The 72089-nt window shown below is 39.0% G+C and overlaps 3 protein-coding genes and 1 long non-coding RNA gene across 4 annotated transcripts; 2 read left to right on the plus strand and 2 right to left on the minus strand.

Annotated features, from left to right (window-relative positions):
• Positions 1 to 16500: 16500 nt before the first annotated feature.
• Positions 16501 to 20445, plus strand: LOC110902238 (putative disease resistance protein At3g14460). Its single transcript, XM_022148946.2, has one exon. The coding sequence runs from the start codon at positions 16540 to 16542 to the stop codon at positions 20443 to 20445; it is 3906 nt and encodes a 1301-aa protein (XP_022004638.1). The 5' UTR covers positions 16501 to 16539.
• A 362-nt stretch (positions 20446 to 20807) lies between these two features.
• On the plus strand, positions 20808 to 22821 carry LOC110900173. The gene is made up of 5 exons (XR_002570816.2): positions 20808 to 20989; positions 21076 to 21204; positions 21695 to 21961; positions 22181 to 22317; positions 22474 to 22821. It is a non-coding gene; the product is annotated as an uncharacterized LOC110900173 (long non-coding RNA).
• Positions 22822 to 25702: 2881 nt separating this feature from the next.
• LOC110902237 (polygalacturonate 4-alpha-galacturonosyltransferase-like) lies at positions 25703 to 31100 on the minus strand. Its single transcript, XM_022148945.1, has 5 exons — positions 31071 to 31100; positions 30656 to 30990; positions 28936 to 29293; positions 27262 to 27840; positions 25703 to 26194 (listed from the first exon to the last, which is right to left on the minus strand). The coding sequence occupies exons 1-5, from the start codon at positions 31098 to 31100 to the stop codon at positions 25919 to 25921; spliced, it is 1578 nt and encodes a 525-aa protein (XP_022004637.1). The 3' UTR covers positions 25703 to 25918.
• A 973-nt stretch (positions 31101 to 32073) lies between these two features.
• On the minus strand, positions 32074 to 43502 carry LOC110900171 (polygalacturonate 4-alpha-galacturonosyltransferase). The gene is made up of 3 exons (XM_022147082.2): positions 43108 to 43502; positions 41261 to 41839; positions 32074 to 32582 (listed from the first exon to the last, which is right to left on the minus strand). The coding sequence occupies exons 1-3, from the start codon at positions 43441 to 43443 to the stop codon at positions 32307 to 32309; spliced, it is 1191 nt and encodes a 396-aa protein (XP_022002774.1). The 5' UTR covers positions 43444 to 43502; the 3' UTR covers positions 32074 to 32306.
• Between the last annotated feature and the right edge of the window lie 28587 nt (positions 43503 to 72089).

Below are 72089 nucleotides of genomic sequence, written 5' to 3' on the forward strand. Positions count from 1 at the left end.
TTGTTGTTTGTTTACTACTATTACAAATGCGTGTTTCCACTTCGCGGTATCCAAAAAACAGATTGGCAAAATCTTCATTTACGATACCTATACAAAGTGGTAGCCACACGCAACTATTCTAATAGGCCAGCAAAAGGCAAAAAGACTTGCATGTTTTATCCGGCCGGATACACAAGTTTTTGTTACACACTTAACACAATTCCTGAGCCCAAGAAGGCAAACAATGGAATTGACGCGGACTCATACGACAAAGGTATAGAGTACACTCGACCCCATTCACAAATGGGTAGAGTTCCGGTAATATAAGCTTTAACAAAGCTTAAGCAATTCTAAAAACCCTCACACGGTAAATAACAGAATTGATGCATACCCATACAACAAAAGCATGGAGTATACTTGACCCCGTTCATAAATGGGTAAAGATTACGCATACACACGTTCAGACATGCAAGAATTAAAAACACTTGTACAAACTGAACAAAGAAACTTTATATTCAAAAAATTCAAGTATCTACATGATGCTTACTGAATTTACATAAAGTTCCTATTCTATACAAGAGGAATACAAAAAAGGAGGCACACTAGCCAACCTAAACCCTATTTTGTACCGCTGGTCCCCGCGTCTCCTCCGACACCACCAGCGGGTTCTTCCTCTTCCACATCCGGATAAAGCATCCGCAAGCGGTCGACATAGTCCGCAACCTCCAAACACTCGTCCAACTCCCCTACACAGGCAAGGGGCGTGTCATAAAAGGAGGCTACGGCCGCTTTCAGACGACCCTCGGTATCCACATCACGGAACCCGGATGCCTGATCAGTATAACCGCCTGCGGACAATACATTGATGTGCCCAATGCAGCGGTTATAACCAGCCTTGAAGCCAGCATCGCGCGCACGCTCCTTAACCAGGTCCAAACCAGATGAGGTCTCAGGAGCATTCATGATAGCCTCGACAATCTGCAATAAAAAGGTCATAAGTCTTGAATGCTAACCCAAGCAAATATAAAGGCAATGGACACTTACACGCGCAATGCCGTGAGTCCGCAGCCACTCACGGTCAGCTTCCAGCTGGTTAAAAGAGGACACCAAGACATCCTTGGCCTCAGCGGCAGCGTCGGCTCGCTTCTCCGCATCAGACACGCGGGCAGTAAGGTCCGTAACCGCAACCGCCCGGGCCTGAACCTCAGCCTGTTACAAGAACAGCAAACAGTTCACTCGGTGAATATTTTCAAAACAATAAAGACGAAAGCAACAACGTTAAAGAAACGTACCTGCAGGCTTTCAACAACTTTGCCTAAACGAATGCGCTCCGCATTCGCCTCTTCAAGAGCCTTGGAAGCACGGCTCTCCTTCTCTGCGGCCTCTTCATGGGCCTTTGAGGCACGAGCCCCGGCTTCCTTGGCCTCTTCAAGCGCCTTCAGGGCGTCGGCCTTCGCCTGCAGTGCCTTCACAGAAATGGCCTCAGCCGCAGCCTTCTCTTGGCTCAAGGTAGCATTCGCTGCCTTGGCATTTGTCAGCTCCTGCCGAGTATGAAACGGAAGATTGTTCTGCTTAGCCCAAGATTCGTTCCACTTCTTGCGCTCGTTGGATGAAATTTCTTCCCAACGCTTACGCTCATCAGCAAGGAGTTTAGCAAGGGTACGCACCTGTTTCAGTTGGACAGTGGCAGCCCACTCAGAGGTCTGCTTCTGCTTCTCAAAAGCAGCTTTATCCTTCTCAAGCTGCTCCGCACCCGCACGAGCAGCCTCGACCAACTTCTCGGCTTCCGCCCGCATACGAGCAGCCTCCTCCTCGCGGCGGCCCAGCACCTTATAATCTTCCAAAATGGCATTAGCCACAATGGAAGTCCCTACCAACATGGTCGAGAGCTGGTTTATACGCAGCTCCCGCGGTGCGGCACGAGCCCGCTCAACTTCAAAGGGGGTCCCAAGACCGCCCAGGATCTCCCTGCAGGCCGCAGGGTCGTTAGCAATATCATCCCCCTGCAATACAGTCCAGGGGGGTCGATGGTACAGCGTACTGCGATCCTGGGAGTAGGTGCGATAGTAATACTCCAATTCAGACTCCCCAGGCTGAATTGGAGGCCCGTCATACCCCGCACCATCGGCCGACGAACTGGTACCCTTATCAACCGCAGACTTCTGCGGCCCAGCATCATGCTGCCGCGCTTCATCGCCAGTTTTTTGCGGTTCAGCATCAGAATGTTGCTTCCCGGTAGCAGTGAACCGCAAACTCAAATCGTCTCCCTCATTGGGAGAGATCAGGTTGTTGGACGAGTCGACAGTATCAAATATCTGGGCCGCAGCATTCTCTGCGGTACCCTCCTTCTGCACGGTTGACTCAGGTACCACCTTGACGGGAGGTGTCGACGGCACCTCCGTTCCACCCGCACCCATGGCACGCGGAGGGGACTCCGGAGCATCGAAGATAGAAAAATCTTCATCTTGACGCTCTGCAAAAAAGTGAAATAAGCTATCAGAACTAGTTACATAACAGTTAACACTAGATAGCCTACACTTACCAACGACAACCGCAGGTTTTTTCTGCGCCGGAGCAGACCTTTTGGTTACTAGTCTCCGACGTTTGGTTTCAACACCACCAGCAGCTTTCTGCTCTGGCCTCCTCTTCTCACCAATCACAGGGGGACCCGCAGCTGTCCCTCCCGCAGCCGCCTCTTCTCCCTGCTTCTTCGCAGCACCAGAACGTGACTCCGCGGCTGTACTCAAACCCTCAAGGGTATCAGATACTATCACATAATCCTTGTGTCGACGAAAAGAGGAATGAGAGATACCTGCTGCCTGCGGCACCAGATGAGGCACAGTAGTGACCTCCTTTATCTTCTTTTGGCGAAAGCGCACGCCCTTCACAGTTTGCCTCTTAGGCACACCTTTCGCTTCAGGGTCCCCCAAGGCCCCAAGATCACCTGCATGGAATCAATACGTCAATAACACAACATGATCAACACAAGTAGCAAAGCTTCGATAGTATACCTTTGCCTACTGGCAACTCAACTGCCAGTGCAGCCGCAGTAGGCACCCGGAAGTTACTACGGATGATAGTGTTGTGATCCTGTTCACCATCCGCACAAACTACGGTCTCAACCGTACCCTCGAAATCCGGAGCAAACATCCTCCATGCGGGAGCATCTTCTGATAGTAGACACAAAGGTCAGTAACACACGTAAGGATAAAGAACGTAAAGAAACAAAAAGTACGTACCACCGCTCTTTTCCCGCACCACGGGTTTCGAGTTCTTGCCCCTCCTCAACATCATACGCAACAGCCATAGTTGCGTGTTGGTCAACTTCACAGACTCAATAGTCTGCAGTTGCGGGAACCATTGCACTGATTTCAAACTGGGCATCGCAATGGTCTCTGTTATGATCGTCTCGGTCACATTCCGAAACGTCATATCCACAGCAAGGGCAGCAGACTTGATATAGAAGAACTTCTTCTTCCACATCGTCATCCCCTTAGGGGGAGTCATCAGCTTTGGGGTACCGTCTCGTAGACGGAAAGAAAAGAACCCCATGGACACTGTCATCTGATAAAACCGTCGGAAGTCTCCAACGGTAGGCTCTATGCCAAGAGCACGGAAGGTAAACTCAAAATTACGAATCCGAATCATCCCAAGCGGACTCACTTGAGAAATGTGGACCTTGTACCACTCCAGGATATCCACAACAAACACCGTCAACGGTAATCGGAGGTTACAGTCTCCGAAGAAATCGGACCACATGGTCACATAACCGGCCGGAGCGTCGGCACCAGTATCACCCTCTGATGGGTACCGAGCCCCATATTCCGAGGGCATTTGGACCTCAAGCATAAGGCGATCAAAGCTTTTTCTGGTCCACTTCAGCGCCGGTAATCCACCACCGGCGGCCCCCTCTTCTTCTTCTTCGGCCACTAAAGGCTGTTCAGGGTTTTCACCCTCCACATTGTGTGGACTAGATGGTTCAGCCATCAAAAATATCAAAGAAACAGAAGATGGTGAACAGAAACACTAGAAACCTCACCGGAATTTCAGAAAAAATCGTCGGAGAAGACAGATGACAACTTTCTCTCAAACGGCAAATTTTTTGAATTTTCGACAAAGTGAGAGGAAACCACAAACGGTTATCCCCTTATATACCCATCGCAATTAATGCGGAGGGAGAAAGCAAATCATCACGTTCAAAAAGAGCGTATCTTGCAACAACACGTGTCGAGCGCCGTTTTAGCTGACGGTTATCACGCGCGCGTGGCCGCCCACGCGCCTGACAAAGAAGACGTTTACACTCCCTGCTACAGTGCATTTAATGCCTCGGGCAGTGCAAATGTCCTTTCATTTCAGCACATGCAGAAACGTCTCACCAACTTCTACCAACTCACACGTGCGATCAAGCCACGTAGGCAAGAAAAAGCGACAACATTATCCAAAAACCTAAGCGGCATGCGGTTTTTCTGGTTTACCGCACCATAACCCATACCGCATGTCGTTTTTTTATATACCCTAAAAAATAGGTAGAAATATATCTATCTATACTATAAAGGGATATATTACCTTTTCCGCATCACTCACGAGCACACGTGAAATATGCGGAAGTGACACACATGAACCCATTCAGATGTGTCAGATACTCAGAACCAGTGTTGTTCTTTGGACTGAACCGCATCTCAGGAACAGGCAAAGCGCATTGCCTTCATTTTCTTCAAGCTTCAAATCCCTCCTGTCCGGTTCACAACCACAGAGGGTGCATGAACAACTTCTTCAGAAAAAAGAAGGAACGGAATCTACGCGCCCGCACATCAGCAGCCCTGACTCCTGAACCTTCAAGAGTTACATCCGTGCAACAAGCACACTTTGAGCAAAAACGGGACTGCACCATCGCAGACACCCATGAAGAGCTACAGACATAACCATAGCTTCCGCAGAGTGGTTGCTACGGAAGAGCAAAGCTCACTCCACATCACCGAACGAGGCTACCTCGTTATAAACTCGGTATTGGAGCGTGAAGGAAAGTGGCTCCAGAAAGAACGCAGATACGTGCTCTAAACAAGCACCTATCAAGCAGCAAGTGTCCGAACAGCGGTAACAAGTCTGCCTATGACTTTGTTTACCTGCCAACGGACCGCGGTAACAAGTCTGCTTAGGACTTTGTTTACCTACCAATGGATCGCATGGAATAAACAACGATGGGCATCCCCTTGCCTATGACCATGTTTATTTACCCATAGTTTAGATCCACATTGTTCGACCAAACAGGGCCAACAATGACGCAACGAAGTAACCGCAAAGAACGTACGGTTACTTGAGAGCTATCAAGATGAACACAAACACCCCACAAAAAAGGGATGGTCATCTCGTCATAGGATGCTGAACATAGAACTTGAGCAAAGTTCTAACACAACATCCAAAACTGTAACAACTGCCACTAAATTCCATAATTAGGATGGTAATTAGCTATTAAGAAAACCCTAATTGAGAAACCCAAGTAACTCTGCACTAACCCTAAAATTTCCAGAATAATCAGAATCAGGATCAGGGCCCTAAAACTCAGGGGGGGCAAAACCCTAGTTACGATTATCATCATAACTCTCTGTCGAAATAGAATTTTAAAAATCTATCGACTCAGCAAGCCTACACACGCAAAAACCTAGTCTATGAAAGTAGGGTGGTCACTCGCGTAGCGCGACGCCTAAAGGGGTACCCCCTCGCGCTACGCGACGGTGTCAAATTTTCAGTATAAATAGCAGGGGTTGGGACTTGAAATCTGGCACTTGAACGACGTTAAAATTCATAATATACGTCGAGTTATAAGCAAAACAGTCCAACACACACACAATTATCGAAACGCTGCCGCAATCAGGGTAATAACTCGATCGCTATTACGATTCAACGTCCGATCGATTATAACTATCCAACGATAGTCCAGGTGCTGCTCAATTGAGCTTGTACTTTGATTATTCGTCGTGATTTCGACTTGAATATTAGAGTGCTGTTCGAATTCGGACTATGCTCTGTTATTCGTTGTGGATCCGATTGAATTATCGAGTATTGCACTGATTAATCGTTGTGAAGGTTTAATCTCGTGAATTGACGTAACTGCTGTATTAGTTACTAACCTGTGTGTGTGCATTGTGTTAAATTAGGTTTAAGCAAGGCTAATCAGTAGGCTTATATCTATTGCTCGTTAATCTGCAATGTGAGTCATTCTTCTTTTTAAACTGTTTTCTCACAGTTTGTGAGTAAGTATTACAATATCTCAAATTATTTTCAAGGTTATAATTACAGGGATTAAGTCTTTGTAGTCACCAAATTACAGCTGGTATGTGGGGTAATTGTGCACATTACTGTTATTATCACTCTATGTGAGTGAATATTACTCTATGTGAGTTATTTCTACTCTGTGTGAGTACACCGTCACTATTTGGGCAACGGGACCCAATAGTGGTATGACCACAGTCACAGAAATGAATCGAGTGACAAATACCCATTCTTGATAATTGGTTGATAGAAACAATGTAATCGCTCTTAATACTGTAAATTATAACTAACGGGTCGTTTTAGAAAACAGAATGATTCACTCAGTATTTCCCCGCTGACAAAACCTTTTTCAAACATGTTTCAGGTGATCTGTGTGATCCAGGAAAAGTGCAGTAAAGCACTATCAAGCTCAGAGAAGTGGCTCAGTGTAAATAAATGAATAAAACGTGTTTTGAAAAATAAAGATTTCTATGTGAAATCAACTTATTGTAAATTATGGGATTTATCCCTTAAACTTTGTGTAATATATTAAACGAGCATATTTCACGGATAAAAGATCCTGTTATAAAAAGACTTCCGCTGCTGCATTAATTAAATACCACGGGAACTGTCTCGCGGTCCCCCGACTCCGTCCAGGGTGGGTTGGGGAGCCGTGACAGCGAAGGTGGTATCAGAGCTAATAATTAAATTGAGCCACTGATCGAGCCACTGATTAAGCCTAAATTAAGCATTTTGGACCATAGTGCTTAATTTTACTAATTGTTATTCTGTGATTATTTGTTTTATTAACTGGCTATTCTTAGTTACAGTATGGGTAAGCAAAAGCTGTCTGCTATCTACCACAAACTAGATGTGGCATCTTCTTCTAGAAATCCAGTAAACCTAGAAGAAGGAATCTTTGTCCGCAAGGCAAACTATGAGAATCCACTTTCCCCAGAGAAAAGGGATTCGATACTTAAAAAGAGTCAGGAGACAAAGAAACCCCGAACCAAGAGAGTTAGGTTTAACCCAGAAGTCCAAGAGTTGGGTAATAGTACACCTTGGGAAGATAAAATAGACGGGAAATGGGCAAATCTCTATATGCTAGCTACTGTAGCAGAAAATGCTAATCTTTAAATATCCGATAAGTTGGGTCTAGTAAGAGAAATCACAATCCCGTAAATAAATAAAGTCCTAAGTGTGTTATTTCTGTTGTTCTTTGTATAAATTAGTATGCAATAAAACTTCAGTGTTTTGTTTGTTAAACTTTGTTCCAAAGTTTTAACATTACATTTTGCATATATGCTATGCAGCATGAATGAGATGTCGGAAACATTCCAGAATCTCAACTTATATCCAGTGCCTATTGAAGTCTCTCACGACTTTACTGGTTACATTGCTGACATAGAAGAACCTGTGGAATTCCAAGCTCCACCGCTGGAAAAAGCCAAACCTAAAAAGAAGAGAAGATATGTAGGGTGGAGGAAAGTGCGCCGTAGGAAAACTGCCACTAGGAAACTCCCTAAAATAGAAAATCCTGTGATCATGAACAAGGGAAAGGAAATAGAAACTGAAGAAGGTTCGAAATCACCTGAAAAAGAAATAGGAATAGATCTGAAACAAAAGGGAATAGAGATTGGCGAAAGCTCTAAACAGTCTGAAGAAATCACGTTCCAAGACGAAATAGACCGTCTACTGGAGAATTGTGATGTTTTAGAGCCTATCAACGATAATCTCTTTTCTTACCCGGCTACAGTTCAATTCCCACTAAACCTAGGACCAGCTATTCCAGAACCACTAGTTCATACCAGACCATTAGGCCAAATGGAGGAATGGTGGACCAATGACTGGCAATTCCAAAATATAGTTAACAGTCCTTATAGTTTCCTTCCACAATTTGACCCAGAACCACTCCCAAATCCTCCCATGAGTAATGAAAACCTAGCTGAACTCCGTCAGTTCGGTGAAGAACTGATAGGTACAGGCAATAGGATCAGGGAAATGGGGGAGCATCTAACTTGGAAGTACGATGAAAGGGAGCACCGTTACTAGAACCGTCAGTTAAACCACAGAAAGCCGTATTGTATGATAGTAACTTAAAATTCTGTAAAATGGGCAATAAAACTCTGTAAGATACAGTGTGTATGGATGCATATACAATATACTAACAAAGTAAAAGTCGAGAAATCGACAATTTTGGTTATATTCGTATGTTGTGATAATCTATGTGTATCTATGTGAATTTTGTCATCGATAGGTTAGACACTAATAATTTTACCAATTAGCAGATGGAAAACGCTAATAATGAACCAATTAATGAAGAAAATCAATCTGAGCAAGAACAGGAAGATCAATATATAACTCGACAAGATATCGAGCATTTTATCGCCCAAGGGATAGCTCATGCTATTCCAGAAATTGTAGCTGCTGTTCGAAAACCTGCCGAACCACAATTAATTCCTAGTAAACGTATTCCAGAAGATAACGGCAGTAACAGCATAAATGGAGGCGGCAATCATGACGATCATGATCCGCAGCAGGCCCCACTCCCTAAAAGAATGAAAGCTGCAACGCCTGGTTGCACTTACAAAGAATTTCTTGCTTGCAAACCCGCTGAATTTGCAGGTAACGAAGGGGCAACTGCAACACTGCGTTGGTTAGAGAAAACCGAAGCAGTAATTGCAATAAGCAAATGTGCCGATGAAGACCAGGTGATGTATGCATCAAATCTGTTCAAAGAAGGAGCACTCGAATGGTGGAACACGGTCCTCCAGGCAAAAGGAAGAAGGATAGCTTATGCAATGAGTTGGGAAGAATTTAAGAGTCTTGTAGAAAGAAAATTCTGTCCCGAATACGAGAAGGAACAAATGGCAAACAAGTTCCTAAGTCATCGTATGCTAGGAGTAGATTGTCGGGGATATACTTCGACATTCTTTGAATATGCAAGGGTAGTGCCATCACTGGCTTCGCCAGAACCGGTACTTATCTCTCGTTACATCTGGGGGTTAATTAGTGAAATCCGAAACATCGTTAAAGCTGCGAGACCTCGTACTATTGACGATGCTGTAGAATTAGCTAATACCCTAACAGATGAATTGGTACGCACAAGAGAGGAAGATCGCAAGAAGGAATTAGCTCACAAGATTACCCAAGGATTTCGTGTGGGTAATGCCAAGAAGAGAGGAACCGGACAATCCTCATCATCTCCTTTCTGCAAAATTTGCAAAAAGAAGCATTATGGACAATGCAACATAATTTGCAATTTTTGCAAAATGAAAGGACATCGGGAAGAAGACTGCAGGAAGAAAACAAAAGTTTGTTATAATTGCAGAGAAAGGGGACACTTTCAATCTGAATGTCCTAAGTTAGCTAAACCTGTAGTTAACCAAACCAAACCAGCTGAAGGAGCAACCAAGAGAAATGCACGCGCATTCCAGCTGACTACTCAAGAGGCCGAACTCATTCCAGATGTGATAGCCGGTACGTTCTTAGTTCACAACGTATTTGCAAAAGTATTATTTGACTCTGGTGCGAACCAAAGTTTTATAAATACTTTATTTTGCCAAGATCTTAAGTTACCTTTAACCACTCTTAGGCAAATCTTCACAGTAGAAACCGCAGAAGGAAATTCTGTGAACATAGATAAAATCTGGCAAGGAGGAAAAATAGAATTATTAGGCCATAAGTTTTCTGCAAATTTGTTACCAATGAATTTAGCAGGATTCGATGTAGTATTAGGAATGGATTGGTTAATAGCCAACCATGCACGAATCCTATGTGACAAAAATGCAGTAGAAATTCAAACCCCTACAGGAGAAGTAATTTTAATTACTGGAGATAGACCTCGAAAGCCACTAAAATTCATCTCAGTAATGAAGTTGGCTAGTTATTCGAGAAAACAGGAAATGGTGTATATGATTTCAGTAATCATTAACACTAAGGATAAGGAACTTCAGGACATCCCAGTAGTGTCAGAATACCCAGACGTTTTTCCAGAAGAATTACCTGGATTACCACCTGATAGAGAAGTAGAGTTTAGAATTCATTTAATTCCAGGTACTGCACCAATAGCTAAAGCACCATATAGATTAGCACCTACCGAAATGCTAGAATTGAAAAAGCAATTAGATGAATTATTAAGCAAAGGATTCATACAACCTAGTTCATCCCCTTGGGGTGCACCGGTACTGTTTGTGAAAAAGAAAGATGGATCGATGAGAATGTGTATCGATTATAGAGAATTGAATAAGGTTATGATTAAGAATCGATACCCATTACCTAGGATTGATGATCTTTTTGATCAATTGCAAGGAGCTAGGTATTTCTCTAAGATAGATTTAAGATCCGGATACCATCAGTTGAAAGTACAAGAAGAGGACATACCTAAAACTGCTTTCAGAACTAGGTATGGTCATTATGAGTTTACAGTCATGCCCTTTGGATTAACGAATGCCCCAGCAGCATTCATGGACATGATGAATCGAATCTGTAAACCATACTTGGATAAATTTGTAATCGTTTTTATCGACGATATACTTATTTACTCCAAAAGCCAAAAAGAACATTGTGAGCATTTACATGTTCTCTTAACTTTGTTAAGAAACGAAAGGCTTTATGCCAAATTCTCAAAATGTGAATTTTGGCTACAAGAAGTACAATTCTTAGGTCATGTGGTAAATCACGAAGGTATCCATGTAGATCCTGCTAAGATAGAAGCAATTACGAAGTGGAAAGTTCCACAAACAGCAATGGAGATAAGAAGTTTTCTAGGCTTAGCTGGATACTATAGACGATTTATCAAAGATTTTTCCAAAATAGCCGTACCTTTAACTAAGTTAACCTGTAAAGCTGCTAAGTTTGAATGGGGACCTAGACAAGAGGAAACCTTTAAGATTTTAAAGCATAGGTTGACGAATGCACCAATCTTAGCTTTACCCGAAGGAACAGAAGATTTTGAAGTATATTGTGATGCTTCAAAATTAGGATACGGATGTGTGTTAATGCAACGCAAGAAGGTAATTGCGTATGCTTCTAGACAATTGAAAAAGCACGAAGAAAATTATACGACTCATGATCTAGAATTAGGAGCCATAATTTTTGCCCTTAAAATATGGAGACACTATCTGTATGGAAGTAAGTTTACTGTCTATACCGATCATAAAAGTTTAAGATATATATTTGGGCAAAAAGAATTAAACATGAGGCAAAGAAGATGGATGGAGATGCTAAGCGATTACGACTGTGATATCCAATATCACGAAGGAAAGGCAAATGTAGTTGCAGATGCCTTAAGTCGTAAGTACCATGAGAAACAGAAACGAGTCCGTGCTCTGAGGTTAAATCTACAAGTAGATTTAATGGCACAAATTAAAGAAGTCCAGAAAACAGCAATCCAAGACGATGCTGAAGGAATGAAAGGTTACCTAAAAGACTTAGAACAAGGAAATGATGGAATTTGGAAATTCCATAAGAAACGAATTTGGGTACCTAAGCAAGGAGAGTTAAGAAATAAGATTTTAGAAGAAGCTCATAAATCTAGGTATACTATGCACCCAGGAAACAATAAGATGTACCAAGATTTAAGAAATAATTTCTGGTGGATAGGAATGAAAAAGGATATAGCCGAATACGTATCCAAGTGCTTAACTTGTTCACAAGTTAAAGCTGAACACCAGAAACCTTCAGGACTACTACAACAGTTAGAAATGCCTGTATGGAAATGGGAACTTATAACAATGGATTTTGTTACAAAGTTACCCAAAACCAAAAGAGGTAATGATGCGATTTGGGTAATTGTAGACCGCTTAACCAAATCAGCTCATTTCCTACCAATGAAAGAAACCTTTAGTATGGAAAGGTTAGCACAACTCTACGTGGACGAGGTAGTATCCCTACATGGAGTCCCGCTCTCCATTGTATCGGATAGAGATAGTCGATTTACTTCGCATTTCTGGAAAAGTTTTCAGAAAGCAATGGGAACTCGACTAAATCTAAGTACTGCTTATCATCCACAAACAGACGGACAGAGTGAAAGGACAATACAAACGCTAGAAGACATGCTCCGAGCATGTGTAATTGACTTTGGTGGTAATTGGGATAGCCATTTGCCATTAATTGAATTCTCCTATAACAATAGTTATCATTCAAGCATCGAAGCTGCACCATTTGAAGCACTCTACGGACGTAAGTGCAGAACTCCAGTATGTTGGGCAGAAATCGGAGAAAGTCAATTATCGGGTCCTGAAATTGTACAAGAAACTACTGATAAAATAACTCAGATCAAGGAAAGACTGAAAACCGCTCGAGATCGTCAGAAAAGCTATGCAGACAATCGTCGTAAGCCTTTAGAATTTCAAATAGGAGATAAAGTACTTTTAAAAGTTTCTCCTTGGAAAGGAGTAGTACGATTTGGTAAGAGAGGAAAGCTAAGTCCAAGATACGTTGGACCATTCCCTGTGATTCAACGAATAGGACCAGTTGCTTATCGTTTACAACTACCAGAAGAATTAGCTGGAGTACATGATGTATTTCATGTATCCAATCTTAAGAAATGTTTAGCAGACGAATCCCTGGTAGTGCCTCTTCAAGATGTAGAGGTGAACGAAAAGTTAAAGTTTATAGAGAAACCGTTACAGATCGAAGATAGAAAAGTCAAGTTCCTCAAGCACAAACGACTAGTGCTAGTAAAAGTCAAATGGAATTCAAGAAGAGGACCAGAATACACTTGGGAACTGGAATCGGAAATAAAGCGAAAGTACCCTCATCTATTTCAGTAAATCTCGAGGACGAGATTTTTCTTAAGGTGGGGAGGATGTAACAACTGCCACTAAAATCCATAATTAGGATGGTAATTAGCTATTAAGAAAACCCTAATTGAGAAACCCAAGTAACTCTGCACTAACCCTAAAATTTCCAGAATAATCAGAATCAGGATCAGGGCCCTAAAACTCAGGGGGGGCAAAACCCTAGTTACGATTATCATCATAACTCTCTGTCGAAATAGAATTTTAAAAATCTATCGACTCAGCAAGCCTACACACGCAAAAACCTAGTCTATGAAAGTAGGGTGGTCACTCGCGTAGCGCGACGCCTAAAGGGGTACCCCCTCGCGCTACGCGACGGTGTCAAATTTTCAGTATAAATAGCAGGGGTTGGGACTTGAAATCTGGCACTTGAACGACGTTAAAATTCATAATATACGTCGAGTTATAAGCAAAACAGTCCAACACACACACAATTATCGAAACGCTGCCGCAATCAGGGTAATAACTCGATCGCTATTACGATTCAACGTCCGATCGATTATAACTATCCAACGATAGTCCAGGTGCTGCTCAATTGAGCTTGTACTTTGATTATTCGTCGTGATTTCGACTTGAATATTAGAGTGCTGTTCGAATTCGGACTATGCTCTGTTATTCGTTGTGGATCCGATTGAATTATCGAGTATTGCACTGATTAATCGTTGTGAAGGTTTAATCTCGTGAATTGACGTAACTGCTGTATTAGTTACTAACTTGTGTGTGTGCATTGTGTTAAATTAGGTTTAAGCAAGGCTAATCAGTAGGCTTATATCTATTGCTCGTTAATCTGCAATGTGAGTCATTCTTCTTTTTAAACTGTTTTCTCACAGTTTGTGAGTAAGTATTACAATATCTCAAATTATTTTCAAGGTTATAATTACAGGGATTAAGTCTTTGTAGTCACCAAATTACAGCTGGTATGTGGGGTAATTGTGCACATTACTGTTATTATCACTCTATGTGAGTGAATATTACTCTATGTGAGTTATTTCTACTCTGTGTGAGTACACCGTCACTATTTGGGCAACGGGACCCAATAGTGGTATGACCACAGTCACAGAAATGAATCGAGTGACAAATACCCATTCTTGATAATTGGTTGATAGAAACAATGTAATCGCTCTTAATACTGTAAATTATAACTAACAGGTCGTTTTAGAAAACAGAATGATTCACTCAGTATTTCCCCGCTGACAAAACCTTTTTCAAACATGTTTCAGGTGATCTGTGTGATCCAGGAAAAGTGCAGTAAAGCACTATCAAGCTCAGAGAAGTGGCTCAGTGTAAATAAATGAATAAAACGTGTTTTGAAAAATAAAGATTTCTATGTGAAATCAACTTATTGTAAATTATGGGATTTATCCCTTAAACTTTGTGTAATATATTAAACGAGCATATTTCACGGATAAAAGATCCTGTTATAAAAAGACTTCCGCTGCTGCATTAATTAAATACCACGGGAACTGTCTCGCGGTCCCCCGACTCCGTCCAGGGTGGGTTGGGGAGCCGTGACAAAAACCTTCAAACCCGACCGCGAAGGTTGGTTTAAAAGCTTTTCTTTTCTTCTTCGTGCACCATTCTGGCAAATGGTTCGAAGAAGAAACCACCTCCAAGAGGTTCGAAACATGTGCAAACCTTCGAACCACCATCCCAGAGGTTGGTTCGAAGTTTGTGCAGCATTACTATGAAGGTCCCTAACAGGCCTTCAACACAACAACAGGTGGCAACCCACCTGATGACATGCAACGGCTGAGAATTTCGCATCAAGCGAAACCCCTTCACCGGTACGGAAGAGGCATAGCCGAATTTTTTACCAGATCACCAGTTTGATCTGGCCTAGAATTTTCTCCAGACTGCCACACTACCTTCCTACACCATAAGTCCAGTACTCCTCCCACGTGCAACTTGCACAAGGTAGCAACACTAGACTGGGGGGACTTGAAGGGGTATGGTCCCAAAACGACCATTACCCGCATCAAACAAACCCCTACCAGTAAGCAAACCGCACCCATGCGGTTACATCCTTCGAACCCATGCGGTTCGAAGATGAATAGCTTGACCCAAGTACGAAAGAAGATGAACATATCGATGCGGCTGGCACCGCATCATATGGCCATTTTCGTCACGACAAGGGAAGCGAGCAAATAGTCTCCACATACGATGATGCGGCCAACACCGCATCTCGCGTATTTCTTGATCACAAGTAGGAGACGCGGTAACTTCAGGCGTTACCGCATGCAGCGATGCGGCTCGCACCGCACCCTGCATATCCAACAAGTGGACTGACACGCCAGGCAAGTGGCTGACACCACGAGGCAAGTGGCGCCGGCGACAGTCCCCTGTCAGAGCTATCAAAGCAATGGGCTGACGTGGCGTAACCCCCACGGCCGGCGAGACTGACACACCTGCAACGGTGCAGCTCGTCGTCAGCCCATCCATCAATCTCCTTCACTCCTCGGCTATAAATACCGACCCCAAACCAGGTTTGAGGTATCTCTTCACAACTCTCTACTACTACTATTATCTTGCTTTGCTTCCCAAGCAAACTACTGATTCTCACGCCGGAGAGTGGTAACAAGGAGCACCCCCACCCCATCCTCCTTGTTACGAGTCACGGCTTGTTTCCTTGTGCAGGAGATCATCCACCGGTGACCCAGCCAGCGATCTCCGAGAGGAAGGGATTAACCCTTCTTGACGAGACCAGTGTGTTAACCCTGCCCGGTTAACCATTGTTTCATCAAGCCCCATAAGGCCCTTGAACACCATTACGGGGGGCTTTATGAGGGCGCTATAAATGAAAATGGGGGTATGGCGCGATAATTTTCACGGCGTTTTGATTGTTTGCATTTTCCACTTTGATCCCTCATTTTACACTTTGGTCCCTGCATTAAAACACTTTGGTCCCTGCATTTTACACTTTGGTTATGATGAGGTAGGGGCTTTATGATTACGGGCTCTAGTGACATAACGTCCCATAAAGCACCTGTGTGACGTGGCACGACACGTGTCGCATAACACCCACAAAAGAACTTTATGACTACACATGGCCTAAAAAGAATGCTCTTTCTTATCTCCACTCATTCTTGTCTCCAATCAGACCACTCCCATCTTCTCTCCACTCATTAAAATAATTGCCCACTATGCAAAAGCATTCCTTCTTTTCTAAAAGCAAAACAATTAAAAGCAATTAGTGTCCGCAACTTAATATAAAGTGATACACGTTCATATGAATAATAATAATAATAATAATAATAATAATAATAATAATAATAATAATAATCAATTACTCCATTATGAAAAGGAAGGAATAGTAACATACTTGGTTGACTGACTAAAAAGAATGCTCTTTCTTATTTACCTACATTCATACCAATCAGGCAGACCACTCCCATCTTCTCTCCACTCATCTAATTATTTACCTACATTCATATTCATAGCACATACAGATTACAGACCAACTACTACTCTCATTCCAATTTCCAGTTTACATCTTCACCGTTAGTTAACAATGGCTGAAGCTGCTGCTGCTGCCCTCGTCAAAGTCATTTTTGAGAAGCTAGCCGATGAAGCCTTCAAGAAATATGCTCGTTCCCAGAATATTCACTCGGAGCTCAAGGAATTGGGGAGCACGTTGTCCCAGATCCAAGCTCTGCTTAATGATGCTTCACACAAGGAAATAACTGATGAATCTGTCAGACTATGGCTCAATAGTCTCCAACATCTGGCTTACGATATCGATGACGTACTTGACGAGGTGGCTACTGAAGCTATGCATCGTGAGCTGACCCCAGAATCAGAAGCAAGCACCAGTATGGTAAGAAAGCTCATCCCAACTTGCTGCACAAACTTCTCACTAAGTCATAGGTTGTCTCCCAAGTTAGATAGTATTACCACCCAGTTGCAACAATTATATAAGGCAAAAGCTGGGCTAGGTTTGATTGTGAAAGATGAAAAGCCAAAAAATTACAATAGAGGAAACGAAACCTCCTTGCTAGAATCTGATGTCATTGGACGAGAAATTGAGAAAGAAAAATTGCTCAACAAGCTGTTGCAGGATGAGCCATGTAAGGAAAACTTCAGCGTCTTACCCATAGTTGGTATGGGTGGGGTTGGTAAGACCACTCTAGCTAGATTTTTGTATAATGATACACAAGTGAAGGGTCGGTTTGAACTCCACGCATGGGTTTGTGTCTCTGATGATTTTGATATCTCTAAGATAACCAAAACCATCTTTCAAGCTGTTTCCAACGAAAACAACAAGGAATTTGCTGATCTAAATCAGCTTCAAGTGGCTCTTAAAGAGAAACTTAAGGACAAACGGTTTCTACTAGTACTAGATGATGTGTGGCATGAAAACTATGACGATTGGGAAACCCTAGTGCTCCCATTTCATTCAGGGGCTCGTGGAAGTAAGGTAATCATGACATCTCGCAAGGAGCAATTGCTTAAGATGCTAGGTTTTGATAATCTAGACCATCTTAAGACTTTGTCATCTGAAGATGCTTTGTCTTTATTTGCTTTACATGCATTGGGCGTAGACAACTTTGATTCACACCCGACACTCAGACCAAAGGGTGAGCGTATTGTGGAAAAGTGTGGTCGTTTGCCTTTGGCTTTAAAGGCAATTGGTAGGCTATTAAGAACTCATACAGATGAAGAAAAATGGGATGAGGTGTTGAATAGTAAGATATGGGATTCAAAAAGTGTTGGTGATCTTTCTGCAGATTGGAAGGCGATTTTTCCTGCCCTTATGTTAAGCTACCATGAACTTTCTGCAAATTTGAAGCGGTTGTTTGCATATTGCTCCTTGTTTCCTAAGGACTTTTTGTTTGACAAAAAAGAGTTAGTCCTGTTGTGGCTGGCCGAAGGGTTTTTGTACAAATCAAATGCAGCCAAGTCACCAGAACGCCTTGGTTATGAATATTTTGAAGAGTTGTTATCAAGGTCATTTTTTCAACAATCACCAAATGAGGAACCGTTATTTGTGATGCATGACCTGATGAATGACTTGGCCACATTTGTTGCCGGAGAGTTCTTTTCAAGGGATGACAGTCGGATGGAAGATTCGTCCAAGTACCGCCACATGTCATTTATTCGTGATAAATATGTAGCTTACCACAAGTTTGAGGCCTTCAAGAGAGCTAAAGGTTTGAGAACATTGTTACCGGTATATGTTGGGGTGGATCAACAGTGGGACGAGTTCTACTTATCCAGCAAGATTTTGGTTGACTTACTTCCTGAGTTGCCGTTATTAAGGGTTCTTAGCTTGAGTCGTTTTAGTATAAATGAGGTACCGAATTCCATTGGTAGTTTGAAGCACCTAAGGTATCTTAATCTATCTAAAACTGATATCAAAGAGTTGCCGGACAATGTTGGTAATCTTTATAATTTAGAAACATTGATAGTTTTTGGATGTGAGAGTTTGACCAAGTTGCCTAAAAGCTTTTTAAAGCTAAAAAAGTTGAGGCATTTTGACATGAGAGATACTCCATGTCTGAAAAAGTTGCCCTTGGGGATTGGTGAGTTGAAAAGCCTACAAACTCTCACTAAAATTATCATTGAAGGACACGGTGGCTTTGCACTAACCGAGCTTAAGGTATTAAAGGATCTCCATGGGGAAATTTCCATAGAGGGGTTGGACAAAGTACAAAGCTCAATGCATGTACGAGAGGCAAACTTATCTTTAAAAGGGATTGATAAGTTAGAGTTGAAATGGGATGATGTTTCAGGAAGGGAAACGCTTGAGAAGGAGATTCTCAATGAGTTAAAGCCCCATAGTGATAAGTTGAAAATGCTTGAGGTTAAGTATTATAAGGGAATAGAGTTTCCAAATTGGGTTGGGGATCCGTCTTTTCATCAATTGGTTCAGGTGTCGCTACATGGTTGTAGAAAATGTACATCTCTACCGCCACTTGGACAGCTACCTTCACTTAAGGAGTTGTTGATTCAAGGAATGGATGATGTTAAAGTCATGAGTTTGGAGTTAAGTAGGAGTACTGATGTTACCTTCCCTTCACTTGAAATTCTAAGGTTTGAAGATATGTCTAGTTGGAAGGTATGGTCAACCAATAGCGAGGTAATGTTTCCACGCCTTCGAGAGCTTCAAATAATCAAATGTCCCAATTTGATTGATGTCTCACTTGAAGCATTACCTTCGCTAAGAGTTTTGAAGATAGAGGGATGTGGTGAAAGTGTGCTGAGAAGTCTGGTTAAAGCAGCTTCATCTACCACTAAACTGGAAATAGGATCAATTTTAGGGCTTACGGATGAGGTATGGAGAGGTGTCATAGTGAATTTTGGGGCGGTTGAAGAGCTATTCATACAAAATTGTGATGAGATAAGATACCTGTGGGAATCAGATGCAGAGGCAAGTAAAGTTCTTGTAAATTTAAAGGAATTGGAGGTATCTGGATGTGAAAGTATGGAGCGTGTGTGTTGTCCAAATAGCATTGAGAGTTTAGACATCAGATGGTGTAGTTCAGTTAGAGATGTCTCCTTCCCAAGAGCAACAACAACAACAGGTGGAGGAGGGCGGAATCTCAAGTCACTTACGATAAGTTTTTGTGGAAATCTAAAATCAATAAATCAATTGAGTAACTCCACTCACCTCACCTCTTTGTCAATAATTCTTTGTGAAAACATGGAGTTATATTCTGATCTTCATCAGCTATCAAATCTCACCTCCTTGAATATACAAGGTTGTAAAAGCATAGAGACATTTTCTGACCTTGAGCTATCAAACCTCACCAGGTTGTCTATACATGGTTGTGAAAGCATAGAGTCATTTCCTAACCTCCATCTGCCAAATCTCACACATTTGTATATACAAAGTTGCAAAAACATGAAGGCATTTGGTGACCTGCAGCTACCGAATCTAATCAGTTGGTGGTTAAGAGATTGTGAAAATCTGGAGTCATTTCCTGACCTTCAGCTATCCAATCTCACCATGTTAAAAGATATGCGTATCATAAATTGTCCAATGGTTGATGCTTCCTTTCCTCGTGGGCTTTGGCCTCCCAATTTGGTTAGGCTTACAACATGGGGGTTGAAAAAGCCCATCTCAGAATGGGGCTATCAGAATTTTCCTGCTTCCCTTGTTGACCTAAGATTATTTCATGAACCCAATGTGAGGAATTTTAGTCAATTGTCCTACCTTTTCCCTTCTTCTCTTACGTCTTTGGGAATAGAGAATTTTATTAAACTGGAATCACTTTCAACGGGACTCCAACACCTCACATCCCTTCAACATCTCACCATTTCCTTCTGCCCAGAGGTGAACGATCTACCAGAGACGCTGTTACCTTCACTTTTGAGTTTGAGAATATGGAGTTGCCCAAAATTGAAAGAAAGGTGTGAAGGAAGGGGCTCCCACTACTGGCCACTCATCTCTCATATCCCCTGCATTAAAATATAGACTAGAGGTACTTGTTTATTAAATACCCTCTGTTAATCAGTTGATTTGTGTGATTGTACGGTTAATTTTGTTTTTTGGTTGCTAGTTTATCCGATGGAATTATGGAAGTGTTATAGTAATAGATAATGAAACTTGATTGAAGTTACTTCGAGTCTCCATTACAAAGTTGAATCCGATTCAGAAGTTGGAAGATACAAATTAGGGTTTAGATCTGCATTTGGTTTGATTAATTTAGGCATTTTGTTTACTGTGGAGTTATGATAAAGAAAACATACATAGCTAATTTGATTAATTGTATTAATACTTGATATGAAGTCTTTGAAGAACTGAATAACTTATATATTACAACTAAACTTTTGCAGTGACATATCCTAAAGGATCTTCTGGTGATGGAACATTCACAGTTGACCAGGTCAAATTCAAGAACAGAGAAAAGTCTCAAGGTGTGAATTTTCAGGGGAAGTATCTTGAGTAAAGTGCAGGAAAACTCGCGCGTATAATTACTGAATCAGCTAATAACAAACAAAGTGTCGATGACATAACTGTAAGTTCCTTTTAAGTCAACAACATTTGACTACCCCATAATATAACAAACTGGTTTTGATTATTAGTATTCATGATATAACACAGGATTTATTCATGAAAATCAGTTGGATTCAATATTCAAAGTGAAGGTCTTAAGAAATTGTCAAACATCGGACCAGAGGCTAAGTTAAAGGAAAGGGTCAAAGTGCTTGATGATGGACAAGATCATTTCTGGTAAGCTTGTACTTTTTTTCCTGTAAAAATTATGGGTGGGTTGGATAACGAGTTAAAACACATTCGGGTTAATAATATTGTTGACTTTTTACTAGGGTTAAACTGAGGCGGGTTGGAGTGTTGGACTCTGGTACAAACATTTTAATTTTCTTTTGACCTTATGGCCAATTAATGTTTTAACTATGATTACAGAAAATATACTATTTAGAATATAGTCAGTCCAACCCACCAGACATAACCACATCAACCATTAAATGAAGTACAGATTGACTCTTGAGGTCAAACAAATTAAAATTGACTTCAAAATTGATTACTATGATGTTTTGAGAATAGTTTTTTAGCTGGTACAGAAATGCAACAGGATCCACTTCATCTTCAATGGAAAAAGTTGTTTCTGTAACGTTCTTGTTATTTTTGAATTTGAAAAGCAAAGGGTTTGGCCATTAATATCAAAGTGTATTGTTTGACCCTTGAAGTTTTTTAATTGCAGTTGAAGAAAGAAGACATTCTGCAAATCAACAACACACATCCAAAATAACTTCATAATTGGTGGAAAGGAGGCTACATCTATTTCCATTATTTGGTTCATTTACATGCTCTGCAAACATCCATAAGAAATCGAAGAAGCAACAAACATGAGAAACAAATTAAGTCACATAGATTTTGCAAACAGTGCGAGTGAAGAAAGCCTAGAAATGATAAGTAGCTTCATGTAACTTGGAACAAAACTCTCGCGACTCTATCCTGCATCTCAGTGGTATGCAACTCAAATATTTAGCAATTTCTCATTCTTTAACTTAACCAAGCCTTTAACTAATCAACACGGTTACTAGTAGTTGTTGGAGTCGTTCAAAATGGATTGGATTGGATCAATCCAAAGAACTTTTTGTCTAAATTTATATAAAAATAATAATAATAATAATAATTATTATTATTATTATTATTATTATTATTATTAATATTATTAATTATTAAGTGATAGGGATACGGAGCTAATCCATGATCTAGCAGACTGCAGACTCGTATTTGGTGCGACTAGACAATTTGAAGTTATACGAGGATAAGTAATGGACAAATGTCTCAACAAGCCACACGCGTGGACAAATGCTATAGGTGGGTTTTCCCAACTCTCAGGGACCCAATTTCGTCATCTAGAGCTTCAATTTTGAAGTCAATGTTTTCCCCAATTAAGCATTTTTAATTAATTTCGCTTGTTTGTAATAAACGGATGGATTTTTTTTAACTAGATATTTATTCGTTGTTTTTTAGGCTGTTAATTTCAAGGAACTTATAATTGATGAAGAATCAATCGAGATTACCTCTGATGGCAAGTTACCACTAATGAGGATTATGGAACTAGCCTATGATGTCAATTGTCAAGTTACCATCTGATGAAGATTAAGGGAACTTACCACTAAAGTGAGTTACCTCTAGTGAAGATTGATGAAGTCTTGCTAATGAAGAAGAGATGCCACGTGTTAGCCTATCATTTGACGAAGACAATCTGTTGAGAGGATGTTATACATAATTGTCACTTGTCAATTCCGTACGTCTCAACAAGAATATAGATACACGAGTCTGTATTGATATTATTATCACTTGACCCCATAGTTGTTAAAGGCCATCGCCTCTTGCGCCTAGGCCCATTTTTCAGGCGAGGCGAGGCAGTTACGCTTCCAGTCGAGGAAATTGCGCTTTAATTCTCCAGGTGATGGTGCATGTGCACATTCCGGCAACATTCCTAGATTCCGGACAGCTTCCGGCCAAGTTCTCTAAATTCCAACAAGATTCTAGCCAGATTTCTACTTTTATTCAAGGAAAACTACTTTATTACACTAATACACTAATATTTTGGTACTAATTAGATGATATAAAGTGTTACATAATAGACTTTGTTTATTTATTTGAAGAATATTATTCTTTTTCTAATACATAATATATTTTTAATTTTTTTTTCATTATGCGCTTTATTTTTCTCAAGCCCTCGCTTTTTTTGCGCTTTGCGCCTAGGCCCCAGACGAGGCCTGTGCGCCTTGAGTGCGCCTAGTGCCTTTAATAACTATGCTTGACCCCATAGTTATTGTGTGCAAATTCAGAGAAAATTTGCATGTCACCCTCGTCATAGCTAGAGCGTTAGCTAGAAAACCATCTGTAAATTCAATTTTAATTTATAACTAGTTTTACATGATGTATTCAAACAATCGATTTTGATCAATACCTTGTGCTTATAGCAATTGTTCTTCTACTCTTGTTTATTCTTTTGCGCATATTGTGAATTAGCTGACGATGAAACAATGATATCTGACACATTGATTAACTAATATCCCGCTGCAAACTAACTCACAGTGAATGTAGGGTACTAGCTAAGTTTTAGCTTGATTGCGATGCACACAAATTTAATCTCCCAACAACATTGTATCCTAGAAAGATCTAATTCTCTTGGTAGTAACTCGGACGGTATTCATGCAGTGGCAATATCTTATAAATAATGGATAAACAAAGTAGACATGACCTGGAAAGTTTACACAACTATTGCCCTAGGTTGTTAATAGATTTATGTAACAACTGGTGAATGCGAGTTAGATGGCAAGAATGCACAGCTACTATTACGACACGATTGTTTGATAACCCTATACTAGCAACTTCAGTTGACAAATTACAATAAAAAGAAGGTATGGATTTAAATAATTCCAACTTTCTCAATTTGGTCGATAATAATCCCAACTCAGTTATTGGGCGATAATAATCCGAAGTGATCCACATTTGGCCGATAATAGTCTGTGTTAAATATAGCTTAACGGAGTTAAGTTTTTTTTCCGAATTACAAACCGATGTTTTAGGGCTTTTGTTTAGAACGAGGATACGAGTTGATTGATGTAAAATTTACCTCGAAATACTGCCCCAAACGACGAAAACGGTGCTTTAATTCGGGTGTTTAAACTTCCAATTAACAAAAATCAAGCTGTTTGAAGCACCATTTCAATGTAAGTTTTACATAAATCAACTCGTATCCTCCTTCTGATCAAAATCCATAAAACATCAGTTTGTAATTCTGTAACACCTCGTAAAATCATATCCAATAATGCATTGACACTTGTCCCAAATCATAGTGATGCCTAATGTTGGCTAGGAGGGACTATTTTTGCCAAAAATGAAAACTATGAATGTGGAAGGACTAAAAGTGTCAACATGCTGAAACTATGCCTCTGAGTGACCTTACACGGTGTCCGTATTCTCAAATGAGCCACTTGTTGGACTAGAGGAACCATTGTGGAATTGTTTGAAAGTTTGTGAGAAGAAGGGTTAAAAGTGTCAACATGTTAATTTATACCTCTGAGTGACCTTTTGACGAACCGAGAGCTTTATGATGTTCGTCATACTCTCGGGTGTGCCTAATATTGGCCATTAAGGGCTTTTATGCCTAATATTGATAATACATGAGAGTTTGGAAGTTTAGGGGCTAGAAGTGTCAAAGAACAAAATTAAATTTGCTGACTAGGGTCCCATACGGACCGTATAGATTGACCTTTACGGTCTGCAAGCACTTGCCTAGCTCCAAAAAATTACTTGCAGTCCACACCAAGGATGCCAAACCTCCTCATTCAAATCTATGGACTTGTTGGTTGTTTATGACACGTTTAGGGACACTTGTTACCATCCCATGAAGCCTCTAAACACCTGGAATGATCAAAATCATCCTCAAAAACTATAAATAGGTGTTGGTTTTCATTGTAAACTTGCACCATTTCTTGTTTTCTCTTCCATTACTCTCCTCTGGAGGTTCCTGAGCATTTGGGAGCTTTCCTTTGAGTTTTAATCAGTCTCTTGGGTCACATGTAAGTGTTCCTTTCTTTGCTTGTTCATTTATTAGGCTTTTAAAGCCGAAAGTCAAGCGTTTTCGATAAACGCTTTGACTTTCGGTTTAGACCTTAATGGTCCAGCCATTGTTCGCAACAAACATGGCTACGTGATCATAATTAGGTAGGTGTTAATCCCTCAAAAGGACACCTCCTGAAAATCACGTATGCTTGGTCAATTGACGGGTCAAACTTATTGTCTTAAAAGTCAAACTGAGCAGATATTCATAATCTGAGTTTAGAGGTGTTCTAAAATATGTTTCTAACACTTAAACAACTTGGTAATAATTATTAGAAAATGTGTAAACATGTTCGGCTCGTTAATTCCAATTTTAGGGTCGGATCGCAACCGAAAGTCGCGAAGTTTGACTTCTGCTTTGACGTTCGAGTCTAACCCGAATTAGATTAGTTTGCTACTGATTTAAGGTTCCGTTATGACTTTAAACGCCTCGGATCAACTCGACCTCCCGCTTTTCAAAACCAGACTCTTTGACCTCCCCAGACCATCCTCTGACGAGAAAAATACAAAGACTCGAAAGAACTGCAAGGATGCAACCCGAAAGAACACAAACAAAAGAATCAGAAGAAGCATAGGCCATACGTATGAGAAATGAATGAACACAAACAAAAAGAACACGTGATTTTTCAGAAGAACGAAGGTAGATATACACATCCAAGTCCTTTACAATTAAACCTTCCTCCTACGAAAGTAACGAAACCAACACAAGATACATCCAAACTATTATCTTCGACACCTATTCCAAGCAAGTTGCATACACAAATACACGGGACTATAACACCAATATGAACTATAACAAAGAATAGAATGGAATGACTTTTCGATAATAAAAATCTTCTCATTCGCCTAGTTTGCAACCCCGAACATACGGGTGGTCAAACTTTATGTATTTGACCCAATATGAACGGTACTTTGTCATTGCCAACTCTAGCCACGGTTTCATGTTTCCGTTATAGTGAATCACAGCTGCTTTCTCGATATCCCTTTTATCAATGCTCGGGTTGTACCCGAGACCGAGTACATGCCATGACTTGTCGAGTGGATGTGTTAGCCCGTAGAATGTCATTAGTCCAGGTGGCAAAGTCCCGAGCTTCCATAAAACCCGATCTTCATTCTGATAACAACACAATCAGTAAATTATCTAACAGTTAATGAAATATATTGAGCCCAGATTGTATTGATGACAGGCATGTAAATGAACCTAACGAACACGAAGAGAAGCATGTTCATGTTCGTTCATTTAACTTTAACCGAACATGAACACGAGCATTTAATCGAACACATTTAACCGAGCATGAACATGAACATTTAATCTAGCACATTTTTTGTTCATGTTCGTTTATCAAGAAAATGGGCATGTTTGTGTTTGTTTATGTTCGTTCGTTTAAAACCTAAACAAACAGTTCAAGAACGTAAACGAATATAAACAAACATAATTTAACAAACAATAAACATCACAAATGAACAAACATAAATGAAAACAAATAAACATAATTGACCTAAACATAAACGAACATAAAGTTTCTATATGAATTAGTGATAAATTACGATAACTTCCATTGCAAAACCCATTTTTATTACTAGAAAACCCAATTACTAATTAATTATACTTATATAAGTAGTTAGAAAGTTCCTTTTATGTTTAATATTCATATAAATATAACTACTTATATATTTAAACTGAAACGAACATAAACGGACGTTCATGAACATAAATGAACGAACAAAATGTGTGTTCATGTTCATTCCTTAGAGAGTAAAGTACATGGATGGTCCAGTCCCTATGGTTATCCAAAATTTTGGATTTAGTCCAAAGTTTTTTAGAGTACACAGACGGTCCTTGTGGTTTGCAATTTGCAACGTATTTGGACCATCTGTGTACTTTTGGAAAAGTTGGGGACTACATGTGTTACAAAGTGCAAACCACAGGGACCATCCGTGTACTATAAAAAAGCTAGGGACTAAATCCAAAATTTTGGTTAACCACAGGGACCATCCGTGTACTTTACTCTCCTTAATTAAATCAACACAAAATTGTGTTCATGTTCGTTCGTTTATTATATAAACAAACTTCCCGTCGAACAAGTTCATGAACAGTTCATAAACGTTCGGTTCATTTACAGGCCTACAGGTAATAAGAATCTAGAGATAAAAAAAAAATTACTACTGTAAAAATCTTACCATATTTTGCCATTTGTGGTAAATACCAGTTATATCCTTCTTCTTCCACACATCAAGATCAAACATATTCATCCCGTAAGCCCATCCACACGCATTCGGGTCAAAATTTCTCGCAATATGAGGATTCGAGAAATTCAAATACTTATCAAAACGGTGAAAGCTTTCTCCACACGTTTCAACCGCACCGTTCACTTTCCCGTTCAGATCGACCTTCCATAACCCCGTTAAGTCTTTTTGAACCACAATATCATCATCCAAAAAAAGAATTTTGTTCAATTTGGGATAAACTTGAGGGAGATAAAACCGAAGGTGATTCAACATTGAAAGATATTTCGGGTTTCGGTATTTTAAATTTGATGAACCGGTTGTTTGATGATCTGATTTGAAATAGTATTCTTTCATTGCGGCGGATTCGAGTTGTCGAAGAACCGGACAGTAGGATGAGTTTAGCCATTTGAATTCGTCGACGTTTTCCACGTGGATTGTAGCTTTGCCAGGTGGATTAAGTAAAAACCACATGTTCATTGCTCCGAAATTTAATTTATCGGAGACGAGATGAAAAACATGTTTCTCTGGTTCCTGTATTAGATATAAATAAGATCATTAGAACCATTAAAAATCTTACAGCCTCCAAATTAAATTTAAAAAAAATATATATATACTTAACGTAGTTTTTGCAAATGAACAAAAACTAGCGAAATTTACCCGCTGCGGGAATTAGGCCAATATCGGTTTGGTTCATTACGGTACCGGCACTCGTTATGACAACCGAAAGAGAAAACAAAAAATATTGAAGAAAATTTATTACAAAAAATTTATAATAAATACAAATTAAATGGGTTAAAAGCGTATATTATTAATAGTATAAGGGGAAAACTCAAAATAAAAAAAAATAAAAAAAATAAAAAAAAAAAACCTCAAGATAAAGCCAAGTGACCAATCAAAGTGAACTCTATTCACAAAACTTGCAAGTCAATGCAACCTGGTTCATACAAAAGGCATGTTTTGACATATGCTTTATGCTTACTTGGACTGTAGGCAATCAAAATATTACCGTTCACAATCTGCAAAGTATTTATGTTTGACAGAACGTTCAAGAATCAAGATTAATTACAAGTAACTGATATTGCAAATCTTTGTATTGGTTTATAGACGAAAACCCATTGTTACATTGAAACGTATGCCATGATATATGATGCTTATAAATAAAAAAAAGAGTAATATGCCATTTTTGTCCCTGAGGTTTGGCCAGTTTAGCGACTTTCGTCCAAAGGTTTATTTTTCCAAATCTGGATTCAAAAGGTTTAAAATCTTGTCATTTTCATCCGGCTCGTTAACTCTATCCATTTTTCTCCTTTAAGTCAAGGGTATTTCCGTCTTTTTTGTTAACTTAAAGAGCAATTCGGTCTTTTTCACTTTATGTACAAGCATTTTGCATAATGTACAAGTATTCAAAATACCCTTAACGGAGAAAAAAAGATAAAGATACCTCTGACTTAACGAAGAAAAATGAGTGGAGTTAACAAGCCGGATGAGAATGGCAAGATTTCAAACCCTTTTAGATCCAGATGCGAAAAAACAAACCTTTGGACGAAAGTCGCAAAACTGGCCAAACCTCAGGGACGAAATGGCATTTTACTCAAAAGAAAAAAGGATACATAAATATATAAATACCTTAGCATTCTTGATAGTCGAATTCACAACCACCGATGCAGCCAAGACATTATCAGAGAACAGAGCATAATGATAGAGATCTGGATTCTCAAGATTCTCCCTCCTTGGGAATACGCGTTTCTCCAACGGAAGAAGATAATAATCGATTGTTAGGCGCATGGATAAGCAATGAATACCGTTTGGGATTGTTTTGGCAGCGATTTGACTCAAAAACATGCTCTGTTTCTTCAAGCTACGAACTTGTTCATCTGCTGACTGTAGCATCGCTCTCAGCTTCCCCGTGACTAACTTACAATCATATAGCTGTTCTTTAGCTTTAGACAGTAGTTGACCCATAGCTTTGATTTTCTCCGCAACACTAAGAATATTTTCATCAACAAAACACACTTAAATTTGTGCTATAGATGGCAAAATAGGGAGTCAGATGGGTTGCTATGCAGTTAATATTGGTGATATATCACCGATATATCGGTCAGAATATCGGCACTGGTATTACCGATGATATTGACCGATACATCACCGATTTTCCCCATATCAGTACCTTTCTTCTTATTGCTGCTATTAGTGTTTTAAGTCTTAATGAGTTCCTACTTGCTACAATTGTTAGTGTTTTACAAGTTGTAAAAGGTTAATTTGTTAATTCCACACGAAAAAGGGCAATTACAAAGCAATGGCAGGTAGTCGGGCAACAAGTTGCGCCGCCACCCCCTTTTGAATAGAAAAACCAATTCTACTAAATACAAAGTTTGAAACCTTTGGCGACGAAGAATTACTATTAACGACTTTTTGAACCCGATTCAAAAGTCGCACAGCGTTAGGAGCGAGACCACCAAAAGTATCAAACGCAAACGGGACAAACACATGTTGATTCTCCAGGCAGGCTTTCTCATGTTTTAAATTGCTATCTATCTATCTATCTATCTATCTATCTATCTATCTATATAAATTCTGCATGATACTAAAATTACCGATATCCCACCGCAATAACCTATATCTCAAATGTCGGCGTTTGACCGATATCCTTTTAACCGCATTAACTGCATAGGTAAATGGTCAAAATGGATAAAGTAGGACCAACATGCCAGCACTTTTCTTTTTGTCAATTTCTATTGTAGTATGATAAATACTTAATATAATGTGTAAAGTACAGTAGTACACGAAGGTCCCTGTGGTTTACCAAAATTTTGGATTTGGTCTCGAGCTTTCCAAAAGTACACGGATGGTCCCTGTGGTTGGCATTTTGTAACGCATTTAGCCCCCAACCAACAAATCTAAAGGTTTTCGCATGTCCAAGTTAGGGACTAAATGTGTTACAAAGTGCAAACCACAAGGACCATCCATGTACTTTTGGAAAAAATATGGGGACTAAATGTGTTACAAGTGCAAACCACAAGGACCATCTATGTATTTTTGGAAAGCTAGGGACCAAATCCAAGATTTTCGTAAACCACATGGACCATCTATGTACATTACTAAAACTTATTAAAAATAAAAAAGAGCCAAATTTGTTGATCTAAACATTAAAAACTAACAATTGTGTGAGCTAATAAGTTTAAAAAACGAATCCAAACAACACCGTATAAAAATACTGAATCAAATCTGTAAAGAGTATGTATTGAGTAATTTTTGTGTGAGCTAAAAAACTTTATTTTATTAGTTTGACCAATTATTAATAACATATAACTAAAGTTCATCCTTGCAATAATAGGCACCTACTGACCTGTGATTAAGATCAGCATCAGCAGTAGCATCTCCTAAAGCACGTTGACTTTCTTTAAGTTGACTTTGAAGTTCATGTGCTAATTGTGTCTTGTTTTTCATTGTTGCAATGCTCATATAAACCCTAGCCATAATCATTTGATCCCGGACCAATCGTATAGTTGTGTCAATGTTCTCGTTATCGTTCTCTTTTCTCCAAATACTGTACTTCCCAAGAACAGCAGAGTCAACCGACTTTGACCGCTCGATGGCCGCATTTTCAAGCTTTATGATGACATTGTTGTCGTTTTTCACTAAATCAGCCGCTCGATTTTCGCGTCTTTTATCTCTCAGTTTCTACAATGGTAAAAAAGAGTAAATTTAATCATCTCATAAAGGGTATATCCGTATATGTTACTATGGGGCTGCAAACAAACCAAATGTTCAGCGAACAGCTCGTGAAACATTCGGTGGGAAGTTCGTTTGTGTTCGTTCCTTTATTGGACAAATGAACACGAACAAGAAATTTTGTTCGTTTAGTTAAATGAACGGACATGAACAGAGGCCACGTTAGTTCATTTATGTTCGTGAACGTGTTCGTTTATGTTCGATTGTGTTCGATAGTTAATTAGTGTTTTTAGTTTTTATATTTTATTTAAATACTTCAAAATTCCGACCAACAAAATATTTAATAAGTGTCAGTGTATCATATATTTTGTTCATGAACGCTTGTTTGTGTACGTTTGTTTCCATTTGTGTTCATGAACGTCCATTTTCGTTCGTTGCCTAAAATTAACAAATGAACACGAACAAGTTCATTTCCTTAACAAACGAACACGAACATAAAATCTCGCTTGGTAAGTGGTCATGAACGAACAATTCATGAACACATATATTTCTTAACAAACGAACATGAACAAGATCTTCTTCATGTTCGTTCGGTTCGTTTGCAGCCCTAATCCTTTAAGGAATTCAGATTGAAATATTCATAATCTGAGTTTAGAGGTGTTCTAAAATATGTTTCTAACACTTAAACAACTTGGTAATAATTATTAGAACAAGTGTAAACATGTTCGTGTTCTAAAATATGTTTCTAACACTTAAACAACTTGGTAATAATTATTAGAACAAGTGTAAACATGTTCGGCTCGTTAATTCCAATTTTAGGTTCGGTTTGCAACCAAAAGTCACGAAGTTTGACTTCTGCTTTGACTTTCGATTCTGACCCGAATTAGATTAGTTTGCTACTGATTTAAGGTTCCGTTATGACTGTAAACGCCTCGGATCGACATCGACCTCCCACTTTTCAAAACCAGACTCTTTGAGCTCCCCAAACCATCCTTTGACGAGAAAAATACAAAGACTCGAAAGAACTGCAAGGATGCAACCCGAAAGAACACAAACAAAAAGAACACGTATGAGAAATGAATGAACACAAACTAAAAGAACACGTGATTCTTTCAGAAGAACGAAGGTAGATATACACATCCAAGTCCTTTACAATTAAACCTTCCTCCTACGAAAGTAACGAAACCAACACAAGATACATCCAAACTATTATCTTCGACACCTATTCCAAGCAAGTTGCATACACAAATACACGGGAACTATAACACCAATATGAACTATAACAAAGAATAGAATGGAATGACTTTTCGAAAATAAAAATCTTCTCATTCGCCTAGTTTGCAACCCCGAACATATGGGTGGTCAAACTTTATGTATTTGACCCAATATGAACGGTACTTTGTCATTGCCAACTCTAGCCACGGTTTCATGTTTCCGTTATAGTGAATCACAGCTGCTTTCTCGATATCCTTTTTATCAATGCTCGGGTTGTACCCGAGACCGAGTACATGCCATGACTTGTCGAGTGGATGTGTTAGCCCGTAAAATGTCATTAGTCCAGGTGGCAACGTCCCGAGCTTCCATAAAACCCGATCTTCATTCTGATAACAACACAATCAGTAAATTATCTAACAGTTAATGAAATATATTGAGCCTAGATTGTATTCATGACAAGCATATAGGCATGTAAATGAACCTAATGAACACGAAGAGAAGCATGTTCATGTTCGTTCATTTAACTTTATTTAACTTTAACCGAACATGAACACGAGCATTTAATCGAACACATTTAACCGAACATGAACATGAACATGAACATTTAATCTAACACATTTTTTGTTCATGTTCGTTTATCAAGAAAATGGGCATGTTCGTGTTGGTTTATGTTCGTTCGTTTAAAACCTAAACAAACAGTTCAAGAACGTAAACGAACATAAACAAACATAATTTAACAAACAATAAACAACACAAATGAAAACAAATAAACATAATTGGCTAAACATAAACGAACATAAAGTAAGTTTTTATATAAATTAGTGATAAATTACGATAACTTCCATTGCAAAACCCATTTTTATTACTAGAAAATGTAGGTCCCTCTCGGAGGATCGAGAACAAACCTAAACCTTGTTATACTAACTTGCTAGTGAGTGCGGAATCCAAACCAACAAGCAAACCGGGAAGATGCAAGAACAAACACAACACAAGAAGTTCACCGATTAACACCAATGTATTAATACGTATGAAGGTTCCGGTTACAAGTACAATGTTTACAACTCTAACATGTAAACTCTCAAAGTGTGTGTGTGAGTTTCGGACAGAATGCTCTCAACACAATGTGTGTGTTTTCTCTCAAATGTCTGTCTGTCTGACTGCCGAAACTCAAACAATGCATGGATATTTATACCCATACTCAGCATGTCGTGTCCGAAGGATTCGACAGATGGTCCGAAGGATCATCTGTCGACTACAACATAGTCGAATGATCAGCATTGACCTCGAAGGATCATCCTTCGAGGTCTAGTGGTCGAACCATGTCGAACCATGTCCAATGGTCGAACCATGGCTACTGGTCGAACCATATCTTTCGAGCACCTCGAAGGATCAAGTATCCTTCGAGGCTATCCTTCGAGACTGACTTTATCTTTCTAACTGTTGACCAAGTCTTCCGGAGGATGGTTGACTGGTCAACTTACAGGCTAATTAGGACATCGTTTATATACAGACCGAATACAGACAAAGTACAGACACAAGTGCACCAACAAACTCCCCCTTGGCTGTAGCTTTGTCTTTAGCTTTGTCTTGATCTTCTAAAGCTTGATCTTGTCTTGATCTTGTATAGATGTAGACGAATCTCAATCTTCGACGATCTTTGGTCTTCGAGTTCTCAAAACTCTGATGTCCTTTCGCGTCTTCAATGTCGGAGGATCTTCAAAGTCTTCACGCCTTGAAAGCTGAGAGTGTATCAACAAACTACCCGTATCATGTAGGAAGTGTGTTGACAAACTCCCCCTTAACATAAGCTCCCCCTTGAGTTATGCTCGTGAAATACTTTAATTTTATGAAGTGAGATCCATGTGGTGCTGATGATGGCCAGCGGCAACTCGATGATCTTCATTGCTTGAGCGCCTTCACGATGTGTCTTCATTCCGAAGCTATGTCATCGACCATGTTCTCCTAGCCTTTAGAATCTGCACATGCAAGAAATCTAAACGCGTAATGAGAACAACTGCTTGGAATATAGTTCATCATAAACAAATGACACACGTATGACCATGTCATAATCAAACACCGTCCGACAGTTTGAAAGTTTAAATAAATTTGTCAATTTTAGATTTAACTTTCAAAAACTTGCAAATTTCGACCGTTTATGAAGATTTAGTCGATTTCGGTTTTCGTTCAGGTTTCAGGTAACGAAGACTTGAGTTCCAACATCGTACGATCGAAAATAAAGCAGAAATAAAATCTTTTTGGTATTTTTGAATATTTCAAATGTAAAGACTGAAAGCAGTAAATAAATATATAGATATTCTTTTTGCGAGTTTCGAGGGTAAGAGAATCATATCAGTGTACGGTCATGCCAAAACGCTCTTGTTGTTCTATTAGTTAACATTAAGATAAGCATCCTATAACAATTATCGGTATTGTTGTCCACTTAAACTCAACTTATCAGATGTAATCATGTTTAGAGGATACGTTAAGGTATGATTTATACTTACCGACCGGTGTTCATCCACATCACGACACATTCCCGTATCAAGGTATGCACGAGGGTTCATCTTACCGGTGAGTATATCGTTTATCATCTGTTTGACCGTATATGATGTGAGATTCTCACTTATTTGATTTGAAAACAAGCCCTATGTGATAGAATCACTTATTTATGAGGAACTTGATTTTCGAATGCATGAGGGCACAGGTGCAAGTCCGTGAACAGGTCAGTACTTCCGTACAGCAGAGAGACGAACTTGACACCCGGATAAATGTGATATTTTATCACTTATTTGATTTGGACATGTGATTGTTTATCACTTATTGAGGTCGAATGCAGTATGTAATATTTACACGTATGTATAGTATCATGGAAGATCTTAGACTTCGTCTATTTATAGAAGCAACCATGATACCCAGATGATAAGCAGCATAAAGACCGAATATCTCAGAACCTCGGCAATCTATCAAACGAAATTTCGGTACTAAGACCATATGCCAATGAGTGGTTCCCACCTGATCTTCAGTCGATTAAGATTTATATCACCCTGCACACTTTAAAATGATTGTGAGCCTACCGATACATCTTATATAGAGCTGCTTATCGTTTTGCATTTAAAGTTTAAAGAGGCTTGGATAGACCACTGATGTACTATCATTTTCTCTTTTTCTCGCCAAGAAACTCATTTTTGTTTTTCTATTGTTTTTGTGTTTTTGAAATTTTTCAATGTTTTTGGATTTTCAAGATTTGGATTACTCCCCCTAAAATCAATAAACTAAGATAAATTTAAAAGACACAACAATATTTACAAAAATGATTTTCCGATGTTGGTTTACTCTTGCTTGACCTTAATGCCGTTTACCAATAATAAATAGTCAAATCTTGATTTGTCAAAAGCTTTGGTAAATAAGTCGGCACGTTGGTCATCGGTGTGGACCTTAACAACATCGACGAGTTTCATTGTGAAACTATCACGTGTGAGGTGATATTCGGGCTCAACGTGTCAGGTCAAAGAGTGCTGTATAAGATGACAACAGTTCATAAAGCAGCTTAGAAAATCAACAAATATAGGAGAGATTAGAAATTCAAAAACCGTGTCCTGCAACTGCTTTGCGCATTGCAAGGAATCTGAGCACTCTCCCAAACTGGATATCCACCCGTTGTGGACGTTAAAGTCGATTTTTTTTTTTTTTTTTTTTTTTTTTTTTTTTTTTTTTTTTTTTTTGTAGCTACTGAAAAAATCTCTTCACAGCAACACGATCAAAACCCTTGGTTTCGGCTGGTCTTCCATATTCCACCAGCGAAGGTCTTTATCATTCTCTTTCAGAAGAAGTGTGCGGTTGTTCAATCCACGCCAAGACATTTACACATCAGGTGCAACTCGTTCAACAGCACATATTCTTCAATCACACCGTAAAGAAATCTTTCCTGAGCACCCGGTCAAAAACCATAACAACCAAATTTTGGCATGTTCTTCATTTGGTCGAACTTTGCAGCTCCGTTCAACAGACAATTCTGTCTTCTTTTCTTTTCTCTCCAACACAGGCAACAGTTTCTTCTGTCGCCTATCTTGTGCAAGGACATTCCACTATCAACAATCCTATGACTATCGATAGTTCCTCCTGGAACTTCCTGCACACTCACTCAGAGATTAGTTGGAGAGGGGGACCCAAGCCTTCATAGACTTGGGTTGCCCCTGAGAATCAAGAAATGTAATTTCAACCTCTTGATGATTTGGAAATTTAACGCCTCCCCCTGAACCTTCACCTGTTTTCGGTCTCCAAGCTTGTTTTTGTTTACCAGATTGTGTATTATGTACAATTTCTGGTTTTAAAGGTTGTGACAAGCTAGGTTTCCTTTTAACAGTTTCCGGTTTTAAAGCCTTTTCGATCACCTTTACATTTTTACGTCGTTGTTTTGTTTCTTGTTCTTTAATTGTGCGTTTGTCATGTTTTGGAGAAACAGGACGACGTTGTGAGTGACCTTGTTCAGAGGGGGTTCTTTCAACAAAATTCGGTTTGGGCAAATTTGTGCAGTCTTTAATGATGTGCCCAAACTTCCCACATTTGAAACAAGTTCTCCTTTCAACAAACTTAGGAGAATTTGTTCGACTAGCAGATGTCGAACCTGTAGAACCCGAGGTACTTGCTCTTTCATCACACCCGTTTGTGTGTTGGGTGTAATTGTTATCGCTATTTCGTTTCAAAATCTTGACTTGTTGTACAAAATCGGTGTTTGATTTGTTTTCAAAAGTCTCAATTTTGTCCGAACCCCTTGATGCTACAAATTTAACATCTTTTGCTTTCTTCTTGTAACGAGCTCCTTTTGATTCAACTTTAGCCTTAGCCTTTGGCTTTGGAGCTCGTTGTTGTTGTTTACCCTTAAAGGCAATTGGTTGTTGCTTCGTCGGTGGTTTCTGATTTCCAAATTGTTTTCTGATTTCAGCTTTTGGAATTGGATCACATTGAGTTACAGTAACTCCAGGGATCGTCTTTCCCAAAAACTTGCTCGTGTTATCTTCAAAAACTTTATCAATCAAGGATGGATTGACATTTTTAATTGGAAAATCATTGTTTGAATAAATTTTAACATCTCCGACCAAAGTGTACAACAAATTACTGCTTTTAACAGCAAACACACTTTCTTTGTCATTCTTGACATCTTTGACAAGATTTATCACTTTCTTGGCAACAGGTTGCACGACAGGAGTAGGAGGATCACAAAGAATATGATTCTCAATTGGAATTTCTACTCCTTTCGCCTCATCAAGTGATTCATCCTGGTCATTCACATCTGATTCATCATCTGAAGAATCACATTCCTCAATAGTTGGAGGACTTTGATTTGAAGCACATGATGACTTTTCTTTGTTATCAGATGGGCCCTCCGATGAATTGTCCGGTTTGAACCCTAGGCCAGTAGAAAATTCCTCAAAGTTCAGAGGCACACTGGGCTCAAACCGTGGCATATCTTCTTCATCAGGTGGTGGAGCATAATTTCCTCTCAAAGGAGGTGGACACTTCTTATATCCAACACCACTCACATTTCCTTTCAGTTGCTGAACATCGATGATGTGATCAAGCACAAATCGGGAGTTAGAATAACTATCCAATTTCTGTTTGATCGCATCATGCTCGCATTTGGCAATGGCTAATTGTTTCTTGGTTTCCTCAACAAGATTTATATATTCATTTATGCTAACTTGTTTATGGTAAACCACTTTGTTAACTTCCGAAACACTTTTCTGTAAATTTTCCAGTTTAGTTTTAAACTCTGTTTCGTTTCTTGTTAATGCCATATTTGCCTCTTTGCATTTAGCCATTTCAACAACTAAACTCTGATTGTGACTGTGAATTGTGTCACATTCAAGCTTCACCCTCTCGCATTCACTCCTCATATATTCACATGATTTACAATTAACGACAGTAGGAGTTTCAGCGTTTACCTGACTTGAAGAGGCTACATTTGCCATACAGGCAGTGTGAAAAGAAAAAGCTCCATCTTCAGTGAGAATCTTCTCCATTTCTTTCGATGTAGCATCAGCTTTCTCGATCAAGTCAGATTTCTTGTCAGCCTCATTCGACAAATTATCAGCTTCATTATCAGCTTCAGAATCAATTCTTTCATTCAGATTGGATTCTTCATCTGAACTGCTACTATATCCTGAACTGTCATCTGAACTGTCATCATTTTCCGAAGATTGACCATCATTGACATTCTTGACAATCTCAACGTAAAATGCAGTTCTTGTTTGATCACCGTTTCCCAACTGTATGTTCGGACCACAATCGACACTAGGATCAAATTGAGGCTGTGTTGTGGAAACTTGGGCTTGTACTTGGGTTTGATTGAACTGCGGACACGGAGAAGAATTTGTATTGGATTCAAACTCCGTTTGAAGCTTCGGTTGCTGAACAAAACTAGAACTAGCAGAAGGACCAAAACCAGGCAAATACACTTCCATGCTTTGAGTAGGTGTAATCCTTTTGGCTTTTCGAATTTCCACTTCGTTCTTTTGCTCCAACTTCTGAATGAATTCATAGATATTAACATTGACAGCATCTAAAACGCCCGTATGCTTTAAAAACTCTATGAATGGGCTCCACTTTGGAGGTAGAGCATCAGCAAACCGTGCTACCATTTCCTGTTGAGATGTACGAATACCAGAATAACACATTTCACACATCAAATGATAATAACGAGTAGTTATATCATTTAAGGTTTCATTCTCTAAGAAATAAAATGATTTGAATTTCTTCTTCAACAGATCCTGGCGTGTCTTTCTAGTAACTGCATATCCTTCTCCTCCCGCAACCAAAAGATTCTGCATGTTTTGATTTTGGTTCGACACCATTGCCCATTGACTTGAACTTATTGACTGTTGTTGTTTAGGTATGGTACTCGTCATATACTCAGCCATTGACATCTGTTTTAGATCTAGTTGTGAATCCGTACTCCAATCCCAAGGACTTGTACAGCTCATTTTGATCGAATATTAATTGAGATCTTTCACAAACACAAACTGTTACGTTTAAACAGACAAGATTTGAAAGATACAATCTGTTCGAAAGATCAAGACTTGTTCGAAGGATCAACAGTGATCAAAGGATTGCTGTTGAGTTTCGAGCAGAGTCTTCGAAAGATTCACCACGAAGGATCCTTATCCTTCGACAAATTATCACGAAAGATTCAAGTTCGAAAGATCTTTATCTTTCGAATACAAACCTCGAAAGATTCTCAACGAAAGATCCTTATCTTTCGAGAAGTATACTTATCTTTCGGACACAATCTTTCGAAAAGATTCCAAACTCGAAGGATAGACTATAGACACCGAAAGACCACTCGAAGGATGCTGATCTTTCGAGTTGTCTTCAATCGAAAGATGATCTTTCGAAATCGAAAGATATCCTTCGGCAGCTACTGACACACTGACACAGATGTGACGGTTAGGTGAAAAAGGTGATGGGTTGGTGCACAACTTTCGGCAGAAGGTATGTGCAGACACTCCTTTTTCCACCAACTTTTTGACTTTCAAAAAGTTTACCAAAAATGACAACCTTATCTTCAAGTTCAGTCACCGGAATAATTACCGGAATATGGCCGGAAAAATCAAAGTTTCACAAACACGATTTTTATGTTACCCAAACCGACCCCAAACACTCCCAATAGGTTTAGGAACCGTTTTTATGCAGAAAACTACCAAAAACGAGTGCTAAACCAAGTGTTCAAAACACACCAAGAACTTGAACAAACACCCGGTTTTAAACAAGGTTAAGAGCGAGGCTCTGATACCACTTGTAGGTCCCTCTCGGAGGATCGAGAACAAACCTAAACCTTGTTATACTAACTTGCTAGTGAGTGCGGAATCCAAACCAACAAGCAAACCGGGAAGATGCAAGAACAAACACAACACAAGAAGTTCACCGATTAACACCAATGTATTAATACGTATGAAGGTTCCGGTTACAAGTACAATGTTTACAACTCTAACATGTAAACTCTCAAAGTGTGTGTGTGAGTTTCGGACAGAATGCTCTCAACACAATGTGTGTGTTTTCTCTCAAATGTCTGTCTGTCTGACTGCCGAAACTCAAACAATGCATGGATATTTATACCCATACTCAGCATGTCGTGTCCGAAGGATTCGACAGATGGTCCGAAGGATCATCTGTCGACTACAACATAGTCGAATGATCAGCATTGACCTCGAAGGATCATCCTTCGAGGTCTAGTGGTCGAACCATGTCGAACCATGTCCAATGGTCGAACCATGGCTACTGGTCGAACCATATCTTTCGAGCACCTCGAAGGATCAAGTATCCTTCGAGGCTATCCTTCGAGACTGACTTTATCTTTCTAACTGTTGACCAAGTCTTCCGGAGGATGGTTGACTGGTCAACTTACAGGCTAATTAGGACATCGTTTATATACAGACCGAATACAGACAAAGTACAGACACAAGTGCACCAACAGAAAACCCAATTACTAATTAATTATACTTATATAAGTAGTTAGAAAGTTCCTTTTATGTTTAATATTCATATAAATATAACTACTTATGAATTTAAACCGAAACAAAATGAACGAACATAAACGGACGTTCATGAACATAAATGAACGAACAAAATGTGTGTTCATGTTCATTCCTTAAAGAGTAAAGTACATGGATGGTCCCTGTGGTTATCCAAAATTTTGGATTTAGTCCAAAGTTTTTTAAAGTACGCTTGTGGTTTGCAATTTGCAACATATTGGGACCATCTGTGTACTTTTGGCAAAAGTTGGGGACTAAATGTGTTACAAAGTGCAAACCACAAGGGACCATCCGTGTACTTTAAAAAAGCTAAGGACTAAATCCAAAATTTTGGTTAACCACAGGGACCATCAGTGTACTTTACTCTTCCTTAAATTAAATCAACACAAAATTGTGTTCATGTTCGTTCGTTTATTATATAAACAAACTTCCCGTCGAACAAGTTCACGAACAGTTCATAAACGTTCGGTTCATTTACAAGCCTACATGTAATAAGAATCTAGAGAAAAAAAAAATTACTACTGTAAAAATCTTACCATATTTTGCCATTTGTGGTAAATACCAGTTATATCCTTCTTCTTCCACACATCAAGATCAAACATATTCATCCCGTAAGCCCATCCACACGCATTCGGGTCAAAATTTCTCGCAATATGAGGATTCGAGAAATTCAAATACTTATCAAAACGGTGAAAGCTTTCTCCACACGTTTCAACCGCACCGTTCACTTTCCCGTTCAGATCGACCTTCCATAACCCCGTTAAGTCTTTTTGAACCACAATATCATCATCCAGAAAAAGAATTTTGTTCAATTTGGGATAAACTTGAGGGAGATAAAACCGAAGGTGATTCAACATTGAAAGATACTTCGGGTTTCGGTATTTTAAATTTGATGAACCGGTTGTTTGATGATCTGATTTGAAATAGTATTCTTTCATTGCGGCGGATTCGAGTTGTCGAAGAACCGGACAGTAGGATGAGTTTAGCCATTTGAATTCGTCGACGTTTTCCACGTGGATTGTAGCTTTACCAGGTGGATTAAGTAAAAACCACATGTTCATTGCTCCGAAATTTAATTTATCGGAGACGAGATGAAAAACATGTTTCTCTGGTTCCTGTATTAGATATAAATAAGATCATTAGAACCATTAAAATCTTACAGCCTCCAAATTAAATTTAAAAAAAATTATACTTAACGTAGTTTTTGCAAATGAACAAAAACTAGCGAAATTTACCCGCGCTACGCAGCGGGAATTAGGCCATTATCGGTTTGGTTCATTACGGTACCGGCACTCGTTATGACAACCGAAAGAGAAAACCAAAAAAATAAAATTGTTATAAGCCCAAAATGATTTCGACACATATTTTACATTGATCAAAAACCATAAAAACGAATATCGGCACTGGTTCCGTAAGTAAATACCGGTACCGATACTGTTCGGTTGAAATCAGTTTGGTTCGTCGCGTTATCGGCACTCGTATAGTATAGCTTGTGCTACGAAAAAAAACTATATTTCGAATACAACTGCGTTTTCGATAAAATTTATATAGCAATGTCGAGAATAAAAAGATGAACACAATTGTATTCAGTTTTCTTTTTAATTAACGAACACGAGTTATTGAAGAAAATCATAATAAATACAAATTAAATGGGTTAAAAGCGTATATTATTAATAGTATAAGGGGAAAACTCAAAATTTAAAAAAAAAAAAAAAAAAAAAAACTCAAGATAAAGCCAAGTGACCAATCAAAGTGAACTCTATTCACAAAACTTGCAAGTCAATGCAACCTGGCCCAGACAAAAGGCATGTTTTGACATATGCTTGATGCTTACTTGGACTATAGGCAATCAAAATATTATCGTTCACAATCTGCGAAGTATTTATGTTTGACAGGACGTTCAAGAATCAAGATTAATTGTAAAAACAAGTAACAGATATTGCAAATCTTTGTACTGGTTTATAGATGACAACCCATTGTTAGGTTGAAACGTATGCCATGATATATGATGCTTATAAAAAAAAGAGTAAAATGCCATTTTTGTCCCTGAGGTTTGGCCAGTTTAGCGACTTTCGTCCAAAGGTTTGTTTTTCCAAATCAGGATTCAAAAGGTTTGAAATCTTGTCATTTTCATCCAGCTCGTTAACTCTATCAATTTTTCTCCGTTAAGTCAAGGGTATTTCCATCTTTTTTGTTAACTTAAAGAGCAATTCGGTCTTTTTCACTTTATGTACAAGCATTTTGCATAATGTACAAGTATTCAAAATACCCTTAACGGAGAAAAAAAAGATAAAGATACCTCTGACTTAACGAAGAAAAATGGGTGGAGTTAACAAGACGAAATGGCATTTTACCCAAAAGAAAAAAGGATGCATAAATATACCTTAGCATTCTTGATAGTCGAATTCACAACCACCGATGCAGCCAAGACATTATCAGAGAACAGAGCATAATGATAGAGATCTGGATTCTCAAGATTCTCCCTCCTTGGGAATACACGTTTCTCCAATGGAAGAAGATAATAATCGATTGTTAGGCGCATGGATAAGCAATGAATACCGTTTGGGATTGTTTTGGCAGCGATTTGACTCAAAAACATGCTCTGTTTCTTCAAGCTACGAACTTGTTCATCTGCTGACTGTAGCATAGCTCTCAGCTTCCCCGTGACTAACTTACAATCATATAGCTGTTCTTTAGCTTTAGACAGTAGTTGACCCATAGCTTTGATTTTCTCCGCAACACTAAGAATATTTTCATCAACAAAACACACTTAAAATTGTGCTATAGATGGCAAAATAGGGGGTCAGATGGGTTGCTATGCAGTTAATATTGGTGATATATCACCGATATATCGGTCAGAATATCGGCACTGGTATTATCGGTGATATTGACCGATACATCACCGATTTTCCCCATAGCAGTACCTTTCTTCTTATTGCTGCTATTAGTGTTTTAAGTCTTAATGAGTTCCTACTTGCTACAATTGTTGGTGTTTTACAAGTTGTAAAAGGTTAATTTGTTAATGGTAGGAGAGTATACTAAATCTATATAAATTCTGCATGATACTAAAATTACCGATATCCCACCGCAATAACCTATATCTCAAATATCGGTCTTTGACCGATATCCTTTTAACCGCATTAACTGCATATGTAAATGGTCAAAAATGGATAAAGTAGGACCAACATGCCAACACTTTTCTTTTTGTCAATTTCTATTGTAGTATGATAAATACTTAATATAATGTGTAAAGTACAGTAGTACACGAAGGTCCCTGTGGTTTACCAAAATTTTGGATTTGGTCTCTAGCTTTCCAGAAGTACACGGATGGTCCCTGTGGTTGGCATTTTGTAACGCATTTAGCCCCCAACCAACAAATCTAAAGGTTTTAGCATGTCCAAGTTAGGGACCTAATGTGTTACAAAGTGCAAACCACAAGGACCATCCATGTACTTTTGGAAAAAATATGGGGACTAAATGTGTCACAAGTGCAAACCACAAGGACCATCTATGTATTTTTAGAAAGCTAGGGACCAAATACAAAATTTTCGTAAACCACATGGACCATCCGTGTACATTACTAAAACTTATTAAAAATAAAAAAGAGCCAAATTTGTTGATCCAAACATTAAAAACTAACCACTGAAGCGAGTTACCTCTAGCGAAGATTGATGAAGTCTCGCTAATGAAGAAGAGATGCCACGTGTTAGCCTATCATTTGACGAAGACAATCTGTTGAGAGGATGTTATACATAATTGTCACTTGTCAATTCCGTACGTCTCAACAAGAATATAGATACATGAGTCTGCATTGATATTATTATCACTTGACCCCATAGTTTAATGTGTGCAAATTCAGAGAAAATTTGCATGTCACCCTCGTCATAGCTAGAGCGTTAGCTAGAAAACCATCTGTAAATTCAATTTTAATTTATAACTAGAAGATACCCAAACAATTGCAGGCAGTGGATTTGCATTTTTGCATACTTCAAGAACAATAATAAAACCAGCAATATTACTATGAGTATAAGATTTTGGGTTTCTGCATTGCATATCTAACACCAGCTTGAGCAGCTAAATAAATAACATGAGGAAAATGAACTACCTCAAAGAGTTTGTTCAGCAAACCGGTGTCCTTTATGTCCCCTTCCACAATGAAAATCCCACTTTTTTTTCCGACGAAACCGGCTGCTACGGTGACCAAAACAGAGTACCCTGTTTTCAATCCGATGTTGACTGATGACTTGACCGTTACTCCCATCTGTATCCCTATACACACACAACTCTCAGTTTAACCTAATCGAACAGAGAGTGAGTGGTCATGTGAAAGATAGCAGTATTAGAAAGGTAACCTAGGACACAAAAATAATTAAGGTGTTGTATATTAATAAAATAAATAGTAAAAAGTAATCTAATTTAATAAAATGAAATATGGATATAAAAGAACCTATAGGGTTTGTATGAATAACAGCTAACAACTAACTGATGTAGAAAATAAAAAAATCAGAACATACCTACTTTTTAAACTACTTTCAAAGTGAACATTAGCAGCCTAAAATATCCAAATGAATCACATAGATATAGTCCAATTAACAGATTAAGTGACCATTTCCAAAAGCAATCTGCATGCATGGTACGTATGATCACATACAAATCTACACACAGCCATCAAACTAAAGTTCTACTTTTATGAACAAATAACATAATTAGTTAATAAAAGCTCATAAACTTTCCTGAAAAAGAAACGGGTCAGTGGGTCACTCGTTCAAGGGTATGCGAAATTTATACGTATATAAATATGAGTCTAGGTATATATCAACATCCATATAACCTGTTATTTACAAACTTTTTTTTCTTTGAATCAATTAAATCAAAAACCTCGACTTTTAGGTTCAAGAACCCTAATTTAGCACTCATCCCCAATTTAGGCATGAAAAACGATCTACTGGATACTACAAAATGATTGTCGATCTAGTATACAAAAGAAGCTAGGGAATACACATGAATGAAAAAAGAGGCATCTTTCATTGAGGCATTAAACCAAACACCTGGTGTGCATGTAAACTCAATAGCTAAAATCTCTTCCAAAACAAGCAAAAACAAAACTAATAAGTGTACAACAGCGCAACAAAACACCCTTTAGTTCATAAATCAATCGCAAAAAAAAAAAAAAAAACACGAACAAGAAATAGCAGAAATTTACGATCAAAAGCAAACCCACAAAGGGGGCAACGATTGAAATTAAAACAGCAACTAGAACTAGAACAGAGGTATAGTTTACTTTTTGGGAGCGTGATTATGGGGAAAATTGGTGGTTCGAACGCACGCATGCACCTAATGTGAAGAACATTTGCAGCAGATTAGAAGGATGAATCAACTGAATCTCTCCTCCATTCCAGCAGTGTTTTTCTCATCTATACTAATTAGTACTAACCCTCTCCTTGATAACACATGACTATACTTTCTTTTATCCCTGTCTAAAATATTTTTATAACTTTACCCCGCAATGACCGACACACACTCTTTTTTATGTTAATGATGTTAATGCTACGCACATAACGTGTGTAAAAAGTATACAATGTGTAATGTCGCGTGCGGGTACCACAAACTAATGTCATCATCGTACAATGTAACCACAATGCTCATATATGTTAGACTCAGTTAGATTGGATACGTTGAAACATTCGTTTTCATATGGTTAACACATCACATAACGTGTTGTCAACTATAAACAACTAAGGAGTTGCCACCACAACGCACGGCCTTTTGCAACAACCTAGTGTATATGAAATGGTAAAATTACCTACATGAGTTCTAGTTTATACACTATTATAATCTATTCAAATTAAAAATAATGAAATGTTTGTTAATATGGTGTAATTTTTTTTAAAGTTATTATCATATGAAAAAGTTATACCTCTTTGAAAGTGGATTTACAAATCTATAATGCCCTTGTCTTTGAAAACCTTCTACACTTCGTACAAACTGGATCTTCTGTATGATAATGATTCCCATCTAATTTAATCATACAAATTGCCAAAATCATCCCTGAGGTTTGGGCATTTTTGTCAGATTCATCCAAAACAACTTTTTTGGACCATATTGCCCTTCACTTTTGAGACTTTTTGCCATTTTCATCCAAACATCTAACTTTTTTTTTGCCAAAATCGTCCTTGAGTTTTGGGATTTTTTGCCATTTTCATTCAAATATCTGATAGAAAAAACAAAGCAAATTAGATGTTTGGATGAAAATGACAAAAAGTCTCAAAAGTGAAAGTGAAGGACAATATGGTACAGAAAAGTTGTTTTGGATGAAACTGACAAACATACCTAAACCTCAGGGACGATTTTGACAATTTACTCATTGATAAATTGAATTGATGAATTACGTAACGTAAATAAATAATGGTAACTTAAGTAAATCGACAAAAACAAAATATCTCTAAAAGAAAAAAAAAGTAAATTATCATAAAAGTTTTATATTAATTAAGTAAAGTAATTAATGTGTTTTTGATAAAGAAAAGAATTTGTATCAATATATAGTTTAAGATTTATAAAGGGTGTGTTTCATCCCTCAATGGGACGGGAGGATGCCCAATAAATTGCCAGAAACCTAGTGTCTAGAGGTGCAAAGGTGCACAAAATGGTTTCTTCTCTAGCTGGTTCGGTTAAAATGGTTTTTTCTCTACTCGGTTCGGTTAATCGAACAAGCAGGCTTATCTCATTTTTTCTTTAACCGTTTTTTTTTCACATTTTTTTGGTTATTCATTTGGCCGGTTTTTTCTTATTTTTTTGGTTAACCGGTAAATCAATTAAGACTGGTTTCTTTTAAAAATTCTCAAACCGGTTACGAACCTATGGCTAAAAAACACTAACAAGTTATTAACCAATTACAATTTCAGTTAATGAACGGTTTCAGTTATTTTACCGTTATTTTCTGCACCTCTACTGGTGCTTTCTAGCTTACAATACTTTAACTCATTTTACTGATTATTTTGTGCATCTCTACATCTACTAGTGCTTTCTAGCTTACAATACTTTTGCCTGATAAGATCAGATAATATATATATATATATATATATATATATATATATATATATATATATATATATATATATATATATATATATATAATTTTATAATTGGATTATTAGGCAATTGTATTCATAAAGGGTTATATTATTATTCAGATTCTGGAAAAGTACAAGTTTGGTTCTTTATCTTGATACCATTTTTCAGGCGTTGTCCTTTTTAACGAATTTTGACAGGTTCTGCTTATAGGAAAAGTTGTTGCATTTCTTGTCATTTAGCACTAACGCAATCAAATTTTTTTGTTAAATCTGATCGTGTAAGGGCATTTTTGTCATTTCACCTAAAAGGACTAAATTAATAAATCAAAAATTAAAATATTTAGTTAAAATATTTAAATTAATAAATAAAAATTAAAGTTTAAAAATTTATATTTATAATATATACAAATAACAAATATCTATCCATATATTACTTATCTCTCCCCTCTCACCTATCTCTCTCCCCAGCCACCCCTAACCCACGACCACCTCCACCGGAGTTTAATCGGAGAATTGAACGGCCTTAGAAATCCCTACAACTTCTAGTCGTCGCCTGTAAAATAAACAAATATGGATCCATGTAAATGCACTCAACCAACGTTCCTACGCCACCACCTCCTACCACCACAACCTTCACCGCCCCCACCCACCACACCTTAGCCTTCATCGCCACCCTGCCTACCACCACCTCAGCCTTCACTGGTCACCACAACCCACACAACCCACTCTCTCTCTCCAACCATCACAACCCACTCGATTGTCTATTCTCTCTCTCTCTCTGGCCATCCCCTTCTTTCAGTTCATCACTACAACCACCTTACCCCAGTTTCAAACCGCAATCGAAATCGCAACCCCTATTTCAAACCAAAACTAACCCCAAATCGGAACTCTAACCCCATGTAACACCCCGTGTTTTCGAATGTCAAAGTCAAAGTCAAAATCCAAGTCAACTTTGACTTTCTTTGACTGTAAATAGTCTATTTTATGTTTTAGTTGTATTCTGTGGAGTAAGTGCTGTGATCAGAAAGAATCGAAGTAATCAAATGTTTAACCAATGCGATCGATTTACGACTGTGAATAGTAGGAAGTAACAATGCGATAAAGATAATCAATCAATAATCAAGTTAATCGATTCATCAATCGAACTCGAGACTCGAATTATGTGAACTCTGGTATTGTTATACGTGTGTGTGTGCCTTATGTGTTACTTGTGCGTGTTTACTTATATGTTTGGTGTAGTATTCAAGCGAATCAATCGAAAATCGACTCAAAACTCGAAAAGCAATCGAACTCAATCGAAACCGACATCGAAACGTGAAATGTAGATGCTTGTATGTAGATATAGTGATTGGGACTGAAAGTAATTTGACTAGGAACTCTATCGTATTCGTATCATCGTCTATCGAAATCGGAACATCGAAAATCGTCGTGAAATACTCAAAGTGGGTCGCGGATCGAACAGGAGGCATCCTGATCGAACAGGCCAGCCGATCGGCTAGCATCTTCCTAGCCGATCAAGCAGCCCATTCGATCGGAGCTCCTAGTCGATCGACTGCCACTTTCCTCTTTTGGAGCCTATAAATAGGGCTGTCATTGTCATACTTTCTATTTTTGGAAAGCTCTGACCGAACCAGCCTTCTTCTTCACCTTTTCTCAGATTTCTCTCAATCCCGGTAAGTTCTCACTCTAATTCTTGTACGATTTTGATCATTACTTGATTCTACACCTTTCCATCTTTCAAAACTTGATTTCTAACCGTGAAATCACCAAGATCTAAGTGTTCTTGGGTGATGTCATCATGGTGTTCTTGAAGAACACCAAACTTTGGCTTCATTCAACCATGAATAGCTTAGATCTGACCGATTTCCACATAAACAAACTAAGATTCTTACAAATCTTAACATTTTTATGAATGATTTCCAACTTTCTTCAACTCTTTTACACTCAATGCCTTAAAATCGGCAGAAACGGAGCTTGAACCGGCTAACTAACCATTCTAACAGTTAAGAGGTTCAAGATTCGGATTCTATATACAAGGTTAACCCGAAATCGGTTAAACACTAAACTACCGTTCCGAACAGTTCACCGGCCGGACTTGGGTGATTCCTGTCCGAACCGGTGCAACAAGTAAGAACCCACGTTCTACAGTTTAACTCGCCGTCAAGTTACCTTAAAAGAATGACAAATAATCAAACAGCCAAGTGTTAGACGGAAGGCCGACCAGGTCAGAAATGCTGGCCGAACGGCTAGGCTGTTCAAACAGCCCAGCCGATCGGACATACCAGCCGATCGACCGCGCCAGCCGATCGGCTAGCACATGGTCCCACATTTTTCAAATTTCATGAAGCATAGTATCGAGGAAGGGATGTTCGATCGAACTGCGTTTGGTGAACATTACTCTTCGGATCATGAGATACTACTCTTCAACACTTGATCGATTTTACAACTCGTTCGTAGTTTGGAATGCCACCCGATCGAACATGCTGTCCGATCGAGTGACATTCAGTTGAGGACTATTTCTGAAGTTCCTAGCCGATCGAGTGAGCTGGCCGATCGAACGAACCGTTCGATCGACTTGAAAGGTAAGAACACTTCAGTGTTCTCAAATACTACAACGAAAACTTCAAAAGTTCAAATCCTCGAACACAAACACACCAGAGGAAGAAACAATCCACTCGAATGGTCCAGCCGATCGAGCCTACCGGCCGATCGAACAGGACTGTTCAACGGACATACCAGCCGATCGAACAGCCCGTTCGATCGAACCTGCCGTTCGATCGACCAGCCTATTCGATCCACCCACACTTGTTTACAGTTTCCGCGTCACTCATCGTTATGCTATCAAACTATTCAGGCTAATCTTACTCTCAGCGCTCCCTTCAATCCACAATCAATCACTGTGAGTATACTCGATCCCTTTTTGCTTTTAGCACTTTTGGGTACATACGTTGCTTATATCAAACCACAATCGATCACACTACTCAAACTATTTGAACGCTAACCAATATGCATGTATTACGTGACTTAATGAATGCTTGTTGATGTGTTTACACGTGGAATGCTGTCTACCTGCCTTAACGACGTAGTACTATAGTTTGGACTCAGCACCCGTTCACACGGGGGTTGTTAAGGACAATTACTTGCATGGATTACGGTGGTAATCATGTATTGCGAACCGTCTCGGACGGTCAACCCACAGTCATTGGTATCGATAGGTCCATGTCGATAATTAACATGCTTCGTTTTCCTCTGTGTACGTGCTGGTTAGGCGTAAACTATTCAAACTCTATATGCTATTATCAAACTTGTATGCTCACCTTTACATTATATGTATTGACTTTATTTTAACGTATGTGATGGGTATTTAGGATGCTTTCTTGCTAGGAAAGCGAGGCTAGAATAAGTTTCTAGAAGCCCCCAACAAATAGTTGTCGGCCCTGAACAAGCTCCTGGGGTATAGTTGTCTGTAGATCTTGTTCACTGGCATTACAGCCAGGGAGTCAATAGAATAGGGGTCTAGAAGCAGATAAACAATTGCTGTATTTATGTTTAATTTGAATCTGAGTTGTCAGAACAGGATTTATTGTTTGGATGTTATCTGTAATAACTTGTTATTTATTCGGGATACGGTATGGGACGTATCATTTAAACTGAATTTGTATTAATAGTTGTTGTGGAAACTTCTGGACAATCTGTTTCGCTCAGTGCCGCGCGCTGATGATTCCGCCATCGGTTGGGGTGTGACAGATTGGTATCAGAGCCATAACTATAGGGAATTAGGTTAGACACGACCTAGTCCGGGTCGCTGTCTTGGAGACCTAGACTATAGTTAGGAACCAGCAGACCAAGTTTATGTGCCTTATTATGCAATTCTTCGCTATCACTGCACACGAGTTTTCAAATTACAGTCAGGCGATCCAGTCAGGAATAGGTGTGAAAGCCGCAAACTCCTGACCAAATTGCCTGACTAACGCTGATTTCATCCATTTATTCATGCTTACCGCATTGTTTTCCAAAAAAAATGTATGAGGAGAATTTTCGTCAAGAATAGGTGTGAAAACCGTGAACTCTCGACGAAATTATCTGCTCAACCTCCTTAGATTTTCTTAAAACAAGGAAGAAATTGCTAAGCCAAGGGGTGAAACCCTAACCTTGGCAGTTTGTTCTGGATTTTTGCTATCTCACCAAAGTCTCGACGGACTCCAACGACCTGAACTCATGAAGTATGACCTAGGGAATACGTGTTCAATGTCCAAGAATCGAGGCAAGGACACGAGCCCGAACGTTGAAAGTAACGACAAGTTCGTTGTGAATAAGTCGAATCGCTTTGGGTAGTCGATGTCTAGTAGCCGCAGACAATCCAACTCCCGATTTTATGTGTTTTGATTTTTGCCTACCCTGCGTGTTTGTTGATTTTATGTGTATTTGCCTGTTTATGTGTTTAAATTTTCGGAGTTTTACTCGATTTTTATGCTATCACTTCGATCAACACACACGAACTACGTTGCTCTCCTACCCCACAACGATAACAAATCGCTGCGAACTTAGACGAAGTTGTGAACCTTGACGAAGTTATACTGTGATTTACGAATATACCATGCTCAATCTGCTATGCGAATGTACTATGCTCGATACGCTATTCGACTATACCATACTATTCGATTATGCTATACGAACGACACGCAAACTTTGAATGATAGGTTTTTGTATTCTGACTGCCTCTGAGATCGAATAGGAATGCGTTCTGTGTGTCTGTGCTTCTGTGCTTCCGTGACTCTGTGTTCTATGTGCTTATGTGCTTCTGTGCTTCTGTGATTCCGTGCTCTGTGTGCTTCTGTGCTCTATGATTTTGTGTATTTGTGACTATGTGCCTATATGTTACGTGATATGTGATTCGACGTGATTCTAAGCTTTAGTTTGTAGTAAACGTGAGAAGTGAGATTCGATTTCGTTGTGTTGAGTCTCGTGACGATGTCTAATGCAGACCATGTCGTCTTCTGGATCCGGACACCGCCTGACTCGCCAAGAAAAGAGAGACCGACGTCTTGCTGCAATCATCTCCAAACAAGTGGCGAAAGCCGTGAGTGAGGTGTATGAAAATGTCAGCAAATCGTCTGAAGAATCCCGAGCTGAGAACCCTAAGGATTCAAGCAAGGCTGCTTTCAGCTTCAAGCAGTTCAAAGCATGCGGACCCAAAGAGTTCACTGGCGAAGATGGTCCTACAGCCATGTTTCACTGGTTCGACTCGGTCGAAGTCACACTGCGCCAGAGCGGATGTCCTAAACATCTCCGCACTCTCAATGCTACAGGCGTCTTCCAGTCCCGTGCTCTAGACTGGTGGACGACCGAACGAAACAAGCGCGGAAATGAAGCAGCTTATGAGCTAACATGGGAGGAATTGAAGGCAATTATGATCGACGAATTTTGCCCTCCTCATGAACGCCAAAAGCTGGAGGACGAGTTTTGGGTAATCAAGCAGAAGGACGGAGACAACGCTGCTCTCACTGCTCGCTTCAAGCAGCTTAGCATCATCTGTCCTAATCAAGTCAAGACCTCAGATCAAGCCATCAAGAAGTACATTCGATCCCTGCCCGATTGTGTAGCCGACTTTGTTCACGCTGCCAAGCCAGCAACGATCGAAGGAACCTACCTACTCGCCGCTGAGAGCAATGACAAGCGAGTAAAGTCTGGTTTTTGGGATAAGCAAACCAAGTCTCTGCACCAAGCCACCGCAGCATCCACCGACACCGCCACTACTCAACCCTCCAAGTCATCGAGAAGAAAGAAGAAGCACAACAACAACAGCTCCAGCAACAAGAACTGTGCTGTGACAACCACTGCTGCTCCCCTACAAGCTGTACCAGTTCAGCAGCAACAGCACCACCGCTCAGCTCCAGTGATCAATGCACCGCCAGCGAAGCGTGCATACACAGGCCCTCACCCACTCTGCCCGACATGTTCGTATCATCATCCGGTGGGTCTAGCCTATCGCTTTTGCGCTCACTGCAACCTTTACGGTCATTTCACTGCGAACTGTCGCTATGGTCCCCGTCAAGCCCCAGTTCAAGCCACTGTCAACCAAGCTCTACTCCCTGCCCCTCAAGGCCAACAAGCAGCTCAAGCACCAGCAGCCAATGCTCGAGTCTGCTTTGCATGTGGTGACCCTAACCACTTTGCAAACAGGTGCCCGAACAGGGTGGTTAAACAAGAGCCCCAGCAACAACAGCAGCCTCAGCAACAGCAGCAGGCAGCCTATGCCCGAACCTTCAACATCAATGCCCGTCAGGCTCAGGCGGATAACAATGTAGTTAATGGTACGTTCCTTGTGAATGGTATTTATGCATCATGTTTGTTTGATACTGGAGCCGATAACTGCTTTGTGTCGATTGAATTCGAGAAGCTCCTTAGTCGTAAGCGCTCTTATCTGTCCTCGTCATTTGAAGTCGAAGTCGCTACAGGAAGAGCTATTGCCGTTAATTCAGTACTCCGTGATTGTACTCTCGAACTCAACAATCACATATTTCCAATCGACCTTATTCCAATGCAACTCGGAAGCTTCGATGTCATAGTAGGCATGGACTTTCTTCGCGAAAACCATGCTGAAGTTGTGTGCTTTGAAAAGATGATTCGATTCTCGCTCGCGAATGGTGATCTATTGTGTGTGTACGGTGAAACAACGTCGAAAGGTCTCAAGCTTATGTCATGCGTCCAAGCTAACAAGTATCTCCGCAAGGAATACCGAGCCTTCTTGGCCAACATTGTAGTAGCGGAGGAGGGAAAGAAAAAGAAAGTTGAAGTCAAAGACGTCCCAGTGGTTCGTGAATTTCCTCAGGTGTTCCCTGATGATCTTCCCGGACTACCACCAAGTCGTGATATCGACTTTCGCATCGACCTCATTCCTAGAGCTAACCCCATTGCCAAAGCCCCTTACCGACTCGCACCATCCGAAATGAGGGAACTCTCGAATCAACTCCAGGAATTACTCGAAAAAGGCTTTATTCGCCCAAGCACCTCTCCTTGGGGCGCGCCAGTCCTTTTCGTCAAAAAGAAGGATGGGTCGTTCCGGATGGGTATCGATTATCGGGAATTGAATAAGCTAACCATCAAGAACCGATACCCTTTGCCCCGAATCGACGGCTTGTTTGATCAGTTACAAGGTGCATCATGTTTCTCGAAGATCGATCTACGCTCAGGCTATCATCAATTGCGGATTCAAGAGGAAGACATCCCTAAGACCGCTTTTCGAACCCGTTATGGCCATTACGAATTTGTTATTATGCCCTTTGGTCTAACCAACGCACCCGCGGTTTTTATGGACCTGATGAATCGCGTGTGTAAGCCTTATCTTGACCGTTTCGTCATCGTGTTCATCGACGATGTCTTGATTTATTCCAAAACGAAAGCCGAACACGCGCAACATCTACGTTTGGTTCTCGAGTTACTCTAGGGGAACCAACTCTATGCCAAGTTCTCCAAGTGCGAATTCTGGTTGGAGGAGGTTCAGTTTCTGGGTCACATCGTGAATAGTCAGGGTATCCATGTCGATCCCGCGAAGATTGAAGCCGTCAAAAGCTGGATTACGCCTAAGAACCCGTCTGAAGTTCGTTCTTTTCTCGGACTAGCGGGCTATTATCGACGATTCATTGAAGGATTCTTCAAAATTGCTGTGCCGCTTACCGCTCTTACTCATAAGGACAAGCCTTTTGTGTGGGGAAACGCACAAGAGACTGCCTTTCAAACCCTCAAGCATATGCTGTGCAACACTCCGATTCTTACGCTGCCCGATGGAAGCGACAATTTCATTGTCTACTGTGATGCTTCTAACCTTGGTCTCGGCTGTGTCCTCATGCAGCGAGACAAGGTTATAGCCTACGCATCTCGTCAGCTCAAGATCCACGAGAAGAACTATACAACCCATGACCTCGAGCTAGGCGCGGTTGTCTTTGCATTGAAGATTTGGCGACACTACCTGTATGGCACTAAGTGTACAATTTACACTGATCACAGGAGTTTACAACACATCTTTAATCAGAGAGAGCTTAATATGCGTCAACGCCGATGGGTAGAACTTCTCAACGATTACGACTGTGAGATTCGTTATCACCCAGGCAAGGCGAATGTGGTTGCCGACGCGCTCAGCAGAAAGAGTTACGTGCTCAGTACCCGAAACCTCCAAGCTCAACACAATCTCGAAACCCTTATCCGCGAAGCCCAACATGCTTGCTTTGTTGAGCGTACATTGAAGAAAGAGAGGATCTATCACGATGGAGCTCAGTTAGTAAGCAAACCTGATGGGATATTCTATTATCTGGACCGAATTTGGATCCCTAAGCGGACCGAATTGCGAAAGACTATCATGAATGAAGCCCACAAATCCCGGTATTCTATTCATCCCGGTGCAGATAAGATGTACCAGGACCTTCGTTATAAGTATTGGTGGCTGGGTATGAAACGGGATATCGCTCTCTACGTTGGAAGCTGTTTAACTTGCGCAAGAGTCAAGGCTGAACATCAAAGGCCTTCTGGCTTACTCGAACAACCGCTGATACCTATATGGAAGTGGGAGAGTATAGCTATGGATTTCATAACAAAACTTCCGCCCACGCCATCAGGTCACGACAGTATTTGGGTTATAGTTGATCGTCTAACGAAATCAGCCCACTTTTTGCCAATACGAGAAGACTATAAGGTGGAACGACTAGCCCAAATCTACACCGACGAGATCATTTGTAATCATGGTATGCCTCGTGACATCATTTCAGACCGTGACGCTCGGTTCACTTCGCGATTGTGGGAAACGTTTCAAGCGGCCCTTGGTACGTCGCTTAATATGAGTACTGCATTCCATCCTCAAACCGACGGACAGACTGAAAGAACGATCCGTACTCTTGAAGACATGCTCCGAGCGTGTGTTATAGATTTTGGTGGTAGTTAGAACAAACACCTGCCATTGGTGGAATTCTCGTACAATAACAACTATCATGCCAGCATCCAAATGGCACCTTTCGAGGCTTTGTATGGTAGAAGATGTCGAACGCCTATTGTGTGGCACGAGATCGGTCACTCGCAACTAACCGGTCCCAAGATTCTACAAGAAACGACTGACAAAATCCACCAGATTCGAGACAACTTGGTGAAAGCTCGGAACAGACAGAAAAGCTACGCCGATAGAAGACGCAAGCCCCTTGAATTTGACGTTGGCGACTACGTACTCCTAAAGGTATCCCCTTGGAAGGGTGTAGTCAGATTCGGCAAGAAAGGGAAACTAGCGCCTCGATATGTTGGTCCTTTTAAGATTCTGGAAAGGATCGGAAAAGTCGCCTACAGACTCGAACTACCGGAGGAACTCAGTAACGTCCACCCGACCTTCCACGTCTCTAACCTCTGGAAATGCCTTGCTGATCATGATCTAATCGTACCACTCGACGATCTTCAGGTCAACGAAACCTTACACTTCGTGGAAAAGCCTGTCGAAATCATGGATCGTCAAACCAAGCAACTCAGGCGCTCACGCATCCCTATCGTGAAGGTCCGATGGGAGGGCAAACGAGGCGCGGAGTTCACTTGGGAACTCGAAAGCGACATGAAGGCCAAGTACCCGCAGTTGTTTAAATAGATCTGAAGCGTCAAGTTGGTAAAACGACGCACGGTGATGTGCAGCTTCGAGCCTAATTTCGGGACGAAATTCCCTAAACAACCGTGTTTTCGAATGTCAAAGTCAAAGTCAAAGTCCAAGTCAACTTTGACTTTCTTTGACTGTAAATAGTCTATTTTATGTTTTAGTTGTATTCTGTGGAGTAAGTGCTGTGATCAGACAGAATCGAAGTAATCAAATGTTTAACCAATGCGATCGATTTACGACTGTGAATAGTAGGAAGTAACAATGCGATAAAGATAATCAATCAATAATCAAGTTAATCGATTCATCAATCGAACTCGAGACTCGAATTATGTGAACTCTGGTATTGTTATACGTGTGTGTGTGCCTTATGTGTTACTTGTGCGTGTTTACTTATATGTTTGGTGTAGTATTCAAGCGAATTAATCAAAAATCGAATCGAAACTCGAAAAGCAATCGAACTCAATCGAAACCGACATCGAAACGTGAAATGTAGATGCTTGTATAAATAGGGCTGTCATTGTCATACTTTCTATTTTTGGAAAGCTCTGACCGAACCAGCATTCTTCTTCACCTTTTCTGAGATTTCTCTCAATCCCGATAAGTTCTCACTCTAATTCTTGTATGATTTTGATCATTACTTGATTCTACACCTTTCCATCTTTCAAAACTTGATTTCTAACCGTGAAATCACCAAGATCTAAGTGTTCTTGGGTGATGTCATCATGGTGTTCTTGAAGAACACCAAACTTTGGCTTCATTCAACCATGAATAGCTTAGATCTGACCGATTTACACATAAACAAACTAAGATTCTTACAAATCTTAACATTTTTATGAATGATTTCCAACTTTCTTCAACTCTTTTACACTCAATGCCTTAAAACCGGCAGAAACAGAGCTTGAACCGGCTAACTAACCATTCTAACAGTTAAGAGGTTCAAGATTCGGATTCTATATACAAGGTTAACCCGAAATCGGTTAAACACTAAACTACCATTCCGAACAGTTCACCGGCCGGACTTGGGTGATTCCTGTCCGAACCGGTGCAACAAGTAAGAACCCACGTTCTACAGTTTAACTCGCCGTCAAGTTACCTTAAAAGAATGACAAATAATCAAACAGCCAAGTGTTAGACGGAAGGCCGACCAGGTCAGAAATGCTGGCCGAACGGCTAGGCTGTTCAAACAGCCCAGCCGATCGGACATACCAGCCGATCGACCGGGCCGGCTAGCACATGGTCCCACATTTTTCAAATTTCATGAAGCATAGTATCGAGGAAGGGATGTTCGATCGAACTGCGTTTGGTGAACATTACTCTTCGGATCATGAGATACTACTCTTCAACACTTGATCGATTTTACAACTCGTTCGTAGTTTGGAATGCCACCCGATCGAACATGCTGTCCGATCGAGTGACATTCAGTTGAGGACTATTTCTGAAGTTCCTAGCCGATCGAGTGAGCTGGCCGATCGAACGACCCGTTCGATCGATCGACTTGAAAGGTAAGAACACTTCAGTGTTCTCAAATACTACAACGAAAACTTCAAAAGTTCAAATCCTCGAACACAAACACACCAGAGGAAGAAACAATCCACTCGAATGGCCCAGCCGATCGAGCCTACCGGCCGATCGAACAGGACTATTCAACGGACATACCAGCCGATTGAACAACCCGTTCGATCGTACCTGCCGTTCGATCGACCAGCCTATTCGATCCACCCACACTTGTTTACAATTTCCGCGTCACTCATCGTTATGCTATCAAACTATTTAGGCTAATCTTACTCTCAGCGCTCCCTTCAATCCACAATCAATAACTGTAAGTATACTGGATCCCTTTTTGCTTTTAGCACTTTTGGGTGTTACATACGTTGCTTATATCAAACCACAATCGATCACACTACTCAAACTATTTGAACGCTAACCAATATGCATGTATTACGTGACTTAATGAATGCTTGTTGATTGTGTTTACACGTGGAATGCTGTCTACCTGCCTTAACGACGTAGTACTATAGTTTGGACTCAGCACCCGTTCACACGGGGGTTGTTAAGGACAATTACTTGCATAGATTACGGTGGTAATCATGTATTGCGAACCGTCTCGGACGGTCAACCCGCAGTCATTGGTATCGATAGGTCCATGTCGATAATTAACATGCTTCGTTTTCCTCTGTGTACGTGCTGGTTAGGCGTAAACTATTCAAACTCTATATGCTATTATCAAACTTGTATGCTCACCTTTACATTATATGTATTGACTTTATTTTAACGTATGTGACAGGTATTTAGGATGCTTTCTTGCTAGGAAAGCGAGGCTAGAATAAGTTTCTAAAAGCCCCCAACAAATAGTTGTCGGTCCTGAACAAGCTCCTGGGGCATAGTTGTCTGTAGATCTTGTTCACTGGCATTACAGCCAGGGAGTCAACAAAATAGGGGTCTAGAAGCAGATAAACAATTGTTGTATTTATGTTTAATTTGAATCTGAGTTGTCGGAACAGGATTTATTGTTTGGATGTTATCTGTAATAACTTGTTATTTATTCGGGATACGGTATGAGACGTATCATTTAAACTGAATTTGTATTAATAGTTGTTGTGGAAACTTCTGGACAATCTGTTTCGCTCAGTGCCGCGCCCCGATGATTCCGCCATCGGTTGGGGTGTGACACCCCAAATCGGCCACCATAACCCACCCCTTCTCAGGTTTATCTCTCTCTCCATCCGACTGTCTCTCTCTCTAGTCTCACTCTCGGTTTATCTCTCTATCTCACGGACAATCTCTCTCTCTACATTTTAATTTGAAGCCTGATGAGAGTGGTGGATGGTTGAGATGCAGTTGATGATGGTGGTTGCGGTGCTGGATGGTAATTATGTTGCTGGATGGTGGTTGAGGACACCATAACCCCGTTATATGGGGTTCACATGATCAGATTTAACAAGAAAAACTAACTGGATTAGGGCCAAAGGAATTAACATGCATGGATTTTTCCTATAAAGGCCAAAACCTGTCAAAATTCGTTGAAAATGACACTGCCTGAAAAATGGTATTATAATAAAGGACAAAACGTGTAATTTCTGATCAGAAAACACCAGTACTAATATAACCAGTAATATCAAATTATGTTGTTAAGAATTATTAAAAGACATTGCTAGGATATTTTTATAACCATAATAAATCCAAATGAATTGTTAAAAGCAAGAATATAAATCAGTTCACTCAAACATGAGATGACAAAGTTTAAGCCAAGTGTGTGTGCGTGCTTTAAGTGATCGACAAATGAGATGACAAAGTCATGGATTTGGTGAGATTAGGTCATACATTTTCATATAAGATGTTCTAGTGGTGTTTGTCAAACATTACGGACACCGATGTAGAGGAGAGAGGAGTGGGATATAAGTATGTAATTTGGTTCGGTTTATTTTTGAGTTAGTCCGTCAAATATTGCTCACCCAGTGGCTAGTTGGCTGGTTTTGATACGTGGAGTCGTGAAAGAAAACAACCGGTGTCGAACGGGATGGTCTTTACATATTTCATTTAGAGTTTAGACTTTTGTTGTCCATGTTTGTAAGTTGGGTCGCAATTTCCATTAATTTTTAAGCCCAACTTATGGTCCCACATCTCACGGAATCCATTAATTTTTGAGCCCAACTTATAGGCCCACATCTCACGGAACTAAGTTTAAGCTAAGTAGAAAAATCAGTTCCCACAAGTTGTATTTCACTAATAAAATTAATAAAGCTATATTGATATATTAATTTTCACTACTTCGTGTTACTATTTAAGAAATGGTTAATTAGTTTGATTAAATAAGCTAAACTTTTTTACAAACTAAAGAAATGTCGAGGTATTAAATTTGAGACGTGTCGGGGTTACAACCCAGTGGTAGGCAACAAAAAGTTGCTTTGGTTTGACCAAGGGAGGAATCTTGGTCGGAGTAATTAAGTGGTGTTATTTAGGAGTAGAGAAGTTAATCGGTGTTATTCAGGAGTAGAGAAGAAAGATTGATGTTTAAAAAAAAAGAATTTTAATTTGACGTGCAATGATCACTTGTTTACCTACGTTGATTTTAAATGATAGTTAGACTATCCTCAATAGCTCATTTTTTTGGGTGGTTTTTTGCCATTTGTCTACCTCATCCATTTGTTCCTATTGTGGGTATCATTTTTTCCATGTGTATTTGAGATGCATATTTGTTGAAGAATGCATATTTGAGATGCATGTTGTCAGGTGGTGGGACCAAAGGGTGGGGGGTTGGGTGATAAATTAAAAAAAAAAAACCTTTAAATATTAAAGTAAAAAACTGATAACTAAAAATAAATTAAAATTTTCAAATTTTAAATTTTTTTAATTTTTATCCATCAAAATAATTTATAGGATTCTTAAATATTTTATTGAAAGAAAAAGATAGCTAATTAAAACTAAATGTAAAAGGTGGTGATAATGTGGCAATGTTTTTATGTGTTTTTGTGTTTTTTATTGGGTGGGTTTTTCATGTTTTTGAAGGGTGAGTGTTTTTCTGATGTGCCAGCTCATTTAACATGTTTTTAGGTGTTTTTAATGGGTCTTATTGTGGATGCTCTTATAACTTACAAACCTAGTTACAACACTTTATTGAGTTTTTATTTTTCAATTAGTTACAAACTCGGTAAATGGTTTTGTAAATACTTATTAGTTCATCAATTTTGAATATCATTTTTTTTGGAATCGATAAGTATGTAAAATAAAATAAAACAAAATATGAGGGTTAAAATATTTACGGGTTATAACGAAATTCGTGTAAGGCTTTGATGTTGGTTTGGACCATGTCTAGTTTTTAATGAATAGTTTGGTTGGGTTGGGTGTGAATAAGGATGGTCTTAGCCCATAGATGAAAACAATTTCCTTTTCTTTGAAGTCCAATACGAATGAATGGTCAAAATTCAAAAGTCAAAATTCGTTGCAGGAACCTTTTGCCGTCCGCCCCTGCCCTTTCTCTATTTTGGTTGCGGGCAATATGAATGAGAATGAATTTGTATTCTTTTCTGTTTTTTACATGTGGTTGCTGGTAATATGAATGGATGTGTTTTTAATTAGGGCCGTGTCTCTGAAAATCACAATTTTTTTACCCCTGTTTGAGATAAAAAAATTTAGGCTCTATTCAAAAATACTTGGAGAGATGTAATGCAAATTCACTATAACTCGAGCCCGATTTTGACTTTATAATTATCCCCAAATTTAGTTATTTTGGTTGATTTTGTTTCCATTTCGTTCCCAACATTCACCATAAGCAATCTTGAGAGTTTGCTTCATTCATCATGTCTTCATAATTTTTACATGCTATTTCTCATTCTCATGTATAGTAAATACACTTCATTTAGCCTTATAGTAACAACTTTCCTATTAATTTCACTCTAATACGAAATTCTTATATTTTTATAAAACTAAAAGTTTTTTTTTTTTTTAAAAAGAAGTGGATTAACCCAACTTAATTATCCCTTACTTAATTTTTATTTTCATGACTCTATTATCAAATGACCTTTTATGAATGTTCTTACAGGTAATATCAAGGGCATGTTTGACTAAGCTTTTTGAAACAACTTCTTGACTTATTGGCTTTTTGGAAAAGTCGGTATGGAGTGACTTTTTCGAAAAGTCATTTTTTCCCTCACATACGAGCTCATTGCCAAACATCATCTAGAGCTTATAACTTCTCAAAAAGTCAATAAGTCAATAAGTTGTTTCAAAAAGCTTAGCCAAACATAAGTTTCGCTTACGTGACTAGTTTAAGATATCAAATCACCTTTTATACATGTCACAAGTAATATTAAGTTGGGCTTGTTTAAGAAGGTGGACTGGGCCCAATTAAAGCAGCCTATGTGACTCAAAACGTGAATCATTTATAATTTGAACAATTGAACTACTTAATAATTTAACCTAAATAAATACTACTGTCCGTGTTACTACTGGTTTCTTGGATTCAAAGTAGAATAGAATGTCTGTTTCTTTTTCACATGAACTTGTAAATATAGATGGAATAATTGGGTGCCACCTAACGTTCGTTACTTCACCTGGAGAGCAGTGTAAGGAAACATAGCGACCCTTCTCTCTTTACAGGCTAGAGGAATCACCCTGCATTCCTTGTTGTGCACTAACTGTGGAATTCATAATGAGGATCCAGACCACTTACTCGTCTCTTGTTTGTACGCAAATATGGTGTGGTGGTCGATGATTTGCACATGGTTTAAAATCCCGGTGATGGCAAATATATCAGCAGTAAGAGGCATGCTAGAGGCGTTACAAGGATAAAAAAATATCGGGTGCAAGGAAGAAACTCACTCATGTCATTTTCCTTGCTTTTTTATGGAAAATTTGGCTACTGCGAAATGAAAGAAGATTAGAAAATAAAGCTACTTCTGTTCACAAATGTGTGGAAGATATAACGGAGATTTATTTCATATGGGTGATAAACAGATCCAAACACAACACAACCTGTGGACGTGGGACTCTTGGCGAAATTTTGGTTCTTTAAGAATACATAATTTATTAATGTATTATGAATTTACATCGAGATAGTTGGTAAACGGGCAACAAGCTGCGCCGCTACCCCTTTTTGAATAGCAAAACTAAGCCTTTTAAAAACTACGTCCATAGATCTCGGGGTCATAACATTACTATGCATGACCCTTTGAACTCGACTAAGTAGTTCCACAGCCTTTGGCGCCAGAAAACCAAAAGTATCAAAAGCAAATGGGATAAACACGTGTTGGTTGTCAAGGCACGCTTTCTCATGTTTGGTCACTTTATCCGAAGCAGGCTGACCCACCGTAAATGCACTACCCCTAGGCCCACAAGCGGGGAAACCCCTGTTAGATCCACACAGGCATGTTTTCCTCCTACCCATCCAAAGACCAGAATGTCAGCTGGTCTGGTCGAAGGGTAGATCTCCCTTTTGTTCTGTTTATCCTCATGTTCGTCACAGAAGTCAGGCGTATCTCAAGGAAAAGCTTTTGGCACATCTTTTAGTAAGGGTTACATTTTTATGAACTGTTAACATCTCAGAATCTAGTCTTTTGAAGGCATCAGGTGTTTCTCAAGGAAACGTTTTTTGGCACATCTTTTTGTCAGGGGTCGATCATGATGTTTTTAGCTACTACTCAACAAGATTCATATAAATATCCTAATCTCATGCATTCGTTTTCCACAACTGCTGCGATAAATTCTAGTCTGTAATTGCTATTATAAAGTCTTGGTGCAAAAAGATGTTGGGTCGCATAATGCTAAGGGTCGAGTGATTCTCGAATCTACACCAGTTTCAGTCACAAATTAATCTCGGATGGTAATACTTTGGCTGCAATCCCAAACTGATTCTTAAACCGGTAGCGTGCAGTTCATGTGCAGAATGCCAAATCATCGGTTTCAATCGGTTCGTCTTATCATCTGTTCCAAACTAAAACCGGTTCGGGTCGGGTCTTCGGTTTAGGGTTGTATCTCTTGTTCCATCCGCTTTTTTCTAGGTCGGTTCCAACATTTTATTCACAAGAGTTCGTGTATTATAGTGGATATTTGTTAATTCATATAACTAGGAGTATTCGCCGTCGCGCGTTGCACGGCTACCAATAGTGCGTGTTTTCAGTTTAGTTCATGCTTGCGGCTTTTTTCTTGGAATTAATATGCACAACATAAATATTTGCTTAGAAGCTAAATCATTCTGTCGAAGATAGAATAGCACTGCAAAATGGGTCGTATTCGAGGGTTAAGATGGTGGACCTGACACAAACCTGAACGTCTTGCCGCACACATGTATTTTCGAGTTGACACAAACAAATGCTGTTTTTTTTTTTTCTCTCGCTCTAAGGCGGTGGGGTCCTCCCTGCTCTAACATCTTTCTCTCTGTGTATCGCATATGTGAGATGAAGGAAAGATAGCAAGAGGTGGAAAGTGAAATGGTACGTGGGCAGATCTCTTTTCATCTCTCTTCTCTATACATGTCGCATCCAAAAACTTTTAAACGGTGTTAACCATCGTTTAACACTATTCATTCACTTCATTTATTAATATGTATGAGCCGAGCCTGAGCCCACCCTAGTTCGATTTTTAAATCCAAATTCTAGACACCATAGAAGAAAGGCTACCATAAGCACTTTTGACACTCTGCACACATTCATCAAAGAAAATAAAGCAACTGTTTAATTTAACAAGCAAAACAATACAAATAGGCAATTAAATGGATTTAACAACCGGCAACAATTCACCAAAGAGACAAGATCTTTCACCCAAAAACATATAAAACTAATCAAAAAACTTAAAAGTCATGACAAAATGTTGTTCAAGATGTGGCATCATTCACAAAAAAAGCACTCTACATCATGTCTCAAATCAGCAATGTTAAATGAAGGACACATATAGGTGGTTACCTTAATCATGTGTTGACATATTGAAGTCAGTTTGTTGTAAAATAGTAGCTGCAAGCAGCAAAACTTAAACTGCAATCTCACCCGTTACAATTAAATGACATAATGATAATTGAAAGAAAAGTTAGGAAGGGGTTTATCACTTCAGACCTATGAATTGTATAATAATGAATTGTGACGATAATATACGACGTGGAACCATGAAGCCCTATGCTGTTGTTGATGTTGCTTTGCCAAGTCTGGGTAGGGGCTTACTTTGATGATAGAATTTTTCTCAAAATCGATCATAACGACCTAAAACACAGATTAAATTAGACAATTAAACAAAATCGGACTCAATGAGCCAAAATGAGCTTTCTAGACCTTCATAAACATAATGCACTGAAATGAGGTGATAAGCAGAAACAGTAGGCTTCCTTAGACCTATGCATTCAAATCAAACTTCCATCCACAGGAACGTGTACTCGGTTCAGTCTGGTGGTATAACTAATTATTACCAGGGTTGAATCATTAACTATGATAGTAAATACCTGATCAGGTATAATGATCACAACTGATCCACTTATTCGATTTCGTGAGATATCGGTTTGACCTACGCGTCGGTTTTGTTTAGTATTCAACTTGCGCATTGCGGCGGGCGCACCTTGCTCCATGCAACCACAGCAGAAAGTTTGATGATTGGTCTGCAGTCATATACGAACAGAATAATAAAAATATAAAATATGTCTGGAAGTGCCCTAAATAAAGAAAACGGTGCCAAAGAAGAGTTTCTTCAAGACAATAAGTCCATCAAACAATACCATAATTTTAATTTCAAAATATGCTACAAATTTTCTAGTTAGAATTTCTAACTCTGCTGATTATTGTGATTTAAGACAACAATTTCAATTATGATCAGTTTGACCAAACAGTGAATATGGATCTCTAAGGTTCACGTTTTTAGCAACCACTGTTAGTTTAACATTTTCAAATCCTATAATAAGAACATCAAAGGACAAAAATTTGAACTCAAATGGGCCTACCTAAATAATAAAAATAAATTAATTAAAAATAAGCTTTGTAGGCCCCACTCCCACCCTCATCTCTTCTTCTACCCTAATAAAACACCACCGGTCCAACCACCATATGGCCACCGACCACCCACCTGCAACATAACCACCACCAAATTCATATGCATCCTTTTCCTAATTTCATACATTCAAGTCAAACTAACCTCCCTCCATCCATTTTCACGTCTACAGAACCTTAATCTCACATGAAATTGGAATTGCAGGCTAATGGACTTACGTTCATCCCTGATATCTTTAAATCATCATGTCGGATGATTACCCCCGACTTCAAATCTAGTGCTTAGGACCACTATGAACCTGTTATACATAAAACTCGAAAGTTAAGGTTTACAGATCTAGCCGGGGTTGTTACCTGAACCCCAGATTCCATTATTGCCGTTAACCGCCACCAGTAAGTTTGTAACATTCAGTCGTTTATATACAAAATTTTAATTTGAAGCTCTAAGTCTTGTTCATTCGTTAGATAATATGGGGGACAGAGCCCCCTTTTTTTAATTTCAATACAATAAAATACCTTCCCTACCCATCCCATGGCATTATAGCCTAGTGGTATCTTGGTGGTAGGATAAAGCTTATGACCATTAGGTCATGGGTTCGATTCCTACAAAGGGGGGTTTTCCCAGATTTATTGGGTTTCCTCCTGAATTGGTGTATAGGCATTATCTTCTAGTGGAGATGGATATGATCGGATGGTTCTGCTGGTGGTGGCACGATGATACTCCAATGGTCCGTCAGTGATTCAAATTTGCCGTTCAAAAAATAAAATAAAATACCTTCCCTAGCCCATAAGTTTTGAGCATTATGATGGCATTATAGAATGAGATTGTCAAAATGGTATGAATGATCAATATAAAACGCAAATAACAACAATAAACACAAAAGAAGCGACAAAAACGTGACGTAAAATTTATTATTTAACCCAAACCAAAAACACCCAAACCACCCAAGATCTTACAAAACTATAAGATCAGAACTGAAACAATACAAAGTATATCATCAACTGATAACAATCAGTTGATTAATTGAACAATACAGCTGAAATGAAATGACACAACCTGATACATGAGGATCGACATGATCTGCGATACATAACAACACAAACGAAGCATCTAATCTTCAACAGATCTTCAACATAACACCAGCAGGTTCGAAGATTCACTGGATCTTCAACGATATAGAATAACTCAACAAGAACTTCATCAGTTATTCAATCTCATATGTGTAAAGGAGAGAGAGAATAAACAAGAGTCTCATGAACCAGATTGTGCAAAAACTAAACCCTAACATCGATCACTGTCCTTATATACAAAGTAACTTGGAAAGTTACACATTAGTCCAACAAAAAGAACACTCCTGATCGGACCCCCTCGAATTTTATATTTCCAGCCCTTCAAAAGTTTATCTGCTAACATAACTGGAACAAAACTTATTATATCAACAATAAACAGTTGTAACAACTTGCAACAAACTGAGCCCAAACATAACTGAAGTTTATAAGGCCCAAATAAACCAGGCTTCACCATCAGTCCAACACAGATCAGTCCAATAAACATATGAATGAGAATACTGATTCTCTTCTTTTAACATCCCCCCTTCATTCATATGTTTGAACATGTTTATCAACCCACTCAACCATATACTATAGATGATAATAATACCCATTTTAGATTCACATAAGATCATGTTGTAACCTGAATGACAGCCTAAAAAATCACTTTTAACACACCCCCTTCATTCAGGTGACAAACATGTCTAAATTACCAAGTTCCTTACAAAGAGATTGACATCGTTTAACACAGAATTCCTTCGTAAAACCACTACACAACCAACAAATGTATAGTATATGAATTAACCATTTTTAATTTTTTTCACATAACTTCATACACCACACAACTCAGACCTCCAGCAACTTTACAACCAGAAACAGTCTTAATGAGACCAATAACATCACAAGCACTCCAAAAACAGATCTATTTCACATATTTATACGGCACCTATACTAGATTTTACAAAACACACAATAGATCCACCTGTAACAGAGGCATATATATAACACTGGCAAACTGCGCATTCACATACCCTTATAACCAGACACATATCTCTTGTACAAAAGAAAAAACAAGATCAACATTACATATATTCAAGAAACAATCTTGAGAATGTACCACATTAGATCTATTCAGACCAGAAGATATGACTAATCATACAATATGACATATGAACAAAACTTAGTTAAAAAAATAAGAATCACAAGATTTGATAACAGTATATCATACACATCAACTGATTAAACAAAGACTCACATATGACAAGATTTATAATTTCTAATTGAACAATAGACTTTGACTCTGCATTCAAAAGATTCAAATACTTAAACAACACATAAAGTCACATGTACCTACACCTGAACTCAATACCTGGTCAAGAAACCTAAAAAAAACAATACAATCCTAAAACAGTGAACAAATAACAGCCAATTATCTTTCTAATTGCAACAAGAGATCTTATGATTTTGCAAATAGAACAGAAAATTTCTCACAAAGAGGCAAACAAGGCAGCCACATCATACAAGAGCAAACTTTTAGACAAAGACTCTAGCAATATAGACAAAGACTCTAGCAATATAACAAGACAATTTACACACACGGATACATTTTTCTGACCAACTCAAACAGAATACAACAGACATGAAAAACTTGTAAACCAGAACCAACAAGTACATATCGAATCAAATCCACAACAATCATAAGAAGTTCCAATTAAGAAATTTTTTTTTTTTTAACAATCAACTTCCAATTGAACAAGACAACACACAAAATGCAATTGAGAACAAGAACAATTCCAGAAATATTTCTGACTTCTGACAAACTGGAGATTCATAAAAGACTATATAACTCAGAGCAAAGTCTGAAAAGACAATACATGTGAAGAACTTGAATAAAGATTTATATGTCATGATAAAAAACTTTTAAACCTTCACAACAAAGAACAAATCAAAAGATTCAAGACACGAGTCTGATAGAAAATACCATAACCAATCATACCAGACAACAATAACAGCCAACACAGATTCTGGCAAAATATACAACCAGAAACACATCTCTTACACAAGAGACAACATACAAGGCTAACATCACAACAGGCACGAATCACAAGATTCATACAACACTGATATATGAGAAGTATATACTTCTACACTTCTATATCAGACAACAATTCCAGCCTAAACAAAAAACACAAAATCACATGATTTAATGTCCACACACAAGGCTATGAATAAAGAGACATACGCAAGACAATAAGATGCAGCCACTCAAATTCTGATTAAACACAAAATACACAACTTGCAATTAGAAACAACACATCTCTCACGAGATAACATACAAGGCTGTCACATAAACAAAAAACGTCTTGACAAAAACAACGGTTAAACATGAACCACTCAGCTCAACTAACTATACAAACAAGAGTATAGACAAGCAGACATAGCGAGTGTAACACAAAGACAATTTAACAACATTCAAGACAAAAAGATCCTCCACATATGGATCTCATAACAAGACAAACACAAACAACATAACCTGCAACAAGGCTGAACAACATATCCAAGAACACTCTTGACAACACAGACATACAGTCTAGACAAAATTACATGATCCATGATTCTAAGCAAGGAACACTATCTTTTACACAAGAGAAAACACATAACCCTAACCCAACATTCAAGATTGCAGCCTTAAACAATTACAAGACACCACATGTCAGAAACGATCTCCAATCAACAACAGTTTTGACCAAAAAACAACGCATGAAAAACGATCAAACACAATTATAGCCAAAACAAACATCTACTAAACCAAACAGCAAAAACATTCCTTCAATCACTCACATGAGTACCAAGAACAATATTAAAATCTCATAAACTCAAAGAATGTTTTTCCGGTTCAATCAAATTTGGAGAATTTTAAAACACACTGAACAAGACAGATCCAAGATATTGCTACCACACAAAACAGAATACAAAACAACAAGGGAAACTTATATTTTTCAATCAACTTGTCCCTTTGAACAAAAAATTTTGACCAAACATACCAAAGTATCAACACTTTTAGAGCTATATAGACAATTAGTACATATATCTTCTTTCAAACGAGTGAAAACCAACAACCAAATAAAAAAAAACCCTTTTTAAGGAACTCTACTCAAAATATAACCTAGCAAAAGACACGAGACTTAAGAACACGCATGTAATGAATCACTAAGTTGATCACCTTTCAAACACTATTGCAACTAGCAACAACAGACTATCATAAAAAAACAATGACAAATTTATTATGTAATGCAACCAAGACCAACAAGTACTGGACTAACACACATCATCAACAGAATAGCATGATCAGTGTAAAGAACAAAACTAACCCTTTTACCATAAACCACAAAACATTTTTTAAAAAAACAAATACAACTCATATGACAAATAGACATTCGATTATTCTCATCAAGAGACTTTGAGCAGTCAAGGACCCTCTTTTTTTAAAAAAAACAATTTAGCATTTAGAAAACCAAGCAAACAAGAAAACAAATAAAAAACAATATAATCAAGAGACCACAAGTAATCAAACAAATAACTAATTACCAAAGCAACAGACAAAAAACAGCTCTAAGGCGAAGCTGAGTCAGGGACAAGATTCCAGGTTCATCACTCTATGGTGCCTGGACATGCCTTTACTCAGGAGCCACAACCTAACAAATGAAATAACAAGTGAATAATAACATCTACCAAAAAAAAACAGTCCGAATACATATATATAATAAGACAACAACAATAACAAGAAACAAACAAACAAGAACACATAACAAATGAACAATGCCGGTCCTTACTACCCCGGCTTCAACTAAATCAACAAAAAAAATAGAACAAAAATTAGAAAGATCTTACAAAAGGTGCAAAGCTCCAAGACACATATGAACAGTAGTTTTCAAGAGCTACTAATTCCAATATAGACAAGCCTCAACAACAGTTTCCTGAACATATCAGCAACATGATTTCACAGTTCATTACGCCTTAGCCCAACTCCTCTTAGCCTCTTCTTGCAACAAAATCAACAATCTGAATTGAACTTCAAAAAAACCCAAGAAGATCAGACTAGACTTCTACAAGCATGGAGCCACAATCGATGAATAGTTGAAACCACCGATTGTGTACAGAA

Source organism: Helianthus annuus, chromosome 13, assembly GCF_002127325.2.
Source record: "Helianthus annuus cultivar XRQ/B chromosome 13, HanXRQr2.0-SUNRISE, whole genome shotgun sequence".
Classification (NCBI taxonomy): Eukaryota; Viridiplantae; Streptophyta; class Magnoliopsida; order Asterales; family Asteraceae; genus Helianthus; species Helianthus annuus.

Excerpts from the sequence above, each read along its gene's own strand:
- LOC110902237 (XM_022148945.1), bottom strand. The coding sequence starts at position 31,100 with ATGTTTCACGAGCTGTTCGCTGAACATTTG. Across the intron at positions 29,294-30,655 it reads GATGCTGATCTTAATCACAG|TGTTGCGGAGAAAATCAAAG; the intron begins GTCAGTAGGTGC and ends AAATATTCTTAG. Across the intron at positions 27,841-28,935 it reads CGACTATCAAGAATGCTAAG|GAACCAGAGAAACATGTTTT; the intron begins GTATTTATATAT and ends TATCTAATACAG.
- LOC110902238 (XM_022148946.2), top strand. The coding sequence starts at position 16,540 with ATGGCTGAAGCTGCTGCTGCTGCCCTCGTCAAAGTCATTTTTGAGAAG.
- LOC110900171 (XM_022147082.2), bottom strand. The coding sequence starts at position 43,443 with ATGGGTCAACTACTGTCTAAAGCTAAAGAACAGCTATATGATTGTAAG. Across the intron at positions 41,840-43,107 it reads CGACTATCAAGAATGCTAAG|GAACCAGAGAAACATGTTTT; the intron begins GTATATTTATGC and ends TATCTAATACAG. Across the intron at positions 32,583-41,260 it reads ACCACAAATGGCAAAATATG|AATGAAGATCGGGTTTTATG; the intron begins GTAAGATTTTTA and ends TGTTGTTATCAG.